General features: G+C 42.9%; 2 protein-coding genes across 3 annotated transcripts in view; one reads left to right on the top strand and one right to left on the bottom strand.

The window, feature by feature from the left end:
• Positions 1-2,044: 2,044 nt before the first annotated feature.
• Positions 2,045-32,447, bottom strand: GPAT3 (glycerol-3-phosphate acyltransferase 3). Its single transcript, XM_034772361.1, has 13 exons — positions 32,355-32,447; positions 30,817-31,024; positions 18,783-18,855; positions 16,422-16,692; positions 14,377-14,451; positions 11,255-11,344; positions 10,348-10,441; positions 8,786-8,901; positions 6,199-6,254; positions 5,568-5,653; positions 4,863-4,991; positions 4,034-4,113; positions 2,045-3,206 (listed from the first exon to the last, which is right to left on the bottom strand). Exons 2-13 carry the CDS (start codon positions 30,958-30,960, stop codon positions 3,080-3,082), a joined length of 1,341 nt encoding a protein of 446 aa, XP_034628252.1. The 5' UTR covers positions 30,961-31,024; positions 32,355-32,447; the 3' UTR covers positions 2,045-3,079.
• A 19,035-nt stretch (positions 32,448-51,482) lies between these two features.
• ABRAXAS1 (abraxas 1, BRCA1 A complex subunit) overlaps positions 51,483-71,458 on the top strand; it is a 20,642-nt gene continuing 666 nt past the window's right edge. Inside the window, exons 1-9 of one of the 2 annotated variants that reach the window (XM_034771598.1) lie at positions 51,483-51,655; positions 55,611-55,701; positions 57,706-57,742; positions 60,188-60,254; positions 62,027-62,220; positions 63,270-63,389; positions 66,132-66,216; positions 69,689-69,800; positions 70,438-71,458. The exon at positions 70,438-71,458 is cut by the window's right edge and continues 666 nt beyond it. In XM_034771598.1, the coding sequence (XP_034627489.1) occupies positions 51,569-51,655; positions 55,611-55,701; positions 57,706-57,742; positions 60,188-60,254; positions 62,027-62,220; positions 63,270-63,389; positions 66,132-66,216; positions 69,689-69,800; positions 70,438-70,868 (1,224 nt within the window). In that variant the 5' untranslated portion in view covers positions 51,483-51,568 and the 3' untranslated portion in view covers positions 70,869-71,458. The remainder of the gene's footprint in view (positions 51,656-55,610; positions 55,702-57,705; positions 57,743-60,187; positions 60,255-62,026; positions 62,221-63,269; positions 63,390-66,131; positions 66,217-69,688; positions 69,801-70,437) is intronic. The other variant, XM_034771599.1, reaches the window with a different exon arrangement.

Genomic DNA, 71,458 nt, shown 5'->3' on the forward strand with positions numbered 1-71,458 from the left:
TTAGGAAAAATGTTAAGCTCAACAAAAAAGTCCTACAAAAAGTTTTCAGTAGCTTGTTTTCAGAGGCTCATAAATGCAGTTCTGTCCCATTTAATTGGTGTGTTGGCCAAGATGGAAGCCATCACAAACACTTACACATAGGAGCACTGCCATTGACTTCAGCAGGACTACTCACTCACATAAAGCTAGATGAATTTATGAGAGCAGGAGGGTGCAGAGGTGTAACTAGCCCCATAACCACAACAAACAAACAAAAAAAATCACAGCCAGTTTCTCTCCAGGATTCTTAAATTTAACCCTCCTCTTCCAGGACTACATCAATGCTAAATTTGAACTCTTAGCCCAGTTTAACTTCCCTCTACAGCTGCAGCGATAGCATTTCTTTATTAAATAGAAATTATCCCACCCCTCTTCCTCCACCCCCCAAAACATTCTACAAATTAAGAATGATCTTCAAGTAGATACCAAACCAGGAAAATTTCAGCCCATACAACATAAACGGCAGAAAGTTAGTAGCAAAAGTCATATCCACTTAAGGTATATTACCTTTGGCCCCTAAAAGTTACTAGTTACTTTTGAAAATGTAGGCTATAATCCAATATGCAATTAAGCTTATGGAAGACCTTCACAGAGTGTCAATGTGGACCCACAAAACTGCTCACGTCAGTAGCCCTGCTAACTTCAGTGGAAGGCATTAACCTGAGAGAGGTGCTCATGTACATATAGGTTTGGGCCCATAATTTTCAATTAAAGAATAGCAGTTTTCATATTTAGGAGCATATGGGAAATCCCCAGGTTATAGTGATCTATTCAGAATTAAATAGGTTCTCTTGTGGCAGAGGGAAAAGGTTTTATTGTTTGTTTCTCCCCCCCCCCCCCGCCCTTTTAAAATAGTTCAGTTTATTACAGGCTCTTGCGCTGAGGCTCATTGTTATTGGGGTTTAATTGTAAGTTAATTGGTCTAGTGTCTCTGGGGTTCCCTCCTGTTCTAGTTTTAAGTGTGCATTGTGTTGAAGCAATTTATTTTCCCTGGATACAAAGTCATTTTGTTCCTTTATATCAAAGGCAAAAAGTGGGCCTACGTTAGCAGAAGTTACATTAAAATTGTTGGACTCCAGAATTGTAGCATGCCACTATACTCCACTGAGCCAGATCCAGCTTGCATTGAAGTCAATGTTGACTTCAGCGATTTATCTCCTACTATTTTCACTTTGTTTTCTGACAGTGCATTAAGTAGGAACATAGGTGCCTAAATCCTATTGCAGCTGTGGGCCTAGCTCATGCCTAAGGCCTAGCAGGAGCCTCAAATCAGGTATTGTCCCACCTATTGCACTGGCAGAGCCCAATCCAGCAGGCATGCTCAGAGCATACTTAACTCCATCCAAAACGGCAGGAGAGGGGGGGATGAGTACCCCAAAAAGGAAAAAAAAAAAATAATCAGTGGACTATGGGATATTCAGATATAGGAGTTTCCTGCTGAAGCTGTTCCACTGTGTATAAATAAGATGTGTTGGGCCATAGAGAGCACAAGAGTAATGCTTACTTAGCACTAGCTGTTAAGTCACTCACCTGAGAGGGGGAAAAATTCCCTATTCCTCATCAGGCGGGGAGGGACAGGGAGAATTGAACCTAAGGAGTTCCCTAACGAGGGGAGGCTTCCTCTGTCATTGCCACCCTTGCAAGAAACTGCTTAGGCTCATGACTCATCTGTGGATTCTAAGCAGAGATGACTGCATAATGCTCTAAGAAGGGCAGGGCTTAGGCCACACCCCTTTCTTCAGCATCTGCCATTGACTAGCTTAGGTGGCTCCCCACCTAGAAGGGTGGCTTTTGTGGATCCCTTTCTGAGGCACCTGTTTCTCCCTAGGCATTGTCTAGGAATCCTGGGTGGCTAATTGAGTGTTTATGGATCCCACCAGGTGGCGAGGTGCTGCTGTGCCCATGTCCCTTTGTGGATCTGAGCCACACTGCAAGCCATTGCCCAACAGAAGGAGAAATAGAAGCCAGAACGAACAAGTTAGAGGAAAAATACCACCACCAGAGACGCATTAGAAATATAGAATTTATTTCCCATTTACAATAAGGCTGCAGTATACATGCATTCCCAACAGGCCATTTCTTTTACTGCAAATGACACACTAGATATTGCTAGCCCAGCCAAGTATGAGCTGTGTTGTGGTTGCTGATCCCCACAGATTTTTGTTAAGCTGTTAGCATTCCGCAAAAAAAAGAATTACTGCACTTATAATAAAAATGCATCTGCTATAATACAGAGGTATCCATTTTCAGTTATGGAGCTCCCAATCATCTCTTCCCTTTACTGTTCCCAGTCTGAAGAAGCACAGTAGTTTAGGGAATAGTTCCAGAATGCAGAGATGTTTCTAGAGGAATCTCCTAAATATCTTCTCGGGTATCAGTTTCCATTAGAGGCAATTCTAGGTTTAGAGGCCATCCAAGGTCCTGGTTGTGTTTGAAGAGGATGTTGTTCTGATTGCCCACCTCTCTCCCCACTATTTAGGGTCTGTCATTCTAGGCTATTCACCACCTCCCTGTTTCACATACATAGAAACGCAAACAAATGGAGACAACAGACCTGCATCAGGACACCACTAAAACTGCAAGATTAGTTAAGAACCATACAACAAAAGAGCCAGCCTACAAGCATGATGAGAGAGAAAGTAGCTGTTGAGGAAACAAATTTGTTTACAACTTCCAAGTGACTTTAGCAAGAAGAGTTATTTGCACACACAGTAACCTGACAGCATCAGGCTAGACTCACTGTCTGCACTTCCCTTTCAGAGATTCAAGAGAATGTCATGTACGGTTTTGAAAAACTGCACTTTCTCCCCCATCCAGTTTTAAGTCAGGTTCTATTCCATCATACCTGCAGCTGCAATTCAGTGGAATATCATGCTTTCAAGAAAAATACATAACAAAATACTGCCCCGTGTGTATGTTCTGCCCCATCCACATAAAGGAGATACACGCACATTAGAATAGGTTTGGTTTTTCTAAATGAAAAACCCACAGTATTCCTGTAAGAGCTAGTCCTGGGAAGCTTAGTTGGAAAAGCTGGGATTCAGTCTGATTCTTCTCCCATTGATGGATTTACTGTTGATCCATTTCCTACTATCATCTTGCTGTAGTTTTTCTGCTGCTGCTCCTTGAAGGTGTCTTTGACTTTGGCCCTTTTCAGACCTCCATCCCTGGAGCACAGAGGACAGAAAGGATGCAGTTAGATGTTAACTTCAACATTAGGGAAAAATGAAGTCGGAGTTGAGCCACTAAATGCCTTTAATGATCTGGGCCAAAGCCCTTAAATATATGCACCCATGTAACTTCATCTTGACTTCAGGGACAGTAGCATTTGCATGAATAGTATAATTTGTCCCTTATGTTACTTAAATTCCATATCCCATCCTTCTTGGCTCTCTAGAGCACTGAATCCACTTGTGCTTTTTGACTGCTCTCATCAGGGCCTTGCTCTAGAGTTTTTTCAGCATGATCCACTTCTTTTATAGCACTACATACTCTTGGGGTACCGTAAACCCATACTGAGGCAGGGTGTTCAATGGGTAGGAACTCTGCAGACCTGGGTCCTAGTCTCAGCTCTGCTCCTGACCTGGTGTCTCTTCACTACAAGAATGTCACCTCTATGTGCCTTAGTTTCTATTTGTCAAACAGGGAAGACTGTATTGTGCTTTGAAACTTTTAGCTGAAACCCACTGTTCAAGAGCTCTGTATTGTCATCATATAAATTATTAAGAAAACCTTCTTTCATATGGAAGTGCCTGAAGAGCCAACTCCCTCATTATCTACCATATCTTGGCTAAGACCATTTAAATTAAAGAACACAAAGGTTGAGGCAGTCAAAGCTGTCTAGGGGATTAATACCTCTTCAAATTATATAGTGAAGACGTGTCTAAGTCCCCTAGATACGTTAGAGAATCTGAACCACATTCTATAGCCATAAAGACTCAAGACATGTATGCAAAAATGTCACATTAAGCCCAAGCAGAATCACATCTCATACCAGGAAAGCTCAGTCAGTCCTCCTTGGTGAGCAATGGCTGACTTTACTCTGTTGGCAAACTGGACGGCATCTTCTCCTTCCTTCAAGGGATAGAAATTAGAGTCAATTGACCTATGGACTTTTTGTTTTTTTAAAAAACACACAGCTGTGCTGCAAGTCCTACAGATTCTTTAGTTTGTGACCAGAAAGCTTTTGCTTTCAGAGCATTAGGCTTCGTCCTGTTTTGTTTGGGGGTTTTCCATTGGGTTTTTTTTGGGGGGGGGGCGGGGGGGGGGGAAGGGAAGGTGTCAGAGAGGGAAGCGGAGCGTCTTTGACACACTAAGCTCGTTCTCTGAAGGTCTAGTTTTTAGCCTTCTTTTCCTCAAAGAATGTTAGTCCACGCCTCATCAGCAACCTGATACTACTAAATGGAAGATCACACACTTCCCAGGCAAATCTAGCACACATTTTAGGTCTGTTTTTGAAGTGATGGCAAGGTGGAGAAAGTTTCCCCTCAGAACAGATTGATGACTTAATAATAAACCAATTTTCCAAACAGCAAGTGTTATTCTTAGCAGCACAGCTCACATTAGCATGAGTAATTGTGTAGCCATTGTGCCATCAGCACTTAGTCCCAGAGCAACACTACATGAAAAAGGAGGCTGTCCCTGTCCAACAGCTAATATACTGCAGGTACATTCCATACTTAAATACACTGGGAAATGCAAAATTGAAAAAAAGTTGTATCATGCTACCAAGAGCATTGAAGGAAGCTCAATTTAAGATTGATTCTGAGCCATACTTATTTTACATCCTATACAAATCAACAACCAACCATATGCAAAGATACCTCTCTGACCATCGGTGGCATGTACCAGACGTTGCACACAATGGCCCAACTTGTCATTATTCGCAACAGGTAGCTCACGATGTCATATTTGCTGCTGTTCCAGAATGCATCTCCAAACTGAGGGTCATACTGCAGAGGGGCAAAATAGTAAGTTTAAGTCATTTCCTTCAGCATAAATGAACATGCAAATAATATAGATCCAAAGTGTAAACACGTGTTAGGGCGCTTAACTCACAAGGCTGTATAGGAGGACATTAGTAACCATTACACATTGGCCTCCACCCACCGAGGTACAGCATGGGGAGATGCTGTATATTTTTACAGTGGTGTCAGGTCTAGCCTTGATTACAAGCTTCATATTCTTATTCCTTCAAATATTGACTTGTTAATTCATGGGCTGGCCAGACCGCCTACCTTCTCTCCAGTCTTCCACGTTGTAAGGAAGACGCCAACAGAACCCACCAACAGGTTTCCACTTATTTCAAGAGAGCAACTCTAAAGAGACTGAATTATTTTCATTCATGGGTATTCAGTTGTTCGCTTTCCGATGGCCAAGTACACCAGAGGGCCACTTGTAGGGCATGTGCTTCTACCAGCAACAGTACTGAGACAAACTCTTGTCCATCTCCCACCCACCCACCACGCAGCCAGACCTTTCTACAGGTAAACAGCAGTGTCTGGAGACCTATTGCTATTGTATTTTACCTTGATTGCAACTGGATAAATGGTCCCTCCTATTTCAAAGCTTCCTTTCTTAAACATCATTACTGATGTGTTGTTTATACAAGTGCCTGGACAAAAGAGAAGTCAGAGTGTTGGCAATCAGGAAACCTTTGTTATATATTCTAATGGAGTCAGACAGCAGGATTATACCAGTTTGCAAAGCAAGCAACCACTGGGGAACAGTGAAAAGCACTTCCAAGAAGAATGAGTTAGTCTTTCCAATGTCTGTGCTTTGTCCAGGCCTAAAGATTGGAGGCCAGAGAATGGTGGGACAGTGCTCCCCTCCCTGCAGTGCTAGAAGAGTAGGGTTGAGGTTTGGGGGAGAGGATGGAGGGGTAGGTAGAAGCAGGGAGGCCATGCATGATGCAGACACAGCCAGTTGTGTCTGCATCAGAGAAGAAGGATTAAGCCATTTGTGGGAAAAACCCTTTCAGTACTCATCCCCTTCATCCCACCACTTTTGGGAGGAGCCGGGGCATCCTGACACTTGATGTTTCCTATTATAAGTGTGGAACAAGATCAGTTTGAGCAATCGGTGTCACAGCAGGACAATGAAGAGCGACATAAGCACTGAGAAGAGAACTAAGTCCAGTGGAATGAGACAGTTTCTTACCTTCTGGAAAAATTAAGATTGGCAGTTTGTTCTTATCTGCTATGTGATCTCTCAGTCTGTAGAAGCAGAAAGAAGGATGTTTAAGCAATACATTTTGAAACAGGATTAATTTTCCCAGTCATGTATGTACATTCAACAGAAGCCAAAAGCCAACACTTGATGCAACATATGAATTACAGATGCAAAGTGATAACAGGAATATCATTTGAGCCTAGATTCAGCTCTCTAGATCCTTTACTATTAATTTAGTCCTACCCAGTATTTCACCAATTATTCTTACTTCAAAAGGGACATCCCCAGCTCTCTCTCTTGCCCACGGATGTATGAGAGTGAGAGAGAGAGAGTGCGAGCGAGCATGCGCATGAGCACAAGTGCGTGTTCATGTTTAGCCTCTAACTGTTCTGATTTTTTTAAGTTCAATAACAGACTGCAAGATTTCCCCTCCTCCCCCCACCCCATGAAAAATGGCGCTTTTGTGGCAAGCTCTAGTAATAAGTAGCTAATATACTGTGGTAAGAAGAGGAAAGGATTCAACAAGGGAGTCTGTGAAAAAGCACCTCTGTTGCAAGATTCACAAGCAATAACGGAGGGGTTAAAAACCAACAACAAGTATTTGAAGGGCTGATGCACTGAGAGGAAGTAGTGTTAATGCAAGAAATGAAAGGCATAAAGTTCAAGTTAAGTTTTAGGCTGCCTATCTGGAAAAACTTCTTGTCTGTAAGATACTTTAGGCTGTGGCACACTCAAGTGGAAGCCCCACTGACTGCAATATTTAAACAGGCTGAGCAAAATATGCAAGTTTGATACAGGCTACATAATCTTGGTTCTAGTTATTTAATCATAGGCCTTCTCCAATTCTGAAATATATATTATGCCCACAATTCTCACTCCTCGATCTTGGTTGAGTAGACTTTCTGGAATGCCCCTTCAATCTACCATTTAGAAGCCAGGAAGGTGAAAGACAAGTTTATCCCCTATAAGACTATCCTGAAAATTCTACACAAAATTTAAGATAGGATACAGACACCCGGCATTGGAATCCAATCCCAACCAGCAGGTGCACCTTTGATTGAATCAACTGGGGCAGAAACATATAGTTTGAAAGTTTTTAGTTTGGAAGGTTATTATGATCAGGACAATTGGCTAAATATTTCATCTCCTGTCTTCTTCTCCCCTCCCCCAAACACAACCACACACCACAAAAAACAAAACTCCCTTCAGTTATCTTCTGTAAATGAAGTAGTTAGTGAAGGTATGCAAGAAGAGAAAGAGGGATGAGAGAACATGATTCTCCCCAGTTATTGAGAGCTTCCCTCCCATCATGGGAGGTCAGCTATACCAGACTCAGATCTTTAAGTAGGAACAACTCCATTCCTGAGTCAGGAGAGTGATTCCCTTTACAACAAACCTGAAGCTGGACTACAAACTTCATAGATACTTGAAATACAGCACTACTATCTCTACTGTACTACACTAAGGGAAAGTTCTTCTTTGCAGAAATCTTGCCCTTTCCAGGAGGAGCTCAGTATTGTAGGTAACTTCATCTAAAACCAGCAAGTCTGTGGTTTTTAGACGGCTCCAATTTAGAGGACATTTCAGAAAGAGCACGGGTAATTCTATTTCATGGTAAAATTAATATTTTGTGAGTAATGTTAGGTTCCTACCTCCCAACAGTAAATCCCAGTTTGGGATTTCATACTGCTTTTCCTTGACATTCGTGTGGGAAAACAATTTAGATTATAATTGTGGAAAGAAACAGAAAGACACTTGGGTACCTGCTCACCAAGTGTCCCTGGCAGCAGAGTTATCAGATTAACCCCATGTCAGAAGTTCTGGGCAGTCACACCTGGAACACCTTCGTTACTGGAACCTTTTGTCTAAACTATTTTACTATAGGAAGAGATTCCAAGAGTGCTAAATGACTTTTCAAACTGTTGCCCCATTTCTGCAGTATCTCAGCACTCATCTGCAAGCACACACTTGCCTATTCCCTCCCCATCTGTGGGTAATATCCAAGTTCCATTTCTGTTGCAAATTAGATGCATAGTAATATTCCCAAAGAAAAATAGTGTAGGATTGCTCCCACAACTGTAATTTTTTCATTCACTGCATGCATGTTGCAAATGACTGCAATTCACATCACTCCAGACTATGGTAATACACAATCATAGAAGGAGGTTGAGTCCTGGTATTCCGAGTGTTTCTGCAAGGTGTTTAGCATTTAGAATAAGATGGCCAGATATATTCATTGCAGATAAAGTGCTTCTACAGTCTAGCCTTTCACCCTCCAGAAGAGGCAAGACTGTTTGGCTACTGGCATGCCAAGGCCACTGCCTATCATGCTGACCAATGACTTACTGTTTCCTTATTGCCCCCCCATCCCCACCTGCCTGTATGTCTGTCTGTCTCTTGTGTAATACTTGGGTTGTAAGCCCTATGGAGCAAGGGCCATCTTTTTGTTCTGTGTTTGTACAATGCGGTTCTGGCTCATGACTAGGGCTCCAAGATGCTAGGATTGTTATGGTTAGAATAATGCCATTGTTCACAGCTACAGCAGCACTCAGCCGAGTGATTGCCCATTCCTTACCTTTTTGTCACTAGGTGGCGGTCTTTCATTTCTGAGCGTTCAAACCAGACATGGGGACAGGCTTTGACGGTGGATCTCTGAATAAGTCCCATTAGACCCCCATGAGCCTGGCCAACCTGCAAGCCCAAATGAGACGGCTACTATACGAAACTCATGGCAAAATGAAAGTCCATCTGCTTCATGCCTATTTAAAATACAGCTAGGTATCTCCTAAACTAGAGCTTTGCAATGTACCAAAAAAAAAGTCCAGTAAAAGCATTAGTTTCCTAGACACCTAGAAAATACAGTATTGGAAAGTTGGGCTTTTAGCACTATATAAATATTGCACATCATAGTTCAAACCCTGAATATATAGACAGTAGAAAGTAAAGAGACAACTATTTTGTTAGCATTTACTTTTGTGCATCTTCAGGAAATCACAAAAGACCCTTAAGATTGAATTTTTCTGACGCGTCAAGTTTCCACTCACCCTCGTGAAGTCTCTGCACACAGTTAGAAATCCCTTTCAGCACGTTCAAACCAATATGGTGGCTACTAAAGTCCCTTCTGAAGTTCTGTTTTTACAAAATAGTTTAGAGTTTGTACCATCTTGGTCTCTTCATTATTTTGCACTAGGTTATCTCATGCACATTAGGGTGGGCATATAGCTGTGAGTATTAACACACCTAAATTTTGGAAGTTTTACATGCTTTTGCATGCACACCAAGAACTGTGCACCAACTGCATGAACAGAAAGATGTTACTCACAATGCAATTAGCATCAATACTTAAGAGAAGTCTTCCTCTCTCCATGTCCTCTGCCTTTACTTTTATAACCTTTTAGGCAAAATATTTTGCAGTACTCTGATCTACCAGTGACTTGCACAGATTTTAGGTACCGTCAGTCACTGAAGTGTTACAATAGGAAAGTTAACATTTACTAAAGCTGAAAGTTAGAGTTTGATACCACCTTTGTGCCATTACCACATCACAAGGTACACGGAGATGCCCCCATCTTAACCTGTTACTACTTTTTTTCTGGGCATTTCACAATTCCAACCTGAGTGTGTAGCCCATTGGGCTTATACTAGGGCTGCCAGCTTGTAGTGCCATATCTTCACTACTACTGTTACCTACATGAGCAAGATTAAAGCTAATGTAGACATGCCTACCCATGCTACAATCACACCTTCATCTGCCATGGAGACATACCTGAAATTTAACAATGCAGTGTAAAGAAATGCATTTTTAATAAGTGATCCGACAGATTCCATTTCTGTGACTTCTGTAGTGGTTCAGATTCTCATTTACACATTGGTCTGAAGGGACCAAGTGCTCATAAACAAACAACCTGGTAGAAGCCACTGAGTTTATCTGGGATCTCAGGATGCATGTTCCTTCTAGAAAATGCTGCGAGAAGTTAGAAATCCTTCCTGTAATCAGAAGCTGGTGATACACTGGGTTAGTACATAGTATTTATTCTAGACATCTGGAGTCAGACCCTAGTTTAGGTCACAAACTTTAGTGGCCTCCTCCTGACTGCTACTGTGTAAATCAACATCACACATTTTCACTTATCATACCATTGCATAGCATCCATCGTTAGTCAGGATTAAAACATCTATTGGAGACGTGTGGTTGGCAACACATATACCCCCTTTCTGTGGTCTGTTTTCCCTGCAATGACAGGAAGTATTATTCACTTAACTGTACAAAACATAACTATGTTGCCTACTTAACAATATTTTCCTAGACTACTGGACAAGCCAATGTTTGGTTTAACAGGTCAAACTGCAGCCAAAGGGTTAACAAACATTCTGTTGATTATATTCAGTTTCTCACTAGTTCATGAGAGCCTGCACTTCAGTGGAACAACAACAGCAGTTTACAATAATTTTGTAGGCACCCCCAAGCTACAATATGGTTGTGATTATTTTCTAACTGACAGAAAATTGTTGGTGATCATGTTGTCAATGTACAAACTAGACCTACTGTTAATGAAAATAGTGTTAAATAACATTTGAACCATGCTTTGAGAAGAACGTCTAGTAAAAGATTTAGTTGTCACACTATCAGCTAATAAGCAAACACTGAGCAAACACCTTCATCATTCAGCTGCTCTGCCTGTGTAGCAGAGTCATGCAAATTCCATATAGACTAATTAAAGATCATTAAAAGAGGTCCTCACTTTTAGACAGTCATACCACCACTGACTCCCCCTGAAAAAATAAAAGTTACCCCCTTAGTCCTATTTGCCTAGAGTTATGTATCCCCTTTACCAGGGCCATCCCTATAGGGATGTAGGGCCCGGAACGGAAGTGATGGATTTGTCTCTTCCTGGACTGTCCATGCCAACCAATCACACCAGCCCATGGGACACACACCCCCCCCTCCCAAAAGCATTGGACCTGGAGCAGTTGCCCCAATTCATCCTACCCAAGGGACGGCTCTGCCCTTTACAGTAGTGGAGTGCAACACAGACTTACTCACTTGTTATGGTACGTGATGGTACCAGACAGAGCTCTGACGAGGATCCGGGAGCACGTCAGGTGGACCAGTTCACTTAGCCAATCTTTAGCGCTGAAAGACACGTACACTTACAAATAGGCTGGCCAGATAGCAAGTGTGCCAAAAATCGGGAAAGGGGGTGGGGGTAATAGGATCCTATATAAGAAAAAGCCCCAAATATCGGGACTGTCCCAATTTTATAGGGACATCTGGTCACCCTACTTACAAACAGTCTTGGAAGGGAGCTATAATAGAAGCGGTTTTCCAGTTACAAGGACTAGGCCAAGACTTTATTGCAATAGTACAGTGTTTAGGGCAGTGGATTGGGATTCTAGGAACTTTGGTCTTATTCCCAGATCTACCACCAAACTGCTGCAACACCTTGGGCAAGTCACTTCACCTCCCACTCTCTGTCTTGTCTATTTAGATAGGCTCGTTGAAGTAGAACTACCATCTCAATGTGTTTATTTTATGTACACACACTGCAGCACAAAGGCAGCCCAACCAAGATTGATTTCCCAGAGGTGCTTCCATTCTATAAAGAGTGGTGATACCACTGGTAGAGAGACAACCTACATAGCAGAGACCTCCCGGGCTCCTCTGGATAGCTTGGGGAGAAACCACATAGAGGCATAACAGGGGAAACCAGTGAAGGAAGGAGTGTTTAGCTGCTGTTTCGAGTAGCACTGCCCTTTAGAGTGGTATTGGGGTTTCATGTTTTCTTCTCCGTTATTTCCATAATGAGCATGCTCACTTCACAGGTAAGGAGAGGAGGTTTTGTTGTTGTTTGCCTCCCTGCAAACTCAACCTGGACCCTGACAAATCAAGCTGGACTCTGACAACCATCAGTAATGAGAGGCCCTCCAGGGCAAGATAGACTCTCAGTTACACAGGTGCTATCCCCTTAAAATGGTAGGTTAGCACAAGTGTCACAACTGGAACTTAGTTAACAGTTCCACTGGTGCTGCAAAGGAGGAAGAGAATTCAGCTCATGGCCCAGAGCCAGGCTGGCCCTGCACATCCAAGGGAAATAAGACCACTTTTTAAAGACAGCCTTGGTCACTAATGAGAGAACTGGGAATATGCACAAGAAATATTTCCTTTCTCAGTCACTTTTTGGACTGGAATCACACTTCAGAGTTTCTCCATTGCAACAAGTATTGTTTTCTTGTTTGTTGCCTCTTGCCTCTCCCCTGCCCCACCTGCTTTCCCCATTTTGCCTCTCACGCTTGTCTTTTGCTTTCCTCTTCGTCCTCTTCTGCTCCCAGGAACTCTCCCAGTCTCTCCTTTTACCAGCTCAGTGCCACGTTTTTGCCCATTTTCACCACCATATCCTTCACATTCTCCTCATACACCAATGCTCCATATTTATTCTCGCCTTTCCCCTTCCCCATCATGCTGCCCTTTTGGAGTCTGCTCCAATCAACCTTACTCCAATCCCTGGCACTCTTCTCCCCAACCCTGTTTCACCACCAAAAGACACAGTAAGGTCCAAACTGCTTCCCTGGTTAGTTTCCACCACTTCCCATGCAGCAGCTGGTCTCTTACAGTGACTCAGTAAATCACTGCTCTTCCCTGTCCAAGGTTGAGTGGAAGTAGGAGTGGACTCCTTCCCTCCCTGTCGTTACTTCCAGCTCCATCTTCTTCCCCCTCCTATAACTTCAAAAGGAGTTTACCCTCTAGGGCTCCTCTGTCCTTAGAAGAGGCCATCCTTTACTGACCTCATGTCTGGATGCCTTAGTTTTGAGCTTCATGTCCTCCACAAAGTAATCCTGATAAGCCTATATATCTGATCTCCTTTCTTCTCAACACACCTCCCAGTCTTTCAGCTTACTGGTTTTAGGACTCATGTTCAGCACATCTGAGGATTGGGAGGCAGAAAGCCACCTTTCCCAATTCCAAGGCTGGCTGGGAGCAGGGGTGAAAGTAAAAATAGGGGACTTACCATTACAGGGCTGGGTTGGGGCTGGCTCTAGCCCACGGAAGAGATGGGGCCTCAGGCGGAAGAGGCGGGATCAGAGCCAGCCCCGGCCCGGCCTGTACCCCTCTGCCTCCCCCACCAGCAGCCGGGGGCTCCAGCAGCAATTTAAAGGGCCCAGGGCTCGGCCACCGCTACTGCCCCAGGCCCTTTAAACCGCTGCCGGAGCCCCCTGCTACCGCTGCTACCCCAGGGCTCTGACGGCAATTTAAAGGGCCTGGGCCGAAGAGGCAGCAGGAGCCCTGGGCCCTTTAAACAACCCCCGGAGCCCTGCCACTACTCTAGAACTCCGGCAGCAGGGCTCTGGCAGCAATTTAAAGGGCCTGGGGCTCCAGCCACAGCTGGGAGCCCCAGGCCCTTTAAATTGCTGCCTGGGGAAGCTGGGCCACCCCAGTACGGCGCACTGCTCTTGCCGGTATGCCATACCGGGGCGTACCGGCTTACTTTCACCTCTGGCTGGGAGCCAAACAGACTTCAGTTCAAGTTAGACAGAGCAGACCATGATTGCTGTAAGTTGACTTGCTCTAATTCAACTGGAAGTTGCTGGGCTTAATTCAGGAATCAGGTGAAATTCCACAGCCTGCATTATGCAGGAACTCAGACTAAGTGATCATAATGGCCCTTAGCGTGTGGGCAACTCAAGATTCCCCTCTTTCAGGCAGCTTCAAGTCACCTTTGTGCTGGGTTTTTCCACAGTCTCAGCTTTGCAGTCTGCTACACTGCCCCCTAAACGTAGATGTAGTTTCATAGAATATAAGGGTTGGAAGGGACCTTAGGAGGTCACCTAGTCCTGCTCAAAGCAGGACCAATCCCCAACACCTCTTTCCCCCTTAAAACTCTCCACACGCATGCTTCTAGGAATCCTTTCCTTGGTATCTCCACCTTCCCCTGCATTTTTTTTTTTTGGTATTCAAGTTCTTCAGGACACTGAACATCCTTGTAGAGCACCACATAAATTGGCAGTTTTAGAAGAGGACTAGAAAAGATCCACAGTATTAACTTTGCGTTCTTTCAGCACTGATGCCATATCATGGACATGGCAGGTTTGCCATGGGCAGAGTCAATCCCTAGTTCTCCACAAAATTCTTCCCAAACAGGTTAATTAAGGGGAAAAACACACACTTACCTGCTGTTTGGCAACTGCCCTACAAGTGTGGTTCCCACAATCATTGAAACAATCCCAATGGCAGCCAAGGTAACACTAAAAACGAAAAGGAAGAGACAAGACTGTTTGTCTGCAGCAAGAAGATCCCTATTGGAGAGGAATTATGGCAATTCATGTCACAAAAACATGTACTAGAGAACATTAGAATGCTGAAGAGTATCTGATGAATATCTGAGCCCCTACAATAGTTTCAATTTTAAGATGGGGGAGGGAGTAAAAGAAGCAGAGACACCACAGCGATGGGTGCAGTGAGAGCTTAAAAAGCCCAGCTTGCATGCAGGGCCGGCTCTAGGCACCAGCAAAACAAGCTGGTGCTTGGGGCGGCACATTTTTAGGGGTGGCATGGCCGGCGCCAGAATGCCACCCCTAAAAATGTGCCCCGGCCACCCTAGCTCAACTCTGCTGCTGCTGCCGCTCATGCGCCACGGCGCACGAAACAGTTGATTTGCGCACCGCTGCTCACCCTCCCTCCCAGATTCTCAAACCTGGGAGGGAGGGGGAAGATTCCGAGCGGCCGCGGCACGCGAAACAGCTGATTTGCACGCCGCTGCTCACCCTCCCTCCCAGGTTTGAGAGCCTGGGAGGGAGGGGGAGACTGAGTGGCCGTGGCGTACGCGCTGCTTCTCCCCCCTCCCTCCCTCCCTCCTAGGCTTGAGAGCCTGGGGGGAGGAGGCAGGGCTGGGGATTTGGGGAAGGGGTGGAGTTGAGGCGGGGCCGGGGGTAGAGTAAGAAAAAAATGGGGGGGGGGGGGGAAGAGAGCGGCCAAAATTGTTTTTGCTTGGGGCGGCAAAAATCCTAGAGCTGGCCCTGCTTGCATGTTTGTCATCATTTCTTGCAGGACTCAGTTACCTCAAACTGCAGAGTGATCATTTCACATTGGTGCGTATGTGACACAGAGGCCCATTGGTGGTTTACTGTTGTGTGTCAGTAACCTGACATGCCCACTTCACCTAACACACTGTTGTCATAATCTGTATCTAAAAGCTGTCATTTAAGGTCATTGGAAAACAACTCACTGATCATTAATATTCTTGCATGATATACCTATGTCCAGTTAATCTACAACAAATTATACAGAGGTGCTGAAAATGTGACAAACATGTTTAAACCAGGCACCTCAGGGGAAGTTGATAAACAGGGTTTTCCAGACAAAGGAAAGAGGCCAACACTTCAAGCCAGGCATGGCCAAGGACAGTGGGCTATTCATTTGTATCTGAGATTGCAGGAAGATCATTTGCATCGTAAAAGTCACCAGCAGGGAAGAAGCTGGTATGGCATCTACATGGATGCAATACCCAGCAGGGGAAAGGAACTGTATCTGGGGATATCCTTCAGAAGAATACATTTCCAAGGTTTAGTAGACTATACAGAGCAGGGGAGAGAACACAAAAGTTATGCATTATTATCCAAGATAGCTAAAAGTCTCTGGAAATTGACTATAGGTAAGAAACCTGCTTAGACCAAGAATGTAACCTTCTGAAATTAAGTTATAATTTTAGAAGCGCATTTTTACTTTTGTGTTTGTAACCATTTCTAGCTTTATTTCTTACACTTGGTATGACTTAACTCTATGCCCTTTTGTTAAGGAACTTGTCTGCTTTTTACCATAAACCAACTCAGTGCTTTGACTGAAATGGAAGGATTGTCAGCCCCAACTAAGTTAATAAGCTGCTCTCTGTACTATTTCTTTAGAGGAGCAGCAAACTTGATAAGGTTTTGTGGATGTTACAATAAGAGAGGCTGCAGAAAGATGTTCTGGGGGGAGAATTTGGGGCTGGAAAGGTTGGTGAGTTTCCCCTACAAGGAGTAAGTGGGTGGGAGCCTGGGTGAGACCTCCACGCTTGTAGACTGGCAGTTGGTGTCAGGGCTGTGAGCTACAGCAGCAGAGCATTCTAGGTGCCTAGAGTTGCAAGAAGTGTTGGCTGAGCCCCTTACTGGCCTGGGTGAATCCCAGTGCATCACCACATACATATACATGAGAACTATTCTCCCAGTACTTGGCTCACCGAAGAGGCAGCAGGAAACAGTAGCGGATGAGGACCCCAAGGACCCACACTACAGTCAGACGCAGGCTGATGTACTGGAAATTGACATTAGTCCTTGTAAGAAGGTTCCAGGAGACTAGTTCCTCTGAAGAAAACCTTTGGGTGACTTCATCTTCCACAATAGCCTCAATCCCCTTCTTGGAGAAATAGAACACGTCGGAGAGTTCAAAGTCTACTCGGTGCAGGCCCGCGATCTCCTTCTCCATAGTGGTTTCATCTCTCTGTATGATGCCTTAATAACAGAAATGTGAAGAAATTGAACAGAGAATGGATTTAAACAGCTGATGATCTTTTGTCACAAAGGATTTCTTGCTGCTCTGTGCCGCTCAGCTAGCGGCCTAACAATATCAGAGCCACACATGTTTGACTGCCAGAACAGTGCGTCATGGATTATTTGCAAATACTATGCAGCAGGCCAGTTCATCATCCCCAAAATGCAGACACTTGTCCAGTCTGTGGCAAATTGGAAGTTATGCAACAAGGCAGACTCTTTCCTTCCTGTCCACTCTCTCCCTGTGCGTTTCCTAAACCACATACAGGATGAACATTAGAAACTAGTCCATGTGTCCTCGCCACAGCTCCACAGTCACCCCACAGAGAAGATAGGATGAGAGCACCCACCTGTTTCTTCAATTATTCTGGAAGATACATATGCTTTGTCCCTTAGACAATAGCAGCTTAGGACTAGACGCAAGAAGTGCTCCACTTGGAAAAGTACAGAACAGAGACCCAATCTCATTTACATTAAGGTCCCTTTACATCACTCTGGCAATGCAATAGAGCCTTCCAGTGTAAATTACATTCACTCCAAGACCACTTTTCACTGCCAGAGAAGCGTAAGTGTGACTTGGGCACAGATTCTCCTCCCCCAATGCTGCAAACCCATATTTAAAGTGTTCATTCTCCACTCCTCAAAAATCTTTCCTACCCCTGGCACCTGTTTGTGTTGGACATCTTTGTTCACCACCACCCAAGACACCAGGGCTTGGAGCACAGACTGTGGCTAAAACCTGAAGAGCTACTGAAAATAGCTCATCTTTGGCCAGACTTGCAGCTAGCCTGCATTTGGCACCCCTGGTCAGCAGTGGCTCACAACTGAGAAAAATCCTGCAGGCAGTTGTGCCAACAGTTCCTGTAAGAAAGCAGAGCCCTACCCCCTACTATTTTATTTCACAAGACAATAAAAATTGAATTGCAACATTTGAACTTTGTCCATGTAATGCAAAGGAAGCCAAGAGAAACAGAAGGAGTTGTTGCATTAGAAGTGGCAATATTCATTGCCCAATGTTTTTTATTATGGTATAATAATAATAAACAGATCTGTGCCATTGCTGGGTACCTCTTGGCGATCAGGGACAAAGTGTAAGTGCTGACTAGAGCTGAAGTCCTGCTTACTTAAGATGTTTTGAGGAAATCAGTAGTAGGGCTAGCCACACATGAGCTGTCTACTGATGTGATCTAGTGTTTAACTTAGAGGCAGAATGACCTTGTGGTTGGGACACTGAACTGGGATTAGTATCAGAGTTCAGTTCCCAGTTTGGCCACAGACTACATGGTCTGGGGCAAGTCACTTGACTTCTGAGCTTCAGGCACTGTCTACACCATCACTTTGGTCAGACAAGGGTGTGAAAAAACCCCACCTCCCTGACTGACATAAGTTCCACCAACAAAAGTGCTGGTATGGACAGCACTAGATGTCGGCAGGAGACTCACTCCTGCCGACATCACTAGCACCACTTGTTGGGGGTGGTTTAATTATGCTGGCAGGTTCCTACCGTCAAAGAGCGGCTACATAGGACCCCTTACAGCAGCACAGTTTTAGTGGTGCAGCTGTGCTCCTTTATAGTGTAGACATAGCCTCAGATCCCATCTGTGAAGTGCACAGAATGCTCACTCCCACCCTTAGCCTCCATCTGTTAGCTAGGTTTTGCCCCCCTTCGCACTGAGCAATACCTTACATAAGTGGGCCCACTGAAATAAATGGAGCTATTCTTGGAGTACAGTACTATTCCATGTAAGTAAGGTTATATTTAGACCCAGCTCTGCAACCGAGTGCAGAGTGACTAAACCATTTAAAAGATGTCACAAGTAAGAGCAGCAGAATTGAACCTTTAGATTGCAAGCTCCTTGGGGGCAGAGCCTATATCTTACTAGATGCCTGACTGTACTGGCCACAATGGGTCCCCGATCTTAGGCCTCTGGGCACTACAATAGTAATTTAAGAACAAGATTAGTAGCTCCTTATTCCCCATTTTAAAAAAATCTGTTCCCCATTTTCCTCAGGTTAATATTACTGAGACATTCTTCATTCAGAATTCTTACCACTGGAAGAAGAGTTCTTAAGTGCCATTGCCTGCTCCTGTCTGACTCCTTTCTGGATTCGTATTGTGGCCCACTGTTCAAGAGAAAGAAAAAAAAAGTGTGCATTTAAGAGACAGCGTTTGATGTTTAAAATTTGCTCACCATTAAAAGAGCTTCCTAGAGAGTAAGTGGTACTTCCCTTGAAAGCCATCTGCATTAAGTTCTCTGCACTAGACAAACCATCACACACACACACACACACACACACACACCACCTCCAATTTTGTTCCTGTTTTTAAGTGTCTTGGTACAGATAAAACCCTGCCAGCAAGAGTCAGTGGAAACAACCAGTAGTTCTAGACTCACTCCGTCAATTTTAATACAACAGAATGCCAATTCATAAAGTGAAGAGTATACATCACATGATTTTTTTTTAAAAAGGTTTCATTAGTGGTCCTCGGCATCCAAGCAGAGCAGAGACCAACCAGCTATAAGTCATGCCCCAGATACCAGAGTCATTATTTCAGTAGAACCTCAGCTTAGAGGCGGGGGGGTGGAAAGAGGGTGGGAGGGGCCGGTGTAGCGGGAATACTCTATCCCTTATGGCTACAGAGATAAGCTAGAAAGTGTGACCTGAGTGCACACTAAAGGCTCAGATATCAAAGAGCAAGTAAGAGAACCCACGGTTATTTTTCTAAAAAAAAGGACTCATGATTTTTTATGCCAGTCATGATTTTTGAGCACAGGGTGTTGAAGAGACTGCCTACAGGGTGAACATGGTGCTAGTGACCGATCTCCTCTAGTATAGGCCAAAGGCTCTCGAAGGAGGTCTAGCATAATGCCACTGAACAGCCACCAGCACTTGTTTTGAGCAGTAAAGAGAAGTGAACTTTTGTGTGCCACATTTGCAGCTTCACAGAGAGGGAGAAATCCACCAGCAGCCTCTCCTAGACATCCTGTGGCAAGAAGGTATAGACTAGCAAAGAAGCCATGGTGGTGCATAGGGTTGCCAGGTGTCTGGTTTTCAACCAGAACGCCCAGTCGAAAACGGACCCTGTCTTGTCAAAAAGTGTCAGTTGAGATTCCACTGAGTTCTTCAGGAAGAGATTACAAGACACTATTTAAACCTTAAATTCCCTTTCAGAGAATATTAATTCCACTTTCATACTGAGACATATCCATCCATGGGACAGATCCTAGAAAAGAAGTTGTGACTATTCTTGCTAGCTAGTTCAAGAGTGACAACGGGGAGGTTGTTCTCTCAATGACTAAATCTATCCTTATTCAGGAATCAAAGCATTATCCTGCTCAGAAGCCTAGAACTTAAAAAGTCTTGGACCAACATCAAAGTATTCGCTTAGTATTTGTATTATAGGAGCACCTAAAGGGACCCCATTGTGCTAGATGCTGTACAGACAATCCCTTCCCTAAGAGCTTTGCAGTCTGAATAGACAAGACAGAAGGTGGAAGAGGAAAGTGAAGAAAAAAGTGCTTTGTCCAAGGTTTCATAACAGAGCAAGGAACAAAAAAGAGTAACGTCTGCCCACTCCCATACACACTAAACCAGGAGGCTGCCACCAATAGAAACACTGCTTGTTTCATAAAAATCAAAGCAGCATAGGGCTGGAAGAGACCTCGAGAGGTCATCATCAAGTCCAGCCGCCTGCGCCGAAGCAAGACCAAGTAAACCTAGACCACCCCTGACAGGTGTTTGTCCAACCTGTTCTTTAAAGCCTCCAGTGACAGCAATTCCACAACCTCCTTTGGAAGTTATTCCAGTACTTAACTATCCTTATAGTTAGAAAGTTTTTCCTAATATCGAACCTAAATTTCTCTTGCTACAGATTAAGCCAATTGCTTCTTGTCCTACCTTCAGTGGAGATGGAGAATAATTGATCACCGGCATCTTTTTAACAGCCCTTAACATATTTGAAAACTGTTATCCAACCGCCCCCTTCCTCCCAGTCTTCTTTTCTCAAGACTAAACGCGCCCAGTTTTTTTAACCTTTCCTCATAGGTCAGGTTTTCTAAGCCTTTTATCATTTGTTTCTCTCCTCTTGACCTCCTCCAGATTGTCCACATCCTTCTTAAAGCATGGTACCGTAAACTGAACACACTACTCCAGATGAGGCCTGACCTGTGCTGAATAGAGCGAGATAGTTATCTCCCATAGGACACTACTGTTAATACACCCCAGAATGATATTAGCTTTTATTGCAGCTGCACCACATTGTTGGCTCATATTCCATTTCTGATCCACTATCACCCCCAAATCCTTTCCAGCAGCATCGCCAGCTAGGCAGTTATTCCCTATTTTGTAGTCGTGCATTTGATTTTTCCCCCCTTAAGTGTAGTACTTTGCGTTTACCTTTATTGAATTTCATCTTGTGGATTGCAGACCAATTCTCCAATTGGTCAAGATCATTTTGAGTTCTAATATGTCCCAGGTGCTTGCGACCCCACCCATCCTAATGTCATCTGCAAATTTTACATGGATACTCTCCATTCCAAGTCATTAGTGAAAATGTTGACTAGTACCAGTTCCAAGACAGGCCCTCGGGGACCCCTCTATATACATACTCCCAGTTTGACAGCAGATAGCTACTCTGAGTACGATCTTTCAACCTGTTGTGCGCACAGTTTATAGGAATTTAATCTGGACCACATTTCCCTAATTGCTTATGACAATATGTTGGACTATGTCAAAAGCTTTACTAAAATCAAGATACATCACATCTACCGCATCCACTAGGCCAGTAAACTGGTCAAAGGAGGACATTAGGTTGGTTTAGCATGATTCATTCTTGATAAATCCATGATGGCTATTCCTTATAACCCTATTATCCTCATGATTATTAAAAAGTGATTGTTTTAACAATTTGTTTCAATATCTTTTCAGATATCAAAGTTAGGCTGACTGGTCTAATTCCCCAGGTGCTCTTGGTTCCACTTTTTAAAGACAATACTAGGTTTGCCCTTCTCCAATCCTCTATGAACTCACCTGTCCTCCAAAGACAATTACCTCTGAGATTGCTTCAGCTAGTTCCTTAAGTACCCTAGGGTACCTAGGTCGTCAGGACCTGCCAACTTGAAAATATCTAACCTATTTTCCCCCCACCCCTCTATTCTGCAATGTGTTGCTTCCCCAAGTTGTTAGTATTAACTGTGATCTGGTCCCAATCAGCCTTCTTAATGAAGTCTGACACAAAATAGACATTGAACACCTCAGCCTTCTTGATGTCATCAGTCATTAGCTCTCTTTCCCTACTAAGTAGAGGGCCTACACTTACTTTCATATTTCTCCTGCTCCTAATGGAGTTCTAGAGCTACATATAAACGACAAGCATTGTCTTTGGTGTCAGATCTAAAGTACAATTTACCTGGGGTAAGTGACTGGTCCTTTGGGACTGGATAGAACCTGAATATTGCTGTGAGGGACTATCTATCAAAGGCAAGCTTGCCTAGGTGGCAAGATAAACTGGAGTACCCAAAGAGATTGTCTGTGTCCCATGTTACAGTGCTTGAGAAGTTCACATTTCAGACTTGGTTGGTGAAATCTACATATTGAACTCACAACCAATTTGGGGTTTGTGCCCCGGTTCTTAACATTCTCCCCTGAGGTTGGTACTCATGCTCTTAAGCCACTCCAGACAGCTTGACACTCCTGATTTGGTGGTCTATAGTAAACCTCTACTATGTCATCACTTATTTTCCCCTCCCCCATTTTATGTTTATCCAGAGACTTTCAACTGCTCTGCCTCTCACCTCCTTCCAGACCTCAGAACAAGTGTATATATTCTTGATGTAAAAATGCAACACCTCGGAGACACACTGTCTCCCCCAGGGGCTGCAGAGATGTGCTAGCAGCTGACTGCTTACAGGAGCAGCATGGGGCTATGGCAGGCAGGCAGCCTGCCTGAGCCCTGCTGCACCACCGGCCAGGAGCCACCTGTGGTAAGCACCTCCCTGCCGGAGCCTGCACCTCACACCCCCCCCTCCACCCCAACCCCTGCCCCCGATCAGAATCCCCCTCCCTCTATACTGAGTCATATACAAACTTCCCCCCAGACCCTGCACTCCAATCCCCTGCCCCAGCCCCATCCTGCACCAAACTCCCTCTCAGGAAAAAGACTTGTATACAGGGGCCCCACAAAATTGAATAGCCCTGGGCCCACAGGAGAGTTAATCCAGCCCTGGGAGCAGGAAATGTCTATTATATTTGCACAGTGCAGAGCAATAGGTCAGACCATGACCTGCTTTGGGCCTCTAGGTATTACCTTTTTCAAATAAATGGCAAAAATATGAATTACAATAAATTGCACCCATGATGTAAGGTTCCATCTTTCATTACTGGTCCAGGCTAGACACATTTTGGTAAATACCTTGTTTTTTTTCCAGCCAATTGTCTAAGACTAGTGACCAGAGACAAGTTTTGATCCCTACCCATTTTGCATGAGAAAAGATAGGAATCTATAAAGTCACCAATTTAGAGTTTAGAAGGAGCAGGCAGCTTCTCATTTGGAATCATTCCTGATAAAAGTTTAATCTTATTGCTGCACTACTTTAGACACAGCTAAGTCCATATTAAAGGCAGAATCAAATAGGTCTGAACACAGCAGAAATCAGTAACAATCCTGAAAACACAGGATATTGAGACATGCATCTGTAGTGTTTGCAAAGTTGCAACATCACAATGTACAGCAATGCTTTGCAAGAGAGGCAGTGATCTTCAAGGCAGATAAAAATTGAAGTGTGATGTAAAGTAAACCAGGCAACATCTACAGCTAAGATGTGTTTGTCTGTCCTTCTCAAAGGGTACATTTCATTCCTCAAAAATTGCTCTAAAATAGCCTGATCTGAGAGCTCCATAGTCACTTTTCCTACACAAGATCTGCTATACAACAGCAGAGTCTGGATTAAATCAGATTGAAATGTGCTTGGTGAGGCACAAAAAAGGAAGGAATTTCATCACTTTCTTGAATTCATGCCTTGGTAGGAGGAGTATTTACTATGGGGGCGGGGGGGCGAGGGGAGTGCTACCATGTAACACGACCTAGTCACAAACATGGCACCAGAACCATGGTTAAAACATTCATTACAGTCTTTCAGCGTAAACTAGACTAGGGTATGTCTATACTTACCTCCGGGTTCGGCGGTAAGCAATCGATCTTCTGGGATCGATTTATTGCGTCTTGTATAGACGCGATAAATCGATCCCAGAAGTGCTCGCCGTCGGCACTGGTACTCCTGCTCCGTGAGAGGAGTATGTGGAGTCGATGGGGGAGCCTGCCTGCCTGCCGTGTGTGGACCCACGGTAAGTACCTTGTAGTTCGAACTAAGATACTTCGACTTCAGCTACGTTATTCACGTAGCTGAAGTTGCGTATCTTAGTTCGAATTGGGGGGATTAGTGTGGACCAGCCCCAAGCCACTTACAGCACATGAACTGAACATAGGTTCTTTACAACAACAAAAAGCTACCACGTTGTAGCTTGACCTGAGGCACAAGGGGAAATATTCCACCTGGTCACTACTTTCCAGGAAATGTTTTGTCCAGTAGTATTTCTTGAAACACGAGTAATATTGCAGGATTTCTGGCAAGTTTGATATGGTTTTCTGGTGTTCTCCCCTCCACCCTTTCTTGTGCTTGTTTCCCCTGAACTGGGAATGTGTAGCCTCAGGTAGCTAATATTTTGGAAGTCATCAGCTGTGAAACCTAAGGAAGGAAGTGTGACAGATATGGCAATTTCCTGAATATACCTTACTGAAACCAGTTAAGCCAATTTAGGACTTCATTGTATTAAAAATTAAAGTGTTTACATACAATCCCACAATGATACATAACGTCTCTAGGCAGGAGACCTGACAATGTAATCCCTGGCAAGTGCTGCACTTCAAAGAACTATTTGAAATAATGTGAACTTTTAAACATAAATACAGCCCTATGAGGTCAGACCAATGGTCCACATAGCCCAGTATTGTCTCTTAAATAGGTACTGCAACTAGGGATGCTGCTGCACCCCCCAGCTTAAAGTAGTAAGAAACCCAAATACATGGTTTCCGCCTTCAGCTCCCCCACTATAAAAATTGCTCCAGCACCACTGCTGTCTTCCAACAGTGGCCAGTGCCTGATACTTCAGAGGGAGTGATCAGGGCAATTTAGCAAAATTATCCACCCCCATCATCCAGTCCCAGCTTCTGGCAGTCAGAGGCTTGGGGACACCCAGAACATGGGGTTGCATTCCTGACCATCTTGACTAATAGCCATTGATGGAGCTATCTTCCATGAACTTCTCTATCACAGGTTCAAAAAAGAATTACTTTTGGCCTTCATAAGATCTCATGGCAATGAATTCCATGGGTTGACTGTGCGTAGTGTGAAAGAGTACTTCCTTATGTTTGTTTTAAATCTACTACCTATTAATTTCGTTGGGTGACCAGGGTTCTTGTGGTTTGTGAAGGGATAAATAACTGTTCCTTATTCACTTTCTCCATGCCATTCATAATTTTATAGATCTCTATCATATCTCACCCCGTTAGTCATCTCTTTTCCAAGCTAACAGTCACAGCCTTTTTAACCTCTCCTCATATGGAACTTTTTCCATATCCTTAATCATTTATGCCCTTTTCTGTACTTTTTCCAATTCTAATATAGCTTTTTTTGAGATGGGGCGACCAGAACCGCATGCAGTATTCAAGGTGTGGGTGTACCACATATTTATAGTGGCATAATGATCTTGTCGGTCTTATTATTGATCCCTTTCCTAATGGCTCCTAACGTTGTTAGGTTTTTTGATTGCTGCTGCACATTGAGAGCATGTTTTCAGGGAACTATCCAAACAGACATCAAGATTTCTTTCTTGGTGGTAATAGCTAATTTAGACCCAACCCATTTCATATATATAGTTGGGATTTTTTCCCCCAGTGTGCATTACTTGGCATTTATCAAGATTGAATTTCATATGCCATTTTGTTGCCTAGTCATGTAGTTTTGTGAAATCCCTTTGTAACTCTCCAGCCTGCTTTGGACTTAACTATCCCGAGTAATTTTGTATCAGCTGCAAACTTTGCCACCTCAATGTTGAGCAACACTGGTCCCAGTACAGATCCACCCTGCTATTTACCTCTCATCTGTGAAAACTGCCCATCTATTCCTACCCTTCTATAGCTAGGCTGCTATATACTTTTCGAGCTGTGCCTAAAGCATTAGCCAAACCAGGGCAATCTGTTTCAGAAAGGTATTCTTCCTTCAGTTCATACCAAACTATCCTTCATGCTAATGGAAGTCACATATGCACATTCCTGAGAGAATATATTGTACGTCACAAGACCCAGTAAATCTTAGTTGAGAAAAACTTGATAATGCCTTTTGTAAACAAAGTTTACTTCCTGACCTTTGTTACAAATGCCTTAGATCACTGACACTTAATAATAATAATAAAAAATAAAGCCACCTCATTACTTTTTACAATTCTTAGTGTGAACCAGGCAATTTCATTTTTGCATCCTTATGGATTAGCACATCACTGTACACCTGTGAGTTTCCATAATCCCTGGGAAGCACACACTAAAAACCTGACATTAGAACTCAAAGTGGAAATCACAATTTGTCCTAGGTTTTGCAAACCCCCTATTCCCTCCTTTAAATAAAAAAAAAAAAAAAATCTAGTTTTTAAGCTCAGTTTGACTTTGGCTTTCCTTAAGCACAGAGAGATGCTACAAAGCTAGACCACAAATTATTAGAAAGAGTTTAGAGGCTTTCCACACAGTGCTATTTGAAACTCTAGTAGAGCAAGCATAGGAAAAGTGGGTCTTGTTGTTTGGTTAAAACTGAGCAAAGAGGCATCTGCAGTTAAAAGACAAGAGCAGTGATTAGAAGCAAAGACCAGTCAAGTTCTCAGAAGTACAGCATTAGAAACATCAGTCCTTGTTTCAGCTATCTGTTCAGTGGTGCCATCGTAGAGGGATGCAGGCAGCTTAGGGTGAGCAGATGTCCTGATTTTCTAGGGACAGTCCCAATTTTTGGGTCTCTCTTATATAGGCTCTAATTACCCCCACATCCCGATTTTTCACATTTGCTATCTGGTCACCCTAAGGCAGCTTGTGTTTGGACCAGATGTTTCTATGCTACTTTTGTAAGTGTGGGGTGAGGGGAGAGGGGAGAGGAAGACCTCAAGATCAATAGATATGGCTCTTAAAAAGAGAATTTCCCCTGCACTGCAAAAAAGCAGTGTTGTTCAATGCAACAGAATCAGAAAGTGAAGTCAATTAGGGTTTTTTGCATTGGTCGGGGGAGGGCAGAAATCCACCACTAGTTCATGTCCCTTTAGTATATACAGTAAGGACAGGCACATTAGGACTTCTTCAAAAATATTAAACAATTAATTAAAGGCAGCTCTATTAGAAGCCCTCACAAGTGGGAGTTGTAGGGGAGCTTAAGGGTATTTTCTACATTTAAGAAGTTAATGGTTTTGAAATTTCAAACAAAGAAAATCTAAATAGAAGACACTTAGAACAATTTGTTAAACAGAGTAATCCTACATAGCTCTGAATTCCTACCTCTCTCTCCTAGAGATCCGTGCAATGATAAAAACCAAGTAGTTAAAGGCATTTGCTGATGCTGTCCAGCAGAGCTGTATGAATAACAGATTTTTGTTTTGCTGGCAATTCTCACATACACACACTTCTGGTCAAATGATACATTTTTGTTTTGATTTTGACTATTTAAATATTTTCAACAACACTAAATTAAATTTTAAAATAATAAGTGGTTTTAAACCAAACATTCAAAATGCTGGGTTTTGAACATACCAAAATATTCCATTTTGTTTTCTTTTGAGGGGCAGCGATTGTTTCCACTGAAACCATTTGGCAAAACTGACAGGAGTTCACAAAACGTTTTAGTGCTTAAGAAATAGCAGTTTTGTTTTGTTTTTTAAACAGACGTTTTGGCCAAAAAAAGATGTCACTCAGTGATGATATTCACTAAAACCATGACTAGGGAAGCAAGATATATTCATCCAGCAGTTTTGCTAGCCACAAAAATTCATATGTTTAGACCAGTTAGTTTATACAGCTTCCACTCCCTCTTACTCCAGTACAGAACGCATATTTGTTGTTTGTACCTTGCTGGGTTTCTGAGAGAGGAACTGGTGCAATTCAGCTAGAATTTAAGGCCAGAAGGGACCATTGTGATCTAGTCCTGCATGGCACAGGCCTTAGAATTTCATGAAGTGCTTCCTGCATCAAACCCATAGCTTCTGGTTGAGATTTTTAGGGGAGGAGGGGGGAAAAGAGGGGTGGGAAATCCACCTAATCTTTAAAATATTAGGTGACAAAAACGACCGCATCACTAGGCAAGTTGTTCTAATGATTATTACTCTCACTGTTAAAGGTTTGAGAGTTATTTCTAGTCGGAGTTCCTTTAACTTCACCTTCTAGCCACTAGATAATGTCATGCCTTTGTCTAGTAGCAGACTCTACAGTCTACTCTAACTCTGTTAGAAGCTGTCCATGATCAAGTCACCTCCAAAGATCTATTTATTTATCCAAGAGTTTGAGCTGCTTAGTCTTTCACTCCAAATCAGGTTTTCCAAATGCAAGATCATTTTTATAGCTCTTTTTTGAGCCTCATCTAATTTGTCAACATCCTTTTTAGGAGGACACCAGAACTGGACACAGTATTCCAATAATAATTTCACTAGTGCTATATACAGTAGTAATGTCTCCCTAGTTTTATTCAATATTCCCCTGTTTATACATACAAGGATAGTCTTGGCTCATCCCTGGCACAGCAAAGCCAGCCCACGTTCAGCTGGTTATCCCTCACGCCCTCCCCTTAGCACCCCTTTTTTTTTTTTTTTTAAAGTGACTTTTTGATCACTGATTTCCAAGCAACCATCCCTCATTCTATCAGTACAATGAACATTTTTAGCTTCTAAAAAGGCATCATCTTGTAACTTTAAATAGATAAAATTTGTATTACTCAAGTAAGGCCAGTTTTCCAAGATATCCAGATTGCCCTGTACAACTGGTGGAGCGTTAAATGACAGATCAACCTGTGTCATCTCAACAAAAACATTCAATGGCGTTGGGCCAAGAACAGATCCCAGGAGGGAACCCCACTAGAAATAACTTTTGGATCACTCATTTATTTAAAGTTACTCTAAGATCTATCAGCCAGTTTTTAAAAAGCCATTTAATAGGCGCTTCTTTTTGGCATAGCATTTAAAAAAAAAATATTCAGAATGTTGTGTGATACCAAGTCCTGCTTCCGTAAGGCATCTGAATATATTATCTCAACCAAACTGGTAACCTCATAGACCACCACCACCAAGTTTAACAAGATCCATTTTCAATGGAACACATGATGACTGGGATGAACAAAGGCAGCATGATTTACTGGTTGCTTCCCAATAGGTCATGCCACAATTTCACCCAGGACCAGTGTTGAGCTAAACAGCTTACAGTTACCCAGATCATCCTGATTAATGGCCTTTTTTTAAAGAGGCCAATACATTAGCTCCTCCTTTCCCTTTGCTCCTCTAGAACTTCACGCACATTCCATCTTCAACCTATCCCTAACCAGCACTCTCCTGGAAAAGTAGATTTCTGTAGAGGAGGAAACTGGCAGGGGAAAAGAAGGAGATCAGCTCACATGCCCACTCCACTGAGAAGATGATGGGAAGCTGAATTGCTGCATAAGTTCAGCACTCAAGAAGCTGCGCATGTGGCCATTGTTGCCAGTACGGTGAGAATGTATGTGCCAAGTGAATGAAGTACAGCACAGCAGGGACTGCCAGGAATTAACACCATGTGGAATCTGAACACTGGCATCATACTCAGGTCAAGGGGCCACATCAAATGCAAGGCATTACAAATTAAGCACCTAACCCCAGCGAGATTCTTGCCTCATCTGAAGAAAGTGAGACAAGTGTTTTGTTAAGAATAGCCTTGAGAAAGTGCTCTATAGAGCACCAAAACTGGATTCCCCCCCCCCCCCCCCCCCCCAGCATCTGCTTGGGTAGCTATCCATTGCACAGGATTGGTTAGACAAGCTACCTGTGATGTAGCACACACACACACACACACACCCTCAACGTTCCTGCTTGGCCTGAGCTATCGTTTGTGATATTCCCACACATTGTTTGGTCAAAACAATTTAAAAATAAGTTAATTTCAATGTTAGTCAACAGGAGAAGGTGATTTAGAAAATACAGGCATTCAACAGGCATAAAGGTCAGCAGGACCGAGCTAGATACAAGATTCATAGCTGGTCCCCTAAACTATAGTTCATAAGCAGCTTGGCACAGATGATTATTGTCAGAGTCATTAAAAAGGAGAGGAAGGCAGAACGCTACTGCACTGTGCAGTGCAAGGTACATTATATTCTTGCCCTTCTCTGTCCAGAGATTGAATTTCTGTCATGTAATAACATTCTAGGCTGAGGGACCAAGGTGTTAATACGTGGGATTTTAGAATAATCACTGGCTGTTTGGGGTTTTACATTCACAGTTTAGTATTATGCGATCACAAGGGTGGATGAGCACACAGCAGAACATTTTAGCAAGGAAACCGATTTTTGGTTCAGACTGGCATGAAATTAGTCTAAATTTATGGAGTTTCAGGATAGTTTCTTCTAAAGCAGGCTCCTCCACGGTCTATACCTCATGGGGATGATCTCTTTATGCACAGCTTGACTATCAGGTCATTTATTCGTCCAATGGAAAGGGAGACAGATTTAATGTCACCCCTGAGCAAAGTTAGTCCTGATTTAGGTTCCTAAAGCATATAGCATTTCCAGGAACTCTGTTTTCTAGTCTTGACTAGCCAGCCTTTGGCAGACTCATCCAGAGAGAGAAAACACCCTCTTGCGTTAGAGAAACTAATTCATGCAAGGAGAATAAGTATTTATGCAGAAGTTACAACAGAATTACGGCTGCAAACTAGAAGCTTTTACTAGAAACACCGTTACCACCACCAAAAAAACCAAAAACATGTCCCAGTCGCCCCCCTCCCTTGTATTAAGTATAAAGTTTTAAGGGCCACCAACTTACCTCCAGGGTTTTTACTAAAATTCTCATGTAGACTTCAGAAATCCCCAGCGACGCTCCGAACACCGATGGCAACACTATCAGTGTAAACCCCACCGTAAGCCAGACGGACATGACCTTAGCTACAACAAAGAGGAGGTCCTCCATGATCGCTGGAACCCCCGCTCTAGAGGAGAGCCTCTCCCGCTGCTTCCTGGATCGCTGCGGGCGACTGAGAGCCAAGCGAAAAAAATGGTCAGAAACCAAGGCCGATCCTTGCCTTCCTCCGCCTTCCCCTGCTCCGCCCCGTTAACTAATTCTGTTCAAGATCCAGTCAGCAGCTGCAAACCCTCTCTGTAGGGAAAGAACAAATGCGAGGGAGAGAGGGCAGATATGGGACCATTTGGTGCAAGCCAGAGATGAATAGTATGAAACTATAGCATGAGGGGAAAGCCAGATGCATACCAAGATGAGAGAAGGTGGGGTCGGAGTAGGTGTTCCCCTTGAGTCCCATAAACTTGGAGGGGTTAAAATAGGTAACTGAAAAGGGAACCCAGTTTGCCTGTCACTCGCTTCCTCTCCCAGGTGTAACTGACTGGGGTTATGCAGAGACAAGGTGGATGAGATAATAGCAGTTTCAACTGCATACGGCTAGCGCACAATGCTTGGGGCACACGTATGCGCCTCTGGTACTGGGGACACATCAAAAAGGAAAGCCCAGAAAAGAGACACCATGGTGGATCGTCCCCATAAGGTTTCATTTCCTTTTTCCAGGGTCAGGTATTTTGCTTTTAACAGCAGCAGTGAAAAGGGGAAGAGTAAGAGGTCACTTAAAAAAAAAAAAACCAAACAAAAACACATCTTAAAAATCTAGCCAGTTTCAAAGAAATCCCCAGCACTTTAAAATAGTCTCAGACACCTACCCGTGTCTACCAGTTTTAATTATATTCTGGTCTTTACATGAGTTTTTCCACCTTCCCCTCAGCCCATAAACCCCAACAAATGATGCCATTAGACGATATACAATGTTATCAACCGCAAGCGTTTTGTTGTTTGTTTTTTAAAGACTTCCCTTATCTCATATTTTATCATTGCGGAGAGCATAGGGTTACTTCTCACTTAAAATGGTTCCTCTGGGATCCCTTCTCTCAGCAGATATTGGATGCAGGCAAGAAAAGTTTAAACAGCCACAGTAGAGCTACAGTTTGCTAAGACCAGCAAAATAAGACCAGGTTTCTAATTTAGAACACGAGTTGTAAATTCCCTGCTAAAAGTCTAGAAGGGGCTTCTCCCTCTTGAAAAATAACTGCCAACAATTCAGCCTTTAGCTTGAACAGTAACTTTGTTTATTTTTTTCTTTTAAGAACAAGGCTTTAGACCACTTTACCATTGTTAAAGGTAGAAACAAACTTATAGCAATGAGCAAACAGCACAGATGTCCTTAATACATTTTACTTTAGCTAGGCAATTAACTCAACTTTTAAGTAAACACTGTTTAAACCCTGCTAATAATTTTTTAATGGTCATTACCCAGAGTAGTACAATAGCTACACCATTCTTACCCGACGCAGGGTTTCTTAAGCAAAGAGTACAAAGGAAAAACATGCCAGTCAAGGGCTAGCACATATATATTTCCTGCTGCAATCAAGAGACAGGAAAAGCTACCAATGTTTGTATACCATAATTCACTTAGCAGAGAGACAATTTTACCATAAACTTTGTATTACTCCAACCCCCACCTGGCCTGACTTTTCTTTGCAATAGCGTTCTCCCTTGAAGAAAAGAGAAATGCAGTAGGAGAGAGAACAGAGGAAAGGAACAGATTAAGGATAACTGCAGCTATTGGGATAATAATAAAAATAATGATTAATCATAATGAATGAATGAATAAATGATAAACACTTCGTGTCTATACAGAGAGCTTTTCATTTGTACATATCAACGCACATTATGAAGGTAAGTAAGGTAGCATTATTTCCAATTTACAGCTGGGGAAACTGAGACCTAGAGCCATTATTAAGTGACATGCTCAAGGACACTCAATGAATCTATGTCTCTGAGCCCATAACAGAGCCCAAGTCTCCTGACTCCAGCCCTGTAGCTGAGGAGGGGCCATTTGTTTTCCTTGTTGATTGTACATGCACCCTGGCAATGCTGATGGAATGGGAGCTACTATGGTTATTTTACCAAATCTGGATTTTGCAATTGGAAAAATGCACTTTCTCATGGCAAAGGTTTAATCAAACATGAAAACTGCTTAGTCCACTTGAATGCAATGGCTGACTAGACTGCAACAAGGAAAAGAGAAGCTTCAGAGTTTGGGGAGGGGGAGGGATTGTTCCCCCCCATTTCTACATTTCTGACAATCAGGGTCCAGACACCCCAAAGAGAGAACAAGGGGTGTGAACCCTAAAGAATATGCTATTCAATCAACTGGTTGTATACAATATTACTGTGTATAAATATATATCAAGTTCGATCCCTAATGAAAGCATGTGATATTCTGAACCTGATTATTGTTATGAGATATGTACACAAACTGTGGTTAGGAATTTATGTATTTGTGTATATAAAATTGTGCTCATAATTTGTCCTGCAACATTCAGCTCCACCTCACTACAAAACGGTGAAAAAAATCACCAGAGAGGGGCCACCTCACTAACCAGAGATTAGTTCCAAGTACCTAGTGTGACAGTGTACCCCATAAGGCTTTATGGGGGGGTGCTTATAAACGTATGTATGATATAACTGGAATAGGGTTTTGCTACATATGCCATGTAACATATCTATGTAAAGGTTATGATCTACTGGTTATGTTCATCCGAGTTGTATGTAGGCACCATTCGTGTGTTCAAAGTTATGTATACTTGCTTGATTTCTAAGTAAGCTTTGTGAGGCATTTGGTCAGCTTCTTTAGGAAGGAATTCACAAGGTTAAGTACCTGATCAGGAAGCATTTGGGGAACAATGCATCTTGGAATGCTCCAATCCACATAAGGAGTCTTCCTGGAGACATACAAGATACCATGTGGCCAATGGCTTCTGCCTATAAAGACTGAGTTATGCATGGACATGTGACTTGCCCAGGTGACTCCAGAACTCCATCTTGGAGCTGGACTTTGCATAGGAGTGAGGAGGGGGGTCTCCACCCGCAAGAGAAAGTCTATTTAAACCTGTGGGAGACCCCTCTATTGTGTCTTTAGCTGACTAAAGAAGAAGCCTCTTCACCCCCCCCAGGTTACTTGAAGAAAACTGGAACACAGGACAGTAACTACAGGGGGTGTGAATGATTGCTGGAGCTAGGCTAAAAAGAGATTAGTCTGTAAAAGGGAGCATTCTGGAACTGGTGAGGATCTTATCTGTATTTAGGTTGATTAGACATAGATTTGTGCATTTTATTTTATTTTGCTTGGTGACTTACTTTGTTCTGTCTGTTATTACTTAGAACCACTTAAATCCTATTTTCTGTATTTAATAAAATCACTTTTTATTTATTAATTAACTCAGAGTATGTATTAATACCTGGGGGAGCAAACAACTGTGCATCTCTCTCTATCGGTATTATAGAGGGTGAACAATTTGTGAGTTTACCCTGCATAAGCTTTTATACAGGGTAAAACAGATTTATTTGGGTTTAGACCCCATTGGGAGTTGGGCATCTGAGTGCTAAAGACAAGCATGCTTCTGTGAGTTGTTTTCAGGTAAACCTGCAGCTTTGGGGCAAGTAATTCAGACACTGGGTCTGTGTTAGAGCAGACGGGAGTGTCTGGCTCAGCAAGACAGGGTGCTGGATTCCTGAGCTGGCAGGGAAAACAGGTATAGAAGTAGTCTTGGTACATCAGGTGGCAGCTCTCAGGGGGGTTTCTGTGATCCAACCCATCATACCTAGCATTGTACGAGCCAGAAAATATAATGGTGGACCATTAAAGTTAATGAGAAAACACAACCAACTTGAAACTGAAAAGAAAACTCTCCTCCCGGAAAACTAAGAAAGGAGAGAGAGAGAGAAGGCAGGAGGAGGGGGGGCCTTTTAAAAAAAGGCTCTTCAGCACCTACACAAAAATCCCTTATCTTGAAGAAAGCTCCTCAACGTGATGTGGTAGATCCACCGTACAAAATATTTACTAATTTTATTATTTCAGTTTATTCATGTGCTCAGTAACATTCCTGGCTTATTAATCTGATTATGATATTTATTTTATCGTAACTTCCTTTTTCAGGTGCCACAATTGTTGCTTTAGTGTCATCCTCACAAATTGAAAGAAACCGGTATTATTTAAAAATCTTTGCAAAAACATATCCAGTTTGCAATGATAAATGAGTTGTCTCTGAGAGAGCTCTAGATATCGTAAACTTCAAGGACTTACATCTTACTCTGAACAATTCATCAAGAATCTTTTTATCAACCTACTTTAATTTACTGCAGGACAAGATCCAAAATTCAAGGATGCTCTGAACCATTCTGAAAAATGCAAAGTACACTTCTGCTGAAATTCAGAATGAAGTAATTGACATTATGAAGAAGATAGTTTTGAAATATATGTTGACGATACTGAGAAAAATAGTGATGTAGTGTCACATTTCAGGCAGAAGACCTTGACAGTGGATGCTGTGAATATTGAAAATGTGTCCACTGTTTTATGCTACTCTGTTGATAGCAGAGCTAAGGAGAGACTTACTTGAGTAGCCCAACTGCATGGCTTCACTGATGGAGATCTCACACAACATATTTTGAAAGTTCTGGGTCTTGACCTTCAAAATTCTTTGTTCTTTCCTTGATGATGCCAAAGTTATGTCAGAGTGCAAAGGAAGAGTGCAAATGCTTTTGCAGCAGAAATTAAACAAGCAAATACCTTACACACACTGCTTAAGTCACCTATTACATATGGTGGTTACACATGTGTGTGAAAAGAGCTCAGCAGTGGCAGATATATTCTCAAATTGTAAGTCTATACAATTTTTTTCATAGGCATGAAGTGAGTGTGCTGTACCAAGGCCAGCACCTGCAAAGACTCCTAGAAACAAGATGGATTGGTCACCTGAAAACCTTGGAAATAATCCTCAATAATTTGGAAGAGATTCAGAGTATTCTGTCAAACTTTGTGAATGGATATGGAGACTTGTCCACTCTTGGAAGTTAAATAATCACCGAAAAAAATTTTGTTCTTAGCTGAGGTTATGAGAATGATTTTGAAAGATTTTGTTCCTCTGAACAATTACCTTCAAAAGGAATTAAGGCACCTTGCTAACGATGTTGAATTGATTACTGTTGGCTGTGAAGAAAATCGGGGGAGGGGGGGAGGAAGAGAGATGCTTGAAGGTTTGTTTGTTTGTTTGTTTTTGTTTTTTTCTTGGAGATTTCATCCAAGCACCCTGGTTTGAGAGATGTATGTGATGAAGCATCAACTTGAAGATGTGCCACCAAAAGAGCAATGGTATTGCCCCTAAAATTTCAAGATTACATAGTTACTGAGGACTTACCAGGATTCCAAAGTGCAAATGAGCACCAGACGTCCCAGATTTACCATTAATTGTTTGATGAAACCAGTAACGAATTGCAACGGAGATTCTCTGAGTTATACAAAAGCTTGTCAGCAATCTATTCCACCAGATCTCCGGACTTCTTGAAATTGGAATTACTGTGAGCTTTGATTTGCTTGGATTAGATATGGAGACAGTGAAAGCTGAAATGCCTGTATTTAAACCACTGATAGATAAGAGAAATTGCAAAGAATTTGAAGAAGTTCTAGGTGCTGCCATGGAAATAAAGAAGACTTCAACTTGAGTTTCAGGAACAGTGTTTACATTACACAGCACTTTCATGTTAATATCTATATTTTTTGTTTCTGAATCTTTTAATTTTTTGAATGCTTGAATCTTTGTTAGACTGAACAAGTATAGAAATATCTCTTATCTTTTTTCATTTCATAAATATAAATTTCAAAAGGCTTCTGACTGAATCTGCATTTTTCACTAAGTACATGTGCTTCTGAAGGCAAGCACAACTGCCACTCTTGTCATGCAGTCTGCTCCCCCATGTCTGTGTCCTAGCTACGGGGCTGCCCGATTCCCATCCCTTAGGTCAAACCCAGGAATTGTTAGTTATATACCTAGAACTGGCTCTGCTCACAGAGCCATCAGGAAATAACCTATCAGGAAAAAATCAGGAGGAGAAGGTGAGATGCTACCTAAGGGCTGGTCACACTAACCCCCCACTTCGAACTAAGATATGCAACTTCAGCTACGTGAATAATGTAGCTGAAGTCAAACTATCTTAGTTCGAACTTACCGCAGGTCCACCCGCGGCAGGCAGGCTCCCCCGTCGACTCCGCGTACTCCTCTCGCGGAGCAGGAGTACCTGCGTTGATGGCGAGCACTTCTGGGATCGATCCGGGATCGATTTATCACGTCTAGACAAGATGCGATAAATCGATCCCAGAAGATCAATTGCTTACCGCTGGACCCGGAGGTAAGTATAGACGTACCCTAAGAAATGCAAAGTTTCTGGCAGCACAGCTCTGGGGTTGAGCTTTAGGAACGGGCACTTGGAGAGCTGGAGGGAGAAAAAAGGCCTGAGGAGTATTAGCAATTCTCCCTCTAGTGCTCTAATTCCACCAGTACTAGCAATGTGGGAGTATAGGGGCTGAAGTCTACTAATATGTTTGAGATAGAAGAAAAATTCTGATGAGCGATAGGTTTTTTTTTTTTAATTCGGCAGAAAACAACAACAATTAGTTGCGATAATGCATCACACAGAAATAACATGTTCCTTTTCTATTGTAATGACCTGGCTGTGTGTACCACTGTCCTTGACATGATGGAACCAGAATTGCTCAAGTGCAAGTCATAGCCCCTATAACTGCTAGCAGCTAATGGCGGTTCTCCTTTAGCTCAAGTGCCATACACCTTTGTTTTTCAGAGTACAAGATGTACTGGTTCTGTCCCCACTGTCAATGTAGTTCTAGTCAACGAAAGCATGATGACAGCCATGACATTTTTAGGTGGCCATAGACTTTTATTTTTTCTCCTGGACATCACATGCTCAAGCATGACCAGCCACTCTGTGCACATTTAACAGGATAGGTGCACTATAAGTAAGGTGGTGAAAATGCAAACACAAGCTGCTATTTTAGTACCTGGAGGGGTCTCCCTGCCCCTCACCCCCACACACTCCTTGATATTTCTTTTAAATGAGCAGATCAGCCGTATGGAAGTGGAGAGAAATCAATTCTGCTTTTGAATTTCTCTTGGAATCTTCTCTTTCTTCAGGTGTTTGTACACCAATGCGAGAAGCCTAGGTAATAAAATGGAGGAATTGGAGGTCTTGGTCCGAGAATTGAAACCGGACATCGTAGGAATAACTGAAATGTGGTGGAATGGCAGTCACGACTGGAACGCAGGTATGGAGGGGTATGCGCTGTTTAGGAAAGACCGGGATAAAGGTAAAGGTGGGGGGGTGGCATTGTATGTCAATAGTGATTTAAGCTGTAAAGAAATAATAGTGGATGGAATTGATAACACGGAGTCCGTCTGGGCGATACTCAAGCTGGGTAAAAGGACTACTAGAGCCTCTCCGGGAATAGTGCTTGGGGTGTACTATGGACCGCCGGGATCGACCCAGGATATGGATAAAGAACTATTTAATGTGTTAAGGGAGGTAAATACTAATAGAAACTGTGTAATTATGGGGGACTTTAACTTCCCGGATATAGATTGGGGAACAAACGCTAGTAGCAATAATAGGGCTCAGATGTTCCTAGATGTGCTTGCTGATCAATTCCTTTATCAAGTGGTAGCTGAGCCGATGAGGGGGGAGGCCATTTTAGATTTGATTCTGGTAAGTAGTGAGGACCTTGTTGAGGAAGTGGTAGTGGGGGACAACTTGGGCTCCAGTGATCATGATCTAATTCGGTTTAAACTAAATGGAAGGACTACCAGAATTAAGTCAAAGACTAGGGTTTATAATTTTAAAAAGGCCAATTTTAACAAATTAAGGGGACTGGTAAGGGAAGTGGATTGGGCAAACGTATTAAGGGATCTAAAGGCAGAAGAAGCCTGGGATTACTTTAAGTTAAAGATGCATGAGCTGTCGGAGGCCTGTATCCCCAAAAAGGGAAAAAGATTACTAAGCAAGAGATTTAGACCGAGCTGGATGAGCGACCGACTCAAAGGGGCGATTAGGAAAAAACAGAAAGCGTACAAAGAGTGGAAGAGGGGAGGGATCAGTAAGGAAACTTACCTTAGTGAAGTCAGAGAATGTAGAGATAGAGTGAGAAAGGCCAAAGGCCGGGAAGAGTTGGACTTAGCGAGGGGAATTAAAAGCAATAGTAAGAAGTTTTACAGCCATATAAATAGGAAGAAAGCAAAGAAAGAAGAAGTGGGACCGCTGAAGACTATAGCCGGAGAGGAGATTAAAGATAATCTAGGCATGGCGCAATATCTCAATGAATATTTTGCATCGGTGTTTAATGAGGCCAATGGAGGTATTAGGGATACTAGCACCGTTACAGAGGGGCATACAGGATGGGGGATTACCGCATCCGAGGTAGAAACAAAACTAGTACGCCTTAATGGGACTAAGTCGGGTGGACCGGACGATCTTCATCCGAGAATATTAAAGGAATTGGCGCGGGAAATAGCAGGCCCATTAGCGACTATATTTAATGAATCTGTAAACTCGGGGGTGGTCCCGTTAGACTGGAGAATAGCCAATGTGGTTCCTATTTTCAAGAAAGGGAAAAAAAGTGACCCGGGTAACTATAGGCCTGTTAGTTTAACATCAGTAGTGTGCAAGGTGCTGGAGAACATTCTGAAAGAGAAACTAGTTGAGGACCTTGAGGTTAATGGCAAATGCGATAAACTACAGCATGGTTTTACGAAGGGCAGATCGTGCCAAACGAATCTGATCTCCTTCTTTGAGAAAGTAACTGACTTATTAGATAAAGGAAATGCGGTGGACCTAATATACCTGGATTTCAGTAAAGCGTTTGATACAGTATCCCATGAGGAATTATTGGTTAAAATGAAAAACATGGGGATCGATATGAAAATCCAGAGGTGGATAAGGAATTGGTTAATGGGGAGAAAGCAGCGGGTCGTATTAAAGGGTGAATTATCGGGTTGGAGGGAGGTTACTAGTGGAGTGCCTCAAGGTTCGGTTTTGGGACCCATTTTATTTAATCTATTTATAACTGACCTCGGGACCGATTGCAAGAGTGGGCTGATAAAGTTTGCGGATGATACGAAGGTGGGAGGAGTTGCAAACTCGGAGGAGGATAGGGATATTCTGCAGGGAGACTTGAATGAGCTTGTGAATTGGAGTGTCAGAAATAGGATGAAATTTAATAGTGAAAAGTGTAAGGTGATGCACTTGGGGATGACTAATAAAAATTTTAGTTACAAGAAGGGGACGCATTGGTTAGAAGTAACGGAAGAGGAGAAAGACCTAGGGGTCCTTGTGGACCGCAGGATGACTATGAGTCGACAATGTGACGTGGCGGTGAAAAAAGCCAATGCGGTCTTGGGATGTATTAGGCGAGGTATATCTAGTAGGGATAGGGAGGTCCTGCTTCCGTTGTATAAGGCGCTGGTGAGACCTCATTTGGAGTACTGTGTGCAGTTCTGGTCTCCAATGTTTAAAAAAGATGAACTCAAACTGGAACGGGTGCAGAGAAGGGCGACTAAGATGATCAGAGGAATGGAAAACCTGTCGTATGAAAAGAGATTAGAGGAGCTTGGGTTGTTTAGTCTGACAAAGCGAAGGCTGAGGGGGGATATGATTGCTATCTTCAAATATATCAGAGGGGTTAATACAAGGGAGGGAGAAGAATTATTCCAGCTTAGTACAAATGTGGACACGAGAACGAATGGATACAAACTGGCCGGGGGGAAGTTCAGGCTTGAAATTAGACGAAGGTTTCTGACCGTCAGAGGGGTGAAATATTGGAACGGCCTTCCGAGGGAAACGGTGGGGGCGACGGACCTGTCTGGTTTTAAGATTAAGTTGGATAAGTTTATGGAGGGAATGGTTTAATGGTAAAACATAGTAGCCGAGGAAAACCAAGCAATGGTACATGAATAGCATAATGGCCAACAAGGGTCAGGCTAGAGACTCTTGCCTATATGCTCGGGGTATTACTGATCGCCATATTTGGGGTCGGGAAGGAATTTTCCTCCAGGGTAGATTGGCTGAGCCTCTGGAGGTTTTTCGCCTTCCTCCGCAGCATGGGGCAGGGATCACTAGCAGGAGGGTCTCAGCCGATTGAAGTCACTAAAACACAGGATTGGGGACTTCAACGGCAGAGTCCAGGGAAGGGTCTTGCGGCCTGCAGCATGCAGGGGGTCAGACCAGATGATCATGATGGTCCCTTCTGACCTTAAAGTCTATGAGTCTATGAGGTACAGCAGGGAAAAATATGCCTAGTCATTTGAATGTCCTAATAATTACAGAGCTGCTGGCAAAGCCCTGCAATAAATTATGCTAAAGTTCACTCTTAGTGAATAGCTTGCATTCTGATCAAAGAATAACTGTCTGTTAACTACAAAAAATTGTTGACTTATAAAGAAACTGCTTTCCTTGCACTATGGCCTTTCTCTTTAAAAAAAACCCAGCTGTTATAAACCTGAAGATGTGGTGATAAGTCATTTTCAAACTAGTTCCACCATTATGCTTTATTTGTCCCCACTGTAGTCTGTGAGGGAATAAGGCACATTTATGTCACACAGTCCTGGATTAATTGCCATTTAGGCTAAGCATAGCTCGAATCAGCACACCTATTTGCAAACAAGCGGAACTTTCTACTCTGAAACCCAATGGCTAGATCCTCGGCTTGAGTAAATCTACATAGCTCCATTGAAGTTAATCGGGCTATGCTAATTTTCACAAGCTGAAGTTCTGGCCCCTAAATTAAACAGAGCTGGTATTCTCCATAAAACTTGTGACACTAGCAGCCCAGGTGGCACTTCATGCCAAGGAACCCATGTCTCAATTGAACACTGACAAATACATAGCTGGAATCAGTCTGGATCCCCTGTGTGTCAATATTGTTACAATAGCTATTAGAATTAGAAGAATATGTAATGTTTAGACTTTACGGAATGCTTGTGAGTTGCTGCATGCATTAATCTGTATCCTATATTGTAAGATAATATTTGAGTGGTTGTATTGTGAGCAGGGCCGGCTCCAGGCACCAGCCCACCAAGCTTGTGCTTGGGGCGGCACCTGGAGGGGGGCGGCGCAGCGCTCTGGCCGCCGGGGAGAGCGGAGCCCCGGCCGGGCTCATCGCCCTCCCCCCGCCACTCTGGCCGCCGGGGAGAGCGAAGCCCCGGCCGGGCTCGCCGCCCTCCTCCCGCTGCTCTGGCTGCCGGGGAGAGCGGCGCCCCAGCCGGGCTCGCCGCCCTCCTCCCGCTGCTCTGGCTGCCGGGGAGAGCGGCGCCCCGGCCGGGCTCGCCACCCTCCTCCCGCTGCTCTGGGGGGGAAGGGCGGCGGGAGGCTTTTTTGCCTGGGGCGGCAAAAAAGCCAGAGCCGGCCCTGATTGTGAGCCTTTGTGACTCTGTAAATCACCAGATAGGAGAGAAACATTAACTAGTGTGAAGTGCTGATCTCCAACAGAAGGTGCCATGCCTGGCCAACAAGGAAGGCCCATCGACACCAGACAGACTATTGTGGGACATTAAAGAGGATAAAAGGTATTGATTGTTCTACCCTCCCCTTGAAGATGAGTCATGCAAGTACATTCCTCTTGTTGGCTGAATTTGCTGCTCAGAGCACAAAGGAAGAGGACAATAAAAAACCCTTAACAAGAAGGAAATGGATCTCTATGCTGCTGGGACTTGGGGAGGGCAAGGTTTACCAGGCATAAGCAAGAGATCCCTAGTGCACATGTTCCCTTCCCAACTGCCAAACTATCTCACATGGTCTGTGCCCTTGGGCAACAATATCCCTGACACTGTCCCCTTCTGCTGCCCCAGAGCTGCTTCTGCTGTAGTTCAGTAGTTACAGCAAAAGAATTGGGGGAGAGGACTCCTGCCTTCTATTCCTAGCTCCGTCACTGATTTGTTGTATGATCTTGAGTAAATCCCAAGTATGTTTCTCTGCCTCAATTTCTCCACATGTGAACTGGGGATAACAACACTTACCCATCTTGCATGGATTTTTGTAAGGCTTAAATTTATTAATGTTTGCTGACTCAGGCACAAAAGTGGACTAGTTAGTGTCTATTTTGTTTATAAATTCACAATAGAGAGTTCAAAACACGTTTAAGAACTGTTTTGTGGGTAAAAATGCTTTTTAATTCATTATCTTGATACAAAATAACATAAGACATGCAATGTATTGTTGTGACAGTGCTATCGGGCCAAATACTAAGATACTGAGTATGTAAAACTCCCATTGACTTCACCTCTCATGTTTTGGTTTTAATAAATCTATATAAATTATTTTGGCTGTAGTTTATTTATTTATTTTAAAGTATCAGAATAATTCTAGAGATGCTGCATGGGGGCACGGGGAGAAATTGCAATCTTTATTGCCAGAGTTAAGGAAATCTTCTTGAACTGACTCAGAAAAAAGATTTCATGCAACAGTCCCACTTTTATTTTATGGCAAGTTTTTTATATGTTATTGGTTTCTAGTACGTCAGATCTAAAAAAATGTAGCATTTCATTTGTCTCCAGTCGGTTGGGCCACACACGTCCAGAATATCAAGCAGTTTAATTTCATGTCAATATCACCTTTTTATTGCAAATAAATATGGTCTGATATATTATACTTATCACAGTATTTTTTTTTTTTTTATCTGCTGCCATTCAAGAATGGCAAGTGGCCAGTAAACCACTCAGTGGAATTCTCCATTCATTCATCTTTTGATTACATGTAGGCCATACTTTTCCTCTGCTATTGCATTGACTATAATGCATTGTAAAAATTGATATGCTTTATAGAGAGAGTCGTCTGTTTTCAGCTTCACTTTGTATCTTTGAGCTGTACCTGGAATTTTACATTCTACTGCTCTGCTATCTTTGACCTCTAAACAATATTAAAATTCATGAGTATTAATGTTAGCCTTAGTTTTAAAATTCCTTTTTATCTATTATTTATTCTTTGTATTACAATACTGTCGGCAGGGCCCAACCAAGATCAGGACCCTATTGTACTAGGCACTGTACAAACACATAGTGAGTCATTCCCTGCCTCCAAAAACTTACTGTCTCAACAGATAAAAGGTGTGAGGGGCAGAGAGATAAAATGGCTTGCCCAGGTCACAGAATGGCAGAGACAGGAATAGGACCCAGGTGTCTTGGTTCCCAGTCCAGTGTCCTATACAGAGAACCATATTCCTTCTCTGATCTATCCATGAGGTACGTATGTGGCCCTTATCACCATAGTATCTGAATGTCTCACAAATATTAATGAACAAAAATACTGCAAAATGAAAAATTTAACAAGAAAAAATTCAATATTTTCACATTTTTGTTTGTTTCAGAATTGCAGGGAAATATCCACCTGATCTAGTTATTTACTTGCCCACCTTAAAAATATGAGGTAAAGTGTTGTTTGTTTGTTTGTTTTGTTTTTTAAATGTATTAAAAGAGTAAAAGAAATATTTTCTCTTTTAAAGGTGTTGTTTGACACTTTCTATAGAAACACATTCACTTTACAGCAATCTTCCGCCCTCCCTCTGTGTGTGTGTGTGTGTGTGTGTGTGTGTGTGTGTGTGTGTGTGTGTGTGTGTGCGCGCGCCACTTGTCTATGCTTCAAAACTAAACAGGAATAAGGGAGGGTGCGAATTTAAACTGGATTAACTATTCCTGATTAATTTCATGAAAAAGACCCCCCCGTCCACACCGCACTATGACGACGGGAGATGATCTCCCGCTGACATAGCTTCTGCCTCTTGTGGAGGTGAAGTAATTATGTCAATGGGAGAGCACTCTCCTGTCGGCACAGCAGATACACTAAAATGGTGCAGCTGTGCTGATGTAGCACAGTAGTGTAGACTTGCCCTCGGTTCTTATCCCGGGTTGGATGAATCATATTGCATGTGAGGATTGGACCCACCCCCTGACCCACATTGTGGCTTGCATCTGGAGTTTGCATCAGTGTAAGGGTTAATTTTCAAGCACTGCTGCTACTTACCCAAGATAAAAGGTACTGTGTGGTGCATATCAGAGGACAGAATCGAGACCTTACTGTTAGCTAAAAGATGTAGATCCTTCACTTAGTGGCAACAGAAAAGTAAATGAAACCTAAAAGGCAGGTTTTCAACAGAGTTCAGACAGCAGTAGTTCCTATTTAAGTACCTAACCTTAGGCTTTTTTGAAAATCTGGCCTGATATCTGTAGCATTATTTGATTTGCAGCAAGGGGAGCCCTTCATCAGTCAAAATAAAACATTTTAGGATCTTTCTTGCCAAGAACTATATCTAAGCATTCCTCAATGGGACAGTGCTAATATGGTATCCCTGGATGGGGCATTTAGGGCTTGATCCTACAAGATGCTAAGTACTCTGGTCCTGATCCAACAGCGCCCTTAAGCACATATTTAACTTAAGCACTTGAATAGGGCCACTGGAGTCAATCTATCTAAGGGCCATATTCTCTGCCCTGTGTATTTTTTTTGTGTATGGAGGGGAGGAAACTCCATGAGTTCTGACTCCCCAATATTTCTCCAGTGGGGGGTTGATTAGACCCTGCTCCCTTCCTTTAGCAGCATGACTCCTGAAGCAGATGGGCTAACACCAGCTGATTCTCTGCACAGCTGCACAGTTCCAGCCGCTGAAGGGATTCTGTAAGTATCTAAGCTGCATGAGTGGGTTTTGATAGAGAACACATTGAATATGGATGCCAGGTTCCATGTCTTCAGATGCTGCAAAGGAGTGACCCGGCCTGCAGAGCTCTCATAGAAAAGCTGTTGCAGGGGCTGAGAGAGGGAGCATACAGCAGAGATAGTGCCTTTCTTTATATACCCACCCCACCCTCTTGGGATCTGACCATTTTGGCTCTCTACTGCACACAGAACAGGAGGAGAAAATATGCTCCTATGATTTCTTGATCCCAGTAATTAATACAGCCTTTTACGTGACATAATCCCTTACTTAACAATGCACATTTCTGTTTGCACTACAACTCCTACAGGAAAAGGAAAACATACTGCTGCTCAACAAATGGAGTCACTTTCTCATGGCTTTTACTTACAAAAATTAAAAGCTTCTCATATGGATATTAATAAGGTTACAAGTCTCTCTCATTAATTGTGTAAGTAGAACAGGAACACAGTGCTGCCACCTTTTGGTTATATAATAATTTAAAACAACAGATACTGGTTTAATATCTATAGTACAGTACAATAAAAATTAAAATATGCTGAATGCGCCCTCATCTGTGTCACTGATAAATGTGGGGTGACTGGTAAGCATAACCTTAAGCAGCTGTTTGTTGGTATGCCTGTAAAACCAACAAATTACAAAGGGAGGGGCTAAGACACATCCAAAAGAAAAAGAAAGATCTCTGTGTGTGTATAAATATAGATACACTTAGGCAGGGCCGGCTCTGGCTTTTTTGCCGCCCCAGGCAAAAAAGCCTCCCGCCACCCACCCCTGCGGGGAGCGCGGCAGGGGAGGGCGCCAAGCCCAGCCGCGGGCCCACTCTCCCCGACCAGCCAGAGCGCCGGGGGGAGGGCGGCAAACCCATTCACGGCTCTGCTCTCGGGCCGGAGCACCGCGCCACCCCCTCCAGGTGCCGCCCCAAGCACGTGCTTGGTGGGCTGGTGCCTGGAGCCGGCCTTGGGTTAGTGACAAGATATAAAAGGTGGATAAAATAAACAAATAGATAGGGATGGGGGAGAGAGAAGGTGAGCGAACTGTCATATGGGCAGTCTTGCATGCAGGTTATCCATATGCACCATGGAGTTGGCCACCTCCCTAAGCGTTATCAGCTGGCAATGTTCTATAAGCATCAGAGCAGAGGAGAGTTTAAAGGTAGAATTTGAAGAAGACTAGATTGGAAGGGGAGCAGGGCCGGCTCTGGCTTTTTTGCCGCCCCAGGCAAAAAAGCCTCCCGTCGCCGCGCCCCCTCCCCTCCCCCACGCAGGGAGCGCGGCAGGAGAGGGCGCCGAGCCCAGCCGCGGGCCCACTCTCCCCGACTGGCCGGAGCGCCGGGGGGAGGGCGGCGAGCCGGCTGGGGCTCCACTCTCCCCAGCGGCCAGAGCGCCGGGAGGAGGGCGGAGAGCCCGGCCGGGGCTCCATTCTCCCCAGCGGTGAGCCGGCCAGGGCTCCGCTCTCCCCGGCGGCCGGAGCGCTGCGGGGAGGGCAGCGAGCCCAGTCGCGGCCCCCCTCTCGGGCCGGAGCGCCGCGCTGTCCCCCTCCAGGTGCCATCCCCCTCCAAGGGCCGCCCCAAGCACATGCTTGGTGGGCAGGTGCCTGGAGCCGGCCCTGAAGGGGAGTCAGCATAAGCTTTACCTTTTTCTTCTTCTTCTTCTTTCTTCTTCAAGGAATCTCTGCCATGCATGAGGAGCAGCACAGGAAAGAGTACAGAGGTGTTTGTAGGAGACATTGACTAATAGGCAGTGAAGTTTGGGAACTCGGGCATAGGGAAACTTGCAGCGAACAATGCAGTGAGCTAATAGATATAACAAATACCATGGAGTTAAGTCCCTTTAAAGTGAGGACAAGAAGCTTATATCTGGTGTAAGGTGGAAGGGGAGTCAATGGAGGGACTCAAAGAAAAGGGGGACATCTTGAAATCAAAGATCAAGGAAAAATATTTTGGCAGTAGCATTTTGAATGGACTCAAGGTGGGCAAGTTTACAGTAGTCAAGACCTAAGAGGAGGAGATGACAGTATTCAGGACATGAGAGATAAGGGCCTAGATGAGAGTTTTGTGAGCCTGGACAGAGAGAAGGCTGGATCTTGGAGATTTATGACAACTGTAGGTACAGCCTGGATATAAGGGCTTATAGAGAGGGCTGAGTGATTGGGAGGATGGGGGTATCAATGGCAACCAAGAAAAAGGGAAGAGGACAGGGCTTTGGGAGGGGAGATGAGCCAACTGTGGATTTGGTTTGTTTTTTTTTTAAGATGGGGGAGTCTGAGCTTGTATTGTGAGGTGAATGAAATGGGGTATGATGGAAGGTTTTTCTTACTAAGGAAGTGCAGTCAGTCTTCCTTTGGCAGCAATGGCAGATTTCACTTTGTTGGCAAACTGGATGGCATCTTTCCCCTCCTCCACAGGATACAAATTAAAAGTGCTTTACAACTAATGCATGTTATCCTTTTTTCATTTTAAGAGATGCTGCTTGCTAGAGAATGTCTGATGACAGCCTCTTTAGACACACATGAAGGCTTTTATTATTTCCAGTGAACGTCTATTCTGAAAAGTCAGTCTATAAAAACGTATCAGATTTGCTCCATTTACAAGAAAGGATTGTTTTCCAGGATAGGTTTCTTCAGGCAAATGCATCATTACTACAAAGAGCAAAGTCTATAGGGCATATTCTGTCCCTAGTACAATTGCCTTATTTTCTTCAGATGATGTCTTTGGTTGCCTTTGTGCCACCTTGTAGCTTTTAGAGAATGCTCTCAACTACAATTGTGCCACCCATTGTCTTCAATAGGATTGCCTAGGTGTAAATAAGGGCCAAATTAAATCTTATATTTGGGGCCTGATTCTTATTTACATTAAGGTCCACTTACACTGCTGTAGCAATGTAAAGGGGCCTTAAAGTCAGGTGTGTATCTATGTTTCTCCCTTTCCCCAGGAATGTTGCATGCATGACTCTTCCTAGTAAATGTAGACTCTGTGGCCATACATTGAAAGACACATGTCCAATGCAAACTCAGACAAGAATAACTGGAATTAATGTAACAGAAAAAATAGAAGTAGAAAAACATTTTCTACTCCAGTGTTCAAAATATGTGTGATTGTGAGAAGGGTTTTTCATCAAATTATCAGTAACAATAAAAGCTTTCATCCAAAAGGAACAAGGGAACTTTAGGCATAAACCTGTGAGAAACTAAAGAAATGGCAGAAAGAGCACACTAGCAATCTATCACAGAATAAGGAACGGCTACCCATGACAAATGGACCGGGGGTACACCGTGCCCGCTCCACCCACCCCAAAGCCTGGTGATCCCTTATCAGGGGAAGATTGTATTTACCTCTGACCAATACCAGAGCCATCCATTCCTCCTTCGCACTTGACAACACTCCCATGCCTTATGACAATGCATTATTGATGCAAATTTTATTTCTCCCGTTTCTCCACAAGACAGTGTGTGTTTCTCCTGCAAATAAGTGTGTTTGTGCACAGCAGAAGACTGTATCTTTCCTCGTGGGGGCAGAGAAGAGGGAGTTCCCAAGAAAGATCTGTAACCGCCTTTCATGACCAGCAGGGGGCATGTGTGTGTACCCCCCCACACTTTCCCAAGCAGAATATATGTACCCCCTAATTTTTTTCTTCAGCTGTAGGAGGTGTCGGTGTGTGTTTCCCCATCCTCTTCCCCCAGTAGAGAGGGGTACGTTTCACGTATATATGATACATGGTAGGTTTCAGGTCAGGCTTCTGAACCATACATGGACCTGCTACAGAGTTTCCTTCCCAGAGAGATACACCAGAGATGTGTTAACTATAAGATACTTTTCAGGTACTGCCAGGATGGCTGAGGTTAGCTTAAAATTAAATAAGGGTATGTCTACATTACCCGCCAGATTGGCGGTCAGCAATCAATCCAGCGGGGATTGATTTATCGCATCTAGTCTAGACGCGATAAATCGACCCCCAAGCGCTCTCCCATGGACTCCTGTACTCCAGTGCTGCGAGAGGCGCAGACAGAGTCGACGGGGGAGCGGCAGCAGTTGACTCACTGCGGTGAAGACACCACGGTAAGTCGATCTAAGTACATCAACTTCAGCTACGTTATTCACATAAAGTAGCGTAACTTAGATTGATTCCCCCCCCCCGGCCCCGTGTAGACCAGGGCTAAGGTATGTTACACACCGTGCTAACTAGTAGCTGAATCGTATAATACAGTTTAGCATTCCCTACAGTACTTACAGTATATGTGTGAGGTGTGTGTGTCCCCACCCCACTTCCCCAGCAGTATGTGTATGTGTGCATGCGCAAGCACCCCCCACAGGGGGATTATGTGTGTGTGTGTGTGTGTGTGCGCGCGTGCCCCCGGAGGTCAGTATGTGGGTGTGCTCCCAGCAGAGAACTGGGTGTACGGTGTTTGGATATGTGGGGGGGTGCCCCCGGTACAGGTTTCTGTGTGTGTTTGGGGGTGTGCCCCCCCCGCAGAGGGCTTGTGTGTTTGGTTGTGGAGGGGTGCCCCTAGCAGGGAGCTGCGTGCAAAAGTGTTAGAACTAGGGGTGCTGTGGGTGCTTGAAGTGGTTTCCATTATACACAGCGAGTGATTAGAGTTTGGTTAAATGGCTCTCAGCATCCACACTATACACATTGTTCCAACGCCAATGGTTGTGTGTGGGGATGCCCAAGAGCTGTGCCTGTGTGTGTGTGTCTATATGTCCCCCAGCACATCGGTATGTACATGTGCCCCCAGCAGAACGCTGTGTGTTTGTGTGTATGTGTGACCCCGGCAGAGCACTGTGTGTATCTGTGTGTACATCTGCCCCTGGCAGAACGCGGTGTGGGTGTTTGTGTGCCTCTGGCAGAGAGCTCTGTGTGTGCGTGTGTATGAGTGCCCCTGGCAGAACACAGACTGGATGTGTATGTGTGCCCCCGGCAAAGCACTATGTGTGTGTGTGTACATGTGCCGCTGGCAGAACACGGTGTGGGTGTTTACGTGTGCCACGAGCAAAATGCTCTGTGTGTATGTGTGCCCCTGGCAGAATGCGGTGTGGGTGTTTACGTGTGCCCCCGGCAGAATGCTGTGTGTGTATGAGTGCCCCTGGCAGAACGCGCTGTGGTATGGATGTGTATGTGTGCCCCTGGCAGAGCGCTGTGTGTGTGTGTGTGTACATGTGCCCCTGGCAGAACGCAGTGTGGGTATGGGTGTGTATGTGTGCCCCCGGCAGAGCACTCTGTGTGTGTGTGTGTGTGTGTGTGTGTACGTGTGCCCCCAGCAGAGCACTGTGTGTATGTACGTGTGCCCCCAGCAGAGCGCTCTTTGTGTGTGTGTGTGTGTGTACGTATGTACCCCCAGCAGAGTGCTGTGTGTGTACATGTGCTCCCAGCAGAGCAGTGTGTGTGTGTGTACGTCTGTCCCCAGCAGAGCGCTGTGTGTGTACGTATGTGCCCCCAGCAGAGCGCTGTATGTGTACGTGTACCCCCAGCANGTGTACGTATGTGCCCCCAGCAGAGCGCTGTGTGTACGTGTGCCCCCAACAGAGCGGGGTGTGTGTGTGTGTACGTGTGCCCCCAGCAGAGCGGTGTGTGTGTGTGTGTACGTGTGCCCCCAACAGAGCGGGGTGTGTGTGTGTACGTGTGCCCCCAGCAGAGCGGGGTGTGTGTGTGTGTACGTGTGTCCCCAGCAGAGCGCTGTGTGTACGTGTGCCACCAACAGAGCGGTGTGTGTGTGTACGTGTGTCCCCAACAGAGCGGGGTGTGTGTGTGTACGTGTGCCCCCAGCAGAGCGCTCTGTGTACGTGTGCCCCCAGCAGAGCGCTCTCTGCGTGTGTCTGCCCCCCTTTCCCCCCGCCAGCCCGCGGGTGCCATTTCCCCTCTGGGCACTAGGGGTCTCTCACGCGGCGGCCCAGCGCTGCCATTGTTGCTCCGGCCCGTGGCCACTCAGGCCCAGGCGGCAGGCGCCGCCGTGGGGAGCATGGAGGGGGAGAGCACCTCGGCCCTGCTCTCCGGCTTCGTCTTTGGCGCCCTCGCCTTCCAGCACCTCAACACCGACTCGGACACTGTGAGCCGCCAGCACCGCCCCGGCCCCCGCCGCCTCGGCCCGGCCGCGGCCCCCGCCCCAGCGGGGACAATGGCACACGGGGGTGGCCCGGGGGAGCGCCTGGGGCCCGGAGGAGAGGGGAGGCGGGGGCTGGGGTGGGATGGGGGGGTCTGCCTCGGGGGGGGGTGTTGGGTGGGAGATTATTTGAGATTGAGAAGCGGGTTTTCATCCCCTCCCCACACACACGCGGCTCCCGAGTTTCCCCTGGGCGGGGGAGCCGCCGCTGGGTGTCAGTGACTTCCCCTGGTTTCACTTTCACTACACGCTGCCTGGCTTACTCCAGCCCCTCTCTTGCTGGCTACAGTTTAACAGCCACAGCCCCCTCCCTATGGATGTACATAACTGTGTGTAAAGTGTGTCTGTCCAGACCTACTGCCTCCCCCTGCTGGCCCCCCGGGGCAGGGGTCTGCGGGGGGGGGCAGAAATCCTTTGGGGATTGATTTCAAGGCACAGTTTAAAATACAGTAAAGCACTTTGCTTTGTGAAAGGGAAGGGTTTTACTCCCTGTGTTTCAATGAGGTATTTACAACAGCCCTCTTTTTTTAAAATCTCCCTCACTTCAGATGTCACCACAATTTGAAAGCAGCCCCTGCTTACGTAGGTAGTAGCAATGATGTGGTTATAATGATAAAAGAGAGGTAGGCTTCCATCCTGTACATTGATCAGTATAGGCAGACTCTTGTGCCCATGCAGAAGGCTGAAGATCTAAGTACATGGATGTGATTGCAGGATCAGGGTTTAAGTTATTTCCAGAAGTGCAACATTCTGCCCCCCCCCCCCCCAAAAAAAATTACACATTTGTGCTGAAATGTATTTTATTTCTGGGGAAAAAGACATGTGAAATGCTTTTCTGCCCAGGTTGTAGGAAATTTTCTGGGCTCTTAGTTTAGTGTTTGGATAAACTTGATTGATTTTTTTTTTTAATATCAGAGTTTGAATGATCTTGGTCCTAAGTGAAGATAAGTGTATTTTACCTTGTTTAACAAAAAGTTTGGTCCTTGATCCTGCAAGCTCCTTCTTGCTGGCAGACCACTCTCCCCATATGGAGCTCCATTGATCTCCATGGGGCTCTACTCAAATGCAGGGATCTGGCCAGGCAGATCTAGTTTCAGATCAGGGCATTAGTTTGGAAATGAAATTATAGCTACTGGAAAATTGCTTACAGACCTGATGCAATTTATGATTTTCACTACATTTTAAACTAGAGTCATAGATATCAAGATCCACACCCCCTTTTATCTTGGCAATATACATTTGATCTAGTTTTTAACTTTTTTTAGAAACAAAGAATTTTTTGTATTAAAACCTCTTTTATTACATTAGTGTTTAGAATTTAAGTACACTAATGTCAGGAAGTTTATGGCTTTCAGAACTGTAACTCAGCTACACTGTGGTGTGTGGTGTAAAAGTAGTATTTTCTACTTCTGTATAGTATGTTATGGAATAGTTGTTAGGAGCTGGCCAAACTTTTAGGTCCAAGTCTGACAGGTGGTCATTAAAATTAAGTCCGCATCCCATTCCAACTATTTGGAGGGGGGAGGGATAGCTCAGTGGTTTGAGCATTGGCCTGCTAAACCCAGGGTTGTGAGTTCGATCCTTGAGGGGGCCACTTAGGGATCTGGGGCAAAATCAGTACTTGGTCCTGCTAGTGAAGGCAGGGGGCTGGACTTGATGACCTTTCAAGGTCCCTTCCAGTTCTAGGAGATATGATATTTAAAAAAGAAAGCATAACAAAAGTAAAAAGCAAGCAACAACAAATACATAGATCCCCCAATTTTTTTCTTTACTCATATTTGTGTATTTTAAAACAAAAGGCATCCATCCCACACCTTTATAGCTTTTTATTCTTGTGAAATGTTTCCTTTTTTGCTATTTTATCTTTTATTCCTGCTGTCTCTCCTTCCTATATGCTTTTGCTGAACTTAGGGAGAAGTAGCGTAAGCATTTTGGGAGAGTCATTTTGCTCCACCACTTGTGGTCTTTTCTGTTGTGCCTTGACTGCACTACTGTTTGTGTCAGTAAATCATATGGGGAAATGATTGCAGGCCACACAAAATAAAGGACAGTGCTAAAAGTTCAAGAGAGAGTTAACAAAGATGCTTGCTATGGTAAATTATTTTTGTAAATTTAAGAACTTCTGTCTCCCACAGCTCGTTGTCCAGATGATGGAGTGTAGATTTTTTTAAACATTGTCAATAAAAGCATTATTTCTAGGGCAGTCAAGCGATTAAAAAAATTAATTGTGATTAATCACACAATTTAAAAAATTGTGATTAATCACGTGATTAACAATACTAGAACACTATTTATTTAAATATTTGTGGATGTTTTCTACATTTTCATATATATTGATTTTAATTACAACACAGAATACAGAGTGTACAGTGCTCACTTCATATGTATTTTTGATTAAAAGTATTTGCACTATAAAAAAAACAAAAGAAATAGTATTTTTCAATTCACCTAATATAAGTACTGTAGTGCAATCTCTTTAACATGAAAGTTGAACTTACAAATCTAGAATTATGTACCCAAAAACTGCATTCAAAAATAAAACAATGGAAAACTTTAGAGTCTGCAAGTCCACTCAGTCCTACTTCCTGTTCAGCCAATCGCTCAGACAAACAAGTTTGTTTACATATGCCGGAGATAATGCTGCCCGCTTCTTGTTTACGTCACCTGAAAGTGAGAACAGGCGTTCTGATGGCACTGATGTAGCAGATGTCGTAAGATATTTACATGCCACATGTGCTAAAGATTCATATGTCCCTTCATGCTTCAACCACCATTCCAGGGGACATGCGTCCATGCTGATGACGGGTTCTGCTAAATAACAATCCACAGCAATGCGGACCGATGCAAGTTCATTTTCATTATCTGAGTCAGATGCCACCAGCAGAAGGTTGATTTTCTTTTTTTGGTGGTTCAGGTTCTGTAGTTTCCGCAGCAGAGTGTTGCTCTTTTAAGCCTTCTGAAAACATGCTCCACACCTCCTCCCTCTCAGATTTTGGAAGGCACTTTAGGTTCTTAAACTTTGGATCCAGTGCTGTGGCTATCTTTAGAAATCTCACATTGGTACCTTCTTTGCGTTTTGTGAATCTGCAGTGAAAGTGTTCTTAAAATGAACGACCTGTGCTGGGTCATCATCCGAGACTGCTATAACATGATATAGATGGCAGAATGTGGGTAAAACAGAGCAGGGGATGTACAATTCTCCCTGAAGGAGTTCAGTCACAAATTTAATTAATGCACTGCTTTTTTAACGAGTGTCATCAGCATGGAAGCATATCCCCTGGAATGGTGGCCGAAGCATGAAGGGGCATACGAATGTTTAGCGTATCTGGCACGTAAATACCTTACAATGCCAGCTACAAAAGTGCCATGCAAATTCCTGTTCTCACGTTCTGGTGACATTGTAAATAAGAAGAGGGCAGCATTATCTCCTGTAAATGTAAACAAACTTGTTTGTTTTAGCGATTGGCTAAACAAGAAGTAGGACTGAGTGGACTTGTAGGCTCTGAAGTTTTACGTTGTTTTGTTTTTGAGTGCAGTTATGTAACAAAAAACTACATTTGTAAATTGCACTTTCACGACAAAGAAATTGCACTACAGTACTTGTATGAGGTGAATTGAAAAATACTATTTTTTGTTTATCATTTTACAGTGCAAATATTTGTAATAAAAATAATATACACTGATTTCAATTACAACACAGAATACAATATATATGAAAATGTAGAAAAATATCCAAAATATTTAATACATTTTAATTGGTATTCTATTGTTTAACAGTGCAATTAAAACTGCGATTAATCGTGATTAATTTGTTTTAGTTAATCGTGTGCGCTGACTGTGATTAATCAAGAGCCCTAATTATTTCTAATATGTTTTTCCTCTGTTTGCTCCCCCTACAAAGGAAGGCTTCCTCCTTGGAGAAGTGAAAGGTGAAGCCAAGAACAGCATTACTGACTCTCAGATGGATGATGTTGAAGTTGTTTATACAATCGGTGAGTCTACGCTTGATTTCATTAGGACAGTGCATATGCTTAAGTAACTTACTGAATCTGAGCCCCAGACTGGCAACAAAGACCACTGAATCTTGTCATAATGCTGTATTTAAATGTGGTATTTATCATTTTGTAAGATAATCTTTCATATTTCATCTTCTTTAACTTTTTGAAAATTTTACAGAAATATTAATGTAACAAAATATTTTATCTAATAGTTCTAGATATATGGAAACGAAAGTATGAGTTTATATTTTCTTGAATACATCTTCTATCCCAAGAAGTGACGTTAAAAACATTCTGCCTCTGACTCCTTCTGTTCCCTTGAGTAAGTCACCTAACCTCTTTTGGACCAAATTCAGTCCTGGTGAAATCTGGCATGACTTTGAATTCCATGAAGTTCAGCTCATTTAGACCAGGTTGACTTTGGGCCCTTTTTTCCAATCTGTAAAATAGGTATGCTATTTGCTTTTCTCAGAAGGTGCTATGAGGATTAATTCATTAATATTTAGGTGCCTTGAAGATGAAAAGTGCTTACGTGTCAAAGACTGTTTTATTATCAGAGAGACCAGATGGGTGAGATAATATCTTTTATTGGAGCAACTTCTGTTGGTGAGAGAGACAAGCTTTCGAGCTTACACAGAGCTCTTCTTCAGGTTTTATTATCAAGCAGGCTTTCAACTTGAAGTTTATTTAAAAACAAATTTCTGTAGAGGTATTACGTGCTGGGAAGTCTTATATTTTATATGAACCTTTGAGAAGAAAAAATGAACATAATAGAAGCTAACCCTGTGAAAAACATCACTTGAACATAATGTTATAAAAGTGAGTGCTATTGTAAGACTTAATACTCCCCTCTGCAATGAATATTACTGTGGGAGAATTTGGGCAAAGAAGAGGGTTTTGCATTTAGCTCTGAATGTTAAGAGGTTAGTTCTCCTTATTTCTTCTAGTAGTGAGTTCCATATTCTTGATCCAGCTCCTGTGCAAGGTTCTGCATCCTATAGTAATGAATCTACCCCAGTGGCCAACAGCTCTAGTGCTTCACTTGTGTTAGGTTGTAGTCAGAGGGCATGGCTACACTCGAAACTTCAAAGCGCTGCCGCAGGAGCGCTCCCGCGGCAGCGCTTTGGAGTGCGAGTGTGGTCGCGCGCCAGTGCTGGGACAGAGCCCTCCCAGCGCTGCAGGTACTCCACCTCCACGAGGGGATTAGCTGGGGCACTGTTTACACTGGCGCTTTACAGCGCTGTAACTTGCTGCGCTCAGGGGTGTGTTTTTTTCACACCCCTGAGCGAGAAAGTTGCAGCGCTCTAAAGCGCCAGTGTAGCCATAGCCAGAAAGAGAGAGACTCTCTTACATAACCAGGATCAATTCCATGCAGGATGTTGAAAATCAGGAGAGTCACTTTGGATTGAATTAAATATTTGGAAAACATCTAGATTATTGTGAGCACTACAGTAATACAAACAATAACTTTTCGTTTATGAAACAACTATATTCTTGCATAAAAGTTTAACTGTAAGAATAATTCTGATGCTGAGTGCAAAACTAGAAAGAACGTTACAATTAATTGGTATTAGGTACATATTCTTATGCCCTGATGGATCTGGGCCTTAACTGAAAAATACAAGGCAGTTTGATTAAGTGTATTTTTTATCTTTACTCTTGTTCTCAAAAAATGAAGAGAACAAAATGGGGAAAACCGGCCACGGTTCTTGCTTGGCAAAGCACGAGGGGAAAAAATAGTTTATTGAAAAAACACACCTAAACATGTAGATGGTTTCCCTTTTAGTCTTGAAAAACCATAGGATTATTTTTAAAAAAACTTATTATTTTATTTCCTGACCCAATGTCGGTAGATATTGGAGTTTAGTGTTTGTTTTAAGTTTTAAAGGTCCCTTGATAAAATTTTTACCTCTCAGGAGGGTATGGCTATGAATATAGTCGGCAGAAGAATGAGTGCTGAGTACGTGGAGCCAGAGTAATATGTTATTTTTCTTTCAGATATACAAAAACATATTCCATGCTATCAGCTTTTCAGGTTAGTATCATTAACTAAACATGTACAAAATTAAATGACTGGTTTCTACATCAGTTAATCTCACGTCCTATGGGTGAAAAAATAACGTAGCTAGTGGTGAATGACATATCAGCTTCTCCGAATGACACAGATATGAAATCCCTATGTATCCATTTGATACAATATTGTATTAGTTTTAAGTACTTTTTATTAGATGTATACTGTGTGCATGTATAAATACATATACTGTATACCACCTGTGTTATGAACTGTAGAACCATGGTCTGCACTGTGTGCACTTTGTAATCTTCCTGAGACTCACTCTAACATTAACATTAAAAATAGCTTCATTTAAAAAAAACCCAAAAAACCTTCTTCCCATGGGTGTAGAATTTCCCCCCCAGAATTACACTGGCTCGAGGTAGTAACAGTTTTAAGGTTGGATATCTTATGACCCATCAGGGATAGAAGTGAAAGCATTAAAGCTTTATACCACAGGAAAGGGGAGATTGTCAACTTATCAATGAGCTACACTTCACTTGCTTCTAGTTGTAGAAGATTCTTAGATAACTGGCATTAAATGTGATGTATATAAAAATCTATTTTAGGTCATTTTTAGAGGTTTTAAAAATAGTCATTTTTCTTGTTTCTCCATGGCATGTAAAGTTGAACTCGCAGTAGCAAGGTTCACAGGCAAAAGGATATGAAAAATAGTCCCAATAAACAATTTTTATAACTCTCAAAACCTTAAAATGTTTTATAATAAAAATGATGTGGCCAATACAGAATACATCACAATGTAGTATAAAGGTTTTATTGGCATTCATTTGGGATTACTACAGGTATTCGTATACCCCGATGGATGCTGTAGAAAAATGTAGACGACCCCACATCACTCAATACAGCCAGTCCAAACTCATGTTGCTAAAACCTACAAGCCATGCCACACCACATCATTGCTGACTTTATGTGGCCATGGTTCAGGAAAGCCCTTAAGCATGTAATAAATCCATCCTTATTCCATTAAAATATTTAAACTCGTGTGTCACATTCCAGGTGCAGTCCAGACCGGTGAGAGGTTGTGTCACCACCTACCCTGTAACGCTGGGTGCCTCACAATGCTTTGCTGTTGTAGCTCCCAACCCGTGATGCTTACAAACAGCCTAATGGCATGCAGGTCACACCCTGAGCGCCTGTGTGTAGCTATAGCTGTGTTGCAGCAGCCTGTCAGGAACATTCAAGTCACTCTCTGGCTTCCATCAACTGTGCTTCCTACTTTTATGGTGACCTCAACACACTCCCAGGCCCAAACTTTCCCCAAAACATGTGTTCTGCACTATCCAGCCCTCTCCTGGGCAGTTCGGATATTAGAGGTCCATTGCCACTGTAAGGAGTCAATATGCAACAGTTTGTTATTTTAACTGGAGTTACCAAAACAGTTCAGTTTAAACACAACCCTGGGTTAGTATCTTATTAAAAAATAAAACAAGTTTATTTAACTACCAAGAGAGAGATTTTAAGTGAGTACAAGTATAAGTAGTCAGAAATGGTCACAAGAGAAATAAAGATAAAACACTTCCTAGTAGCTAAAACTTAGTTAGCTAGCCTTGGTTCAAGGTAAAATCCTCACCACGTGTTCCCAGCAACATTGCTGACCAAATTCTCAGGTCAGGAACTCCCCCAAAGTCAGAGGACTGGTTCCTTTGTCTTCTTAGGTGAAAGAGAGAAAGGGAGAGAACCCTTTCTGTGTTTTTGCCTCTCACTTTTATAGTCCACTCACCCTTTGAAATGCATTTCCCTGAGGGTTACCCCTAGATAAAGTTCATTCCAGCTGTAAGGATGGAGCTATGGGGTCTCATTGTGAAAGAGATTCCATGCTGCTGTTTGCTAAAATTCAGATCCATCTGTTCCCGCCCCCATTCTTTGCCACTTGACAGGTGATTGTCAATCAACTTTGATGACACCTGGCTAGAAGCATCAGCTTGTCCTTTGTCTTTGAGAAACTAGTTTACCCATTTCCCAGATTTGTCTGGTAAACACATTATAGTTCATAATTGTTAATACGCATTTCATATAAACATTACACAAGAATATTGATCAGTGTGGTGTTCGTTTTTAAATGATACCTCAATAAGGAATATTTTGCACTGGTGTGTGGGGTGAATATGGGGCACTTTTGGTCACACTGTTCTTAAATGCTTTGCTAAATCGGGGCCTGTATCTGTATTGGAATGTGAATAACGGATGCCATTATTTCAATATCACTTTAAGACAGGCCTAATTTTTTGGATTATTGTTAAGTGTAAACAAGAAAATCAGGATGTACGGGCAAGGTGTTTCCCACTAGACCTTGTTTTAATAACATTTGATCAGATTGAAATGAGGTGGCTGCTAGATTATTTTAAGAAGTATTTACTTTGGAACTGTAATCTTTTATTCTCTGATCCTTCTAATGATCTCTTCTAGCTTTTACAACTCTGCGGGTGAACTGAATGAGCCTGAATTGAAGAAAATATTATCAGGTTGCAAAAAGGTATTTTATTTTTAAAAATAGTCCATACTCTGGGGTTTTATGCAGGGCATTGTGCTGACTGTGTGTAATTGCTACGTTGATTCATATTTTAGTTATCTGTTTCATTCCATAATTTCACTTTAGGTGTTTATTCCCCTTTTTTGGTCTTTTCAGCCCATGACAAAAGTCCAAACTGTACTGAAATTTGGTCCTCACAAAGCAATCCTTTTTTTATTTATTTTTTATTTAGGGTTGGGGAATACTTATTCCCTCTTCTGTGCTGCTGTTGGATTTTTTTTTTCTCATTGCCCAAGTGAACCATTTAAACGCTGCAGTGAGATCATATGGCCTCTTCTGTATTTGGATCAGAGAAACGTTTTTCATTTCAAACAGTTCACTTGAAACACAGAGAGTTGGATTTCAGTTTATTGGAATTTTAGTATATGCATTGGAAGAGTTTGCCCTTTCATTTACTGAATCAGATTGGCATCCTCTTGTCTGACTTAAAATACAAATACTGTATATACTCATTCAGAAGCCGAATTTTTATAGTAAAAAAGGGAAGCATCAGAGAAGGGGGTCGGCTTATGAACGGGTATAGAGAGGGAGAGGTGGGAAAAGAGAGGCAGCAGAGCCACTTCTGGCCATGCTGCTGTCCCCCCAGCCTCCGAAGCAGCTGCAGCTCTGGGGCTGGCAGGCTGCCGCCGCACCACCTGCTGGAGCACACTGTGGCCACGCCACCCGGCCTGCCTGTCAGAGGACGCTGCGGCCGTGCCGATCGGCCATGCTGTCCGGAGCACGCTGCGGCCGTGCCGATCAGCCATGCTGATCGGCCATGCTGTCCGGAGCACGCTGCGGCCGTGCCGATCAGCCATGCTGTCCAGAGCACGCTGCGGCCACGCCGCTCGGCCCTGCCCACCGGAACAGGCTGTGGCTGTGCCGCCTGGCCCGCTGGAACACGCTGCGGCCGCACTTCCCACCCTGCTGGAGCAGCTCTGGCCAGGCCAGAGACATCCTCCCCCAGCCTGCCCCAGCTAAGGTGGGAAGGGATGGGATGGGGAGACTGGGTTCCCGAGCTAGGGGTGGGGGATGGTCACAGGGGTTACTCCCTGACCCCCAGCTTCTCCCCCCCCCCCCCACATCTCCCCCCCAGTTGCTGTCCCGGCCCATCAGGGTAAGCAGCTGGCGCACTGGGACACTTTGTTTACCTAGGTTTACCTCCGTGCCTGCGGACGCTCAAGGTAAACAAACCGTCTCAGCCCACCAGCAACTTATCCTGATGGCCCGGGAGCCAAAGTTTGCTTATGATAAACGAACCGGCTTACGATCGAGTATATATGCTAGTTTATTTTTCATCGAACACCCTTGCTTCAGAATATTTAAACAGGATGACACTGCAGTCTGATGGAGAGGTGTACTGGTACATGGCCAAGTTCGGAGTAAGCTTAATGGTTTGGGCACAAGCTTTGAAAGCGAACCAGTTTTCATAGATTTATATTCTCAGCTCGTGAGGGGTACGAAATGTTTTCAGTAAGGCCTCAATTCAGTAGAACGTAATGGAACTACTTGTGTTGAAGTGATTTGCTGAATAGGGATGGTACTACTTGTGTGTTTAAAGTCAAGCCTGTACTTATATGTTTGCTGAATCAGGGTCTATGATCTTAAAGAATTCCAATTCAGTTCAGGGCTGACCTCTCTTCTGACTTTTTCACACATGTGTGTTTTGTTATGTGGTTGTGTAATGCTAGGGAACGGTAACACTGATTAGATAAATCTTTCTTTTTCCTACCCAGAATGTGATAGGCTGGTACAAATTCAGACGTAATACAGACCAGACAATGACATTCCGAGAAAGACTTCTTCACAGGAATTTACAATCATACTTATCAAATCAGGGTCTTGTCTTTCTGTTACTAACTTCCAGTGTAACTACAGAAAGCTGTTCCACTTACAGATTGGAACATGCTTTGCATAGACCACAAGAGGGGTAAGTACCTCTCAGTTGTTGTTCTCTCTAATTCTAGTAGGACACAGGGATGTATGTATGATATGCTGTGACTTTCCTTATGTTGTTCATTTTTCTAGTATTGCTGACCAAAATTACTATTTTTAATGCCAACGTTGACTGATTCACTTAGGAAACCTGTTGATTTTCTTCATGAAAACAATCTTCAAGTAAACTAGACAAAGTTAGCAAAACAGATTTAGAAATGATTCTTTATACTGGTGGATCCTCCCCTCTCCTTTGTAATTTGGATGGACATCTTTCTGTACATTTTTCTCTCTCTAGTTTCTTTCATTTAAACACTCTGCCCCCAACCCTTTGTTTTCTCAGCTTCAAGTTTTCCAACCAGTATTTGCAGCCCAAGATATAATTAAGTGATCGTGCAAGTCTTTATGTTCTGTCATCATGTGGGGTTTTTTTTGTTTTTTTTTGAGGAACCTTATAGCAGATGTAGAGAAATGTTTAGCAATGACTGTTCTTAGTCTCTGACAAAGTTCCCCTGCCACAGGCAAAGAACAACGTATGCAAGTTCCTGTATTAGATTTCATCACTCTTAATTTGTATCAAATTAACCACCAGGCTATTTAAATTATTGGCAATTCTTTTTAAACAATCTGGGAACTCAAGTCCTTGCAAGCAGCGAACCATCTATGTTAGAGTGGGTTATAAGTTTTCTGACAGAACATTTTTCCATTGGAAAATGCCAGTTAGTTGTTCTGTGGGAATACCCTTGTCCGTGTTTCTTGACCATCTCAAAGAATTCTAATATATGGGTGAGGCATGATTTCCCTTTACAAGAGCCATATTGACTCTTCCCCCAACATTTTGTGTTCATCTCTGTGTCTGATAATTCTATTCTTTATTGTAGTTTCAACCAATTCATCTTGTACTGAAGTTTATTCCTCTGTGAGAATTAATAAAATGAAATTCTGTATCATACATTTTTATGATAAAGAATATCTTTCACAGAGACACCACTACTTCTAAAACTTACAATGATAAATTTTTATGTTCTTGCTTTTTTTAAAAAGTCTTTTCCAGAAAGTTCCTCTGGTAGTTGCCAACTTGGGTATGGCAGAACAGCAAGGTTACAGAACTGTGTCTGGCTCCTGTATTTCTGATGGCTTTGGCAGAGCAGTAATAAAACACAGGTAGGAATGATGCATTTTTTTCATATTGAGCTTGTTTCTTCTAACGATATTTTGTAGATTCCAAAAACTGACATACTGGGAAGGAACCAGCAGTTTGACACTTTCCAAACCATAAAGAGTGGGAAAAAATATTTATATTAAATTTTACCTACAGTATCTCATCTGATACACCCCACAGGTAACCTTCATAACTGAATGGTTTTGTATTAAATAATATGTGCCAAAGAAGATTTGTAGGGTAATTGAACTCTTCTTCTCTAAATGCAAATCAATGACCAGTTCACAATTTTGGGTCTGTGCTTCTTTGTATCCAGATGTAGAATGCCTCATAGGTAAAATTCTAACCCATTAAACCTCTTCAGCAAGTGATGCAACTCTAATTTGCTAGTCAGGTATAACAATCACCTCAACTTTTGTTTTGTAATTCATTGCTTTTCCAAGCTTTTGGCCAAGCTCAATTGTCATATCAAATTGAATGAACACTGTCAGCTTCAAAATAATGTTATATACAAAATGTCTTCACCTACATTACTAATAATATCTTAAATTATTTAAATTAAATCCAATTTACTTTTCTGTAATGCTGTTTGTTCTTTGCATTTCTATAGCTTGGTCAATGAAGTTGAGGTCACTTTTATTTAGTTGATTTTTCATATTCTTGGTGCTGCTGGATTTTTGTTTTAAGAACAGTTTATTTAAAAAATAAATCTATAAGCAATCAATTGAAACATTTCTAATGGAATTTTAAAAAGTCCATGAAAATAATTCTATTAGGTTTGTAACATCTTGCTTTTACAAAATCTAAATGTGGGGCCAGATAAGAGTTTTTCCTTAACTATAATATTACTTTTCCCTCTCTCACCTTCTGAGGATCTGACAATGATTATACTTAATAACAAATTAAGCATCTTGACACCCTGGAAAGATAGAGACTATCCCCATATCACCGTTGGGGAAACAGACACAGAAGTTAAATGACTTGCCCAAAGTCACTCAAGAGTCTTTAGAAGAGCTGGGAATACAACCCACAGGTCATGAGCCTGTGTTTTAATCGCTTGCTAGATTATTCTTTACTATGAAATATTCTGTAGTATGGAGATTATATCCTGCACTTAGAGGGACACTCAAATCTTTCTCTATAATGTTTGAGTCTGCAACTGGCTGGTGAGATGTTTCATACAACTTGGCATTGTGCTCCTGTACACCCTAATAGTCCCATCAATGGCTGTTAGCCAGGATGGACTGGGGTGGTGTCCCTAGGCTCTGTTTGCCAGAAGCTGGGAATGGGCAACGGGTGATGGATCACTTGGTGATTACCTGTTATGTTCATTCCCTCTGGGGCACCTGGCATTGGCCACTGTTGGAGACAGGATACTGGACTAGATGGACCTTTGGTCTGACCCAGTATGGCCATTTTTATGTTCTACTATGCCCCTATATAAGGGTCTCTCAGCAGCTTTCCTCTGGGCACTGTCCCCTGCCCTGCTTTATCCCCACATCTGCCACTCTGCCCAGCTCCTTCCTGTGGGCTTTGATACCTGCTTGGCCTATTCTTCCAATAGGTTCAATTCTGCACTGCTCTCTCCTTCCCCAGGATGCTGTCCCTGACTTCTCCCGGCTCTCTCTCCAGAAGACTGTTTTTGTCTGGCTGCCTGAGACCCTGACCCTACCTAAGCAATGCAGTTGGCTGGAGAAGAGGGGCACACATTCTCTTGGCTTGCAGCCTCTTGCCCCCACACGTAGCTCACTACTGCGTGAGAATGAAAGGAACAGATCCCTCTTGCTACCAAGCTGCCTCCAGTCCCCTATGCTACACCTGCCCACATAGAGTGCAGCATTCCTGCTCGGCCTATGAAGGGAGCAGCCTCTCTGCAGGAGTCAGTAGGCCCTGCAGCTGCTTCTGTTGTGGACACCCAGAACTGCAGTCCAATCCTAACAGCTAAGGTTACCATCAGTGGCAGCAGCAGCTATAGCTCAGCTAGAAGGCCTACGCTACCAGGAAAAAATGTGTAGAACCCCTAGTATATTCCCTGCTGCATGCCTGTTTCCCTTACTCTGAGAACCTCTGCTATAGACCGCTGTACAGAGATGTATTTAGATTGACTTGTATATATGTTATCTAACCCTTTTACCACAGATTCTGGATCCGAGGAGAGGATAAAATCACAAAACATCTTATTTAATAAAACTTTTAAGAAACAAGTATCTCCCAGTGCAAGGTGTACTGTTAATCAGCAGTTAATACTGGGATGGTACATACTAAGTAAAAACATACACCTGAATATCTGTACAGTATGCAACCTCCCTCTTCCCCTCCCCCCCCCCATTGTATATTTACATGGGACTTTACAATACATAGTCAGAATCCTTGCATAAAGAGCTTACAATATAAGACTAGACTAAAACACTGGGAGGGGTTTAAATGGGAGTGAAGACTAATTATTATCTCCCTTTGAAGGCTGAACAACTGCATTATCCTTCTTATTTTTCACCCCACACCTGCTGGTATTTTTTTCTTTCTGCTAACCATTTTAGTCTTGGAGTCCAGAGACCTACAGTTTATATTCTAACACAAAAGTAAAAGCCAAAAGTCCACTATTGCTCCTCTTTGAAAACCCGTTATGCTTAGGGAATTACTGCTGAGGTAGACATCTAAGTTAGACTTCAGTGAACAAAAGCATCACTCAGTACACAAGCATAGTTAAGTTTAATTCTACATTGGGCTTCTTTTTGTGTCTAAAGGTCAGAATTTTTTTATGAAGATGGATCACTAAAAGAGGTTCATAAGATTAATGAAATGTATGCCACCTTGCAGGAGGAATTGAAGGTAGGTCATTAACTTTCAGAAAAGCACAGCTTGTTAAATCGTAGATGTTTAAGGTAGCACTGCAAACAAGTCAGATAATCACACAGTAGGTCCTGACTCTCATTTACACGAAGGCAACCTAACATAACACAAAGAAGCCTTAAAGTGACTGTAAATATAATTTGCGCCCACTTCAAGGCCCTTTTGTACTGCCAACATGATGTAAAGTGGCATTACTGTACATGAGAATTAGAGACAAGGTATCTTGTGCAGAAATATGCAAATATAAAGGAGGTGGAAGAAAGACTTGGTACAGGACAGTAAATCATACAAAATCTAGCATTTCCGTTAACTCCCTGGATGATTACAAATAATGACCCAAAACAAGAAGAACTTGAGTTATTTGCTGGGATCTCAAAGCAGGGCTTGAAAAATATACCTGATACAAAAGATGAAGAGCTGTTGCAGAAGGGACAACCCACTAAATACCAGCATAATACCAAAGAAGGCAAGTTCCTTCCCTCCATCTGCTGAAAAGGGGCAAGGTGCTGTTATTCCTAGTAGGATGCTCTGCCTGAGTCTGCTATATCGGTCAGTAATTCTTGTGGATAGCGGTCTCCCTCCCCAGACAGCTAGAAATTTAGATCTCTTCTACAAAACCCTCCTTTTTTGTGTGGGGAGAGGTTCACTGGTTCCTGTAAGAGATTGGAATGAGGCGAATGGTACCCTCTGCTACTCTACTCCCAATCTTGTCTTTTAGTTTCTCTTCCCCATAAATATCTATGCCTTCCACACCTTTCTTTCCAAAAGGAAATCTGGATTAAGAAGTAAAACGGGTGAAAACATTAATCTGCCAGATTACGTAAGTGTTAACATCTCCGAGGAAACTGAGCAGTGAATGAAATGCTTGACTGAGATTGTGAACTCTTCAAGGGTGTGTCACCTTCAAACTAGCATATAGGTCTGCTCTTAAGTGCTGAAAATTCTATGTAGGAAACTTTCTGGCTGGCAGGGCATAAACTATGAATTTCAGTACAACATAGCTTTTATTTTTTTTTTTTTTAAGTTTCTAATCCCTGGGGTTGTGAAGATTACATCCAGTTCATATTTGAAAAGTTAACTGATAACTTATTGAATGATAGCTGTAGTATCTTTGCTGCAGTTCATATATTTTCCAATGAGCAAAAAGAGTGATAGACAGACTAGTTATGATTTCATGTTACTGTCCAATGGAATTTTGAGGTTCAACAAGGACAAGTGCAGAGTCCTGCACTTAGGACAGAAGAATCCCATGCACTGCTACAGACTAGGGACCGAATGGCTAGGTAGCAGTTCTGCAGAAAAGGACCTAGGGGTCACAGTGGACGAGAAGCTGGATATGAGTCAACAGTGTGCTCTTGTTGCCAAGAAGGCTAACGGCATTTGGGGCTGTATAAGTAGGGGCATTGCCAGCAGATCGAGGAATGTGATTGTTCCCCTTTATTCGACATTGGTGAGGCCTCATCTGGAATACTGTGTCCAGTTTTGGGCCCCACACTACAAGAAGGATGTGGAAAAATTGGAGAGAGTCCAGCGGAGGGCAACAAAAATGATTAGGGGTCTGGAGCACATGACTTATGAGGAGAGGCTGAGGGAACTGGGATTGTTTAGTCTCCAGAATGAGAAGAATGAGGGGGGATTTGATAGCAGCCTTCAACTACCTGAAGGGGGGTTCCAAAGAGGATGGAGCTCAGCTGTTCTCAGTGGTGGCAGATGACAGAACAAGGAGCAATGGTCTCAAGTTGCAGTGGGGGAGGTCCAGGTTGGATATTAGGAAACACTATTTCACTAGGAGGGTGGTGAAGCACTGGAATGCATTACCTAAGGAGGTGGTGGAGTCTCCTTCCTTGGAGGTTTTTAAGGCCCGGCTTGACAAAGCCCTGGCTGGGATGATTTAGTTGGGAATTGGTCCTGCTTTGAGCAGGGGGTTGGACTAGATGACCTCTTGAGGTCCCTTCCAACCCTGATATTCTATGAAGCTTACAGCAAAGTTTTCAGACTTTTCCCTAATTCAGGATAAATTTAGATCGTGCTTGCTCAAAAAAGATCTTTCAGGCACTTAGTCCTAAGGGAAACCAGAGATATCTTAACAGTGCTTCAAAGTTCCATGAGGAAGCACAGCAGTTTTCCATTCCCCACAAGAAAAGGGTGTGTTCCCAAACACAGACTGCTGGACAGAGTTTTATTAGTCACTGCTACTAGACCATATGGAAGACTTGGATTTATTAAGTTTTTTGTAGCACAACTAGCTTTAGTTAAACTTAGTGTGTTCAGTCTTCTAAGAGGAGTTCCGCAACATGATTATGGTCATGGAAGTCTTGGCTTTGTCCAATAAGACTTTTGCAAACATCAGGAAAGAAAGTTGGCCCCTTATCTGGTAATGAGTCTGCAATCACAGTTTTTAAAATTAATGAGCTATTGCATTACTTTTTGAAAATTGGTCTTGAGAAAAATAAGTAGGTAGTATGGCTATTTGGAAATAATAAGGATTGTAAATACTGTTTTTAAAAACAGGAGAAATTAAATGTGAATCATCCAGAGTTGCTAAGTAGTATGCAACTCAGAGTCAGATGGGAACAAGGTAGTTTACTAAGCTGCTGGAAATTTGTAAGTAGTATCATGATCTTAGACATCCGAATGGAAGGGGCTAGGGGAAGAATTTTCTTTTAAATACTGAGTAAAGACAACTTTACCATTACTAAGGTCGCATCCAGGAGATAGGTTCCGAGCACAAAAGAAACAGCTGAATCATAAGCACTATATACAGAGGATTAGAGAGAAACTTGGCTGTCCTTTTAACTTAAGATGAAAAATAATGCAAGAAGGAACACCATTCATGTAACTTTTATAGACTTCAGTAAAGCACATGATACAGTACCTTACTTTCTTGAAATAGTCATTCAAAGTTATTTGGATATGAGTAATACCTGTCATCCTGAGGAGTGTCACAAATCAGTTAGGTTCATTTTTTTAAAACCAAGTGAATTCAGTTGTTAAAAGTGGTGGAAGTAGGAGTAGTAACATGAAATTAAACAAAGGAAAACGTGGGAAATTTCAAGTGGTATTTGGAATAACCCTGATGGGAGAATGTAAATTGGCCTCCAAAAGGAAAGAAATAAGTCTCATTTCTTGACTTTAAAAGGAGACTGTATAAAATACTAAAATATATTGTAGCAAGCCTTCTAGGATTATAGGTAGAATGGATTAGAAGATTTTCTAAGTGTTTTCCAGTTAGTTGCTGATTCAGTAATCTTGCTGTTCACTATACCCTAATGTTGCTTTGTATGCTTTGTTTAGTCGTACTGGATCTTGTTTTTAAAAGACATTGTACAATATGTTAACTTTTTTTTTTTAAGGATGCCTTGAAATTTATCTGGAACACTTAAATAAATAAATCCAATATAAGACTTAATGACTACAATTGAATGTTCAGTAGAATTGACTTCTCTTGCAGAAGATATGTTCTAAAGTAGAGGGCAGCGAACGATCAGTAGAGAAACTTCTAGCAGAAGTGGACCAACTAAAACAAGCAATAAAAAGAAAAAAGGAGCAGACACAAACTTCAGGTAATGTAGAAAGATTATCAAGCCTCTCCATGGAAATGAGTTATGTGGCAAAACTGGACCTGTAAACAATACTTAATATAACTATTCAAGAATGACATTAAGGTAAACCTGATATTTCAGCTATACTTATCCCACTAAGTTCAGTCTGGTCTAAAAACCCCACAGTATGGAATTAATTCTAGAGTCTAAATTAGTGAGTAATCTCTACAGTTGCAATTTCAGAAGTTTGCCACTAGATATTAAACTTACATATGAAACACCACTCATTACTGGCACTCATCTTTATTCTCAGTGTATCAAAAAATAATTTGCTAACCATTGAATTTTTTACAAATGGAGTCTGAAAACAGTTTGAATATTTGGGTTTAGCCAGCATCACTTTCTAACTACCAGTCAAAAGGGAAACTTAATACCTTTTCTTGAAAGAATAATAGTCATAGTACTAATCATAGTAAGGTAATTGATGTATATGAACATAATTCAGTAGAGAGGTCTACGTTGGTAATGTATAAAAATGAAAAGGACTATTCTGCACATTAAGCAACTACAAAACTTTAAAACAAAAAGGCTACTGAACACTAATGATGGGAATACTAGAAAATGCTATTTTGAAATTCTTATTTTTTCTATTATTCAGGAGAGAACAAGTGTGTTTCAGATGAACCAAAGGAGAATGTTTTCCTTTGTCAAGCTTTACAAACATTTTTCCCAAATTCTGGACTTCAGACCTCCCTTGTTTCCTTAAAAGGCAGGCACATTTCTAAACACTGCTGTAACACTGACCACAAAATAAATGTAATGGACAAACTGACTCTAATGCAAGAAGACAGTGACTTTTCTGAAGCTGGAACAAGGCAGATAACCAAGCGTAAAGCTAGTGTGACCACAGCTGGACGAAAACCATTCAAGAAATCACGCTCATTACAACTTCACCATAAGTTACTTAAAGGGGACCAAGACAACAGAGACCAAGAAGGAAAGCTTGTAATGAGTGGTACTGAAACAGATGAGGAAACTTTGGAGAAACTCAAGGACACTAATGAATATCCACAATCGCCAACTTTTTAATCCTTTTGGGCCAGGTGTAGGATTTTCCTCAGGGTGACCACTGCTGCACCAAAAAAATGCTGCCAACACATTTACTATGTTCCATCAATTGACAGTAGGGCTAAACTAATGTATTTAAGTATCATTTTGTAAAAAATTTTAAATGTAAAACAGTTTTTTTAAATGCAGGTATCTTATTTGGAAAATATAGAGAAGAGTCCAGATTACATTCCCTCACTCAGCATTCCCTTTCTTGCAGGGCTCACAGTAGGAATAGCAGTAGAGTACAGACATTGAAACTGAAGAGCTGCTGCAACTGTCAGAGTTGGGATGTACTGTACCTTGCCTTTTTAAGTGATGCTATGTACTTATTGCTAAACTATTGTTAAAGGAGGCTACCACCACATGTAGGCTTTGCTTAGCAGCAGCTGATGTATACAGTGCCAAAGCAGCTTGGGATCTGGGTCTGCTACAATGTTAAGAGCAAAAGTTGCTGTCTTACTCTAATCACTTGCTCTCTTGCATTCTGACCATTTATATTTTGGGTTTTATTTGCAAATGGCTCCTATGATGAGCAAGTTTAATTCCATGTTTCCTGTACTTCAAACTCA

Source organism: Trachemys scripta, chromosome 5 (genome assembly GCF_013100865.1).
Source record: "Trachemys scripta elegans isolate TJP31775 chromosome 5, CAS_Tse_1.0, whole genome shotgun sequence".
Classification (NCBI taxonomy): domain Eukaryota; kingdom Metazoa; phylum Chordata; order Testudines; family Emydidae; genus Trachemys; species Trachemys scripta.

Coding starts and splice junctions, on each gene's coding strand:
- GPAT3 (XM_034772361.1), bottom strand. CDS start 30,960: ATGGAGGACCTCCTCTTTGTTGTAGCTAAGGTCATGTCCGTCTGGCTT. Junction 5,654..6,198: donor AATCTTAATTTTTCCAGAAG/GTAAGAAACTGT, acceptor TCTTTTGTCCAG/GCACTTGTATAAACAACACA. Junction 4,992..5,567: donor TTTATCCAGTTGCAATCAAG/GTAAAATACAAT, acceptor GCCCCTCTGCAG/TATGACCCTCAGTTTGGAGA.